This window comes from Thermobia domestica, chromosome 2 (assembly GCF_964235325.1).
Source record: "Thermobia domestica chromosome 2, izTheDome1.hap1.1, whole genome shotgun sequence".
NCBI classification, from domain to species: domain Eukaryota; kingdom Metazoa; phylum Arthropoda; class Insecta; order Zygentoma; family Lepismatidae; genus Thermobia; species Thermobia domestica.
The window spans coordinates 58,393,212-58,465,300 of NC_137455.1; the positions used below are offsets into that span (position 1 = coordinate 58,393,212).

At 34.2% G+C, this 72,089-nt stretch overlaps 1 protein-coding gene across 1 annotated transcript; it reads left to right on the plus strand.

Annotated features, from left to right (window-relative positions):
* The first annotated feature begins 3,250 nt into the window (after positions 1 to 3,250).
* On the plus strand, positions 3,251 to 42,029 carry LOC145672504 (pyrimidodiazepine synthase-like). Its single transcript, XM_081741669.1, has 6 exons — positions 3,251 to 3,398; positions 9,633 to 9,738; positions 21,528 to 21,750; positions 28,345 to 28,477; positions 32,460 to 32,575; positions 41,487 to 42,029. Exons 1-6 carry the CDS (start codon positions 3,374 to 3,376, stop codon positions 41,607 to 41,609), a joined length of 726 nt encoding a protein of 241 aa, XP_081597795.1. The 5' UTR covers positions 3,251 to 3,373; the 3' UTR covers positions 41,610 to 42,029.
* The last annotated feature ends 30,060 nt before the right edge of the window (positions 42,030 to 72,089 follow it).

The window sequence follows — 72,089 nt, forward strand, 5'->3', positions numbered from 1 at the left end:
AAACCAAACAGTTTCGTATCAATATCCTCATGTAGTAAGAACGATTCTTCAGAAGTTTCTGAAAATTTCATTGTTTATGTGCTCGCTTCTAAAACACTCCCACATATCCTTCATGTTCACATTTTCGCACTTGGGTAGTGAATAGTCTCATCGAGTTTTAGCTTCTCATAAACCTTTACCGCAGCAAAATCACCAGCTTTAGAAAACCATCATCTAGTTCGTGATCGTCTGGAATGCTGTCTTTCTCCTCTTCCGACAATACAAGGGTAGGTTGAGTTTCGTTGTGATTTGATGAAAATGCATCATTTTCAGAAAACAAACCAAAACTCTTACCAGAAACATCTATTCGTACTCTCTTGTTCTCTTGTTTAATTTTTTCATCTTCTCTCATGCTCTTGAAAAAACATAAGGGAACGGTTTACAGTCTGAGATGTCTTTTGCTGTTCTGTTTCTTCTCGTTCATTGTCTCTTTTTGGTAGCATCCTCAGCATTTGGCCTCGACAAAGGGGAAAAGCTCCACACTTTTCAAATCCAGCCCTGATATTTTGCTCCTTCAGTTTGTCACACATTTCTTGTTTTTAAGAAGACTTGGAAATTTGTCCTTAGGGGTGGTTGATTCATTTCTACCAGGTCTCTTTTTCCGTCCCTCAAGAATTTTCCACTCCTCAAGAAGTGTTTCTATTCACCCCACTAATTAAAAATCATAACAATAACCCAGTAAAGTTAAATTTTGATTAAAAATAATTTACAAAAGGAAAACTTTAACTATGAACGTCAGTAAATGAAACAACAAACTACAAAATAGGCATATGTTCAAATACAACAAACATGAAAATGTCATACTTACCAAGAAAGTTTGAGGAGCGCTAAAATACCGTGTAAGATTTCAGTAACACATTAATGCTACTGTCTTCTATCTCAGTGTTTCCAACTCAGGAAAACATTTTGTCTCTGCCCTGAACAATTTAGCCGTATAAGACTATATTAAGAAATTTCAGTTTTCTTGATTAATTTATCGTCCAGATAAATCCAAAACTAATCTGGGAGTTTTGTTTCTATTCACCCCCATGTTTCTATTCACCCCATTTGACGGTAATAAAGCTGAGAGAGCTCCTTTCCCAGTAATCTAACCATTCTGACGTCAAGAGTACCTAGTGAGACGAAATTATCACATCTACACGTGCCTGGAGTCAGCAGGTACACCAACAGATTTGGGTCTTTAAATACTCTCTTCAACCCGGAAACGAGGAGTTAGTCACGAGAAGTAAGTTGGAGTTAGTCTTTGGAGTCAGTTTTCGAAGTTAGTCTCCAGAATCTGTCGAGAGCCGGTCTTCGGAGTTATCTTTGGAGTCAGTTGCGATTGTCGAAAGACTGTCAGCGGAGTCGGTCGGGAATAATCTTTGGAGTTGACTAGAGAACATCGAAGAGAGTAATTTAGTAAACGAGCCATACAAGCCGTAATTCGTTTAACGACAGGCGGAACATCGGACGAACTTCAAGAGGATATCAGGAATCCCAGCAGAGAAAATGGAACAGCAGATACTGTGACGTTAGAATTCATCCCTTCTTTCCTTCATCCCTCACCACACACACACACACACACACACTCTCTCTCTTCAAATATCTTGAAATCCTCGCTTTTATTTCTCTTAAAATCAGACGGGTGTCGTCCGGTCCCAGGACCCGTTCTATTTATGAGAAATATCCCAAGAAACTCTCATTGACGACACAGTTTTCTTTGAAAATACTTGTCAAAATAAGCACCCGTAAAACTATTTGCACTTCTGTGCTTGTGACTTTTCCCTGGAGTCTGTCACGGAAGATAAAACAGGAAGAAGAAAAATAAAATAAAGAAAATGGAAAAACATGGAAAAAATAAAGGAAATTGAGTTACCCTGGGTAAACCACATAGTATGTACCACAACTTTGCTTGGATAATCCAAGACCTATATTCAGAACATCTCTAACGCTTGTATTATCATTATAGTAACGAATGTAGAAAATAACTGATTTTTCTGCATTTCTTAATATAATTATAATACAACCGTCAGAGGTGTTCCGAAAATGGATACTGGATCGTCCAAGCAGAACAGGAAATAGCGGTAGAAACCATGTGGTCTGAGTGAAAGAACACTGATTTCAAGAATGAAAGTGTGTATGACTTTCCTGGTAGCGGACTGAGTAGCGTAGTGTTTAACTAATCGGGATGGTATGCCGAAGATCCCGGGTTCGATTTTCTGTCTAGTTATATACTTTTTTCACTCTTTGTACATTATTCAAGTAAAGAGTTTTAAAAGTACTCCACTGGCTGACCTTGATGATCCTTGTGGCCTAGTTACTGAGAAGACATTATAAGACGTAAGTTTTATGCAATATGAAGAAAATAATTTTACAAATTATAATAAAGCCATTTAGTTATTTCTCTTCAACCTAATTTAAGTTGGGTACTTAAATTAGCTGTGGATATATGGTATCTCTTTTATTCACGTAAAAACTAAGCAAAATTACATTCGTGATATTCCTGTTACGACTTCCGACATGCAAGCTAACATAACTGATAACTAACACACAGACTACTAAATTTCAGTCTGCTCTACTTCTCTTTACTCATCAGTCAGCACTGTTTACAACTGTTATGAAACAACTTAAACACATCACAAATGTATGTCCTCAAATACGGTGAGCTTATACTTCAACAATTTCGCTACGTAAGTCAAGGTTATTTAATGCAAGATTTTTCTCCATCTCTGTACTCAAAATTAGTTTTCAAAGTGATTCAGTTGATGGTTAGCAGAGAGAAATGCGACCAACCAGTGGCGTAGCACACTTTTGCGGGTCCCCCTGCAAAGTAAAGAGAAGGGGCCCTAGTTGTAAAGCCGATAGAAGTAAGGTTGAGGTTCTACTCCTTTAAATCTTTATTCATCGCAAGACTTCGGGGCCCCCTATACCTCGGGGCCCCCCCCGCACTGCGGGGGTTGCGGGGGCAGCTGCTACGCCACTGCGACCAACGCTATCTTTATTTTTATACTGTATGGACTCTGAAAAATTATAAAACGTTTATTTCATGAAGTTTCGTAGAGGGACAGATTTATTTATTTATTTATTTTATTTATTCATCCGTCATCTTTCATAATTATCCATCACTTTTATAAATTTTTATATTAAAGTCACTAGTATGTCAAAGCAACTATCTATAACAAAACTCAGTGATACAAGTGACTAGAATCTAACTCTGCACCTAAGGATGAAAAAACCTCAATTGAGGTTAAGAAAGAAGAACTATTGTATACAAGTATAATTATGGTTTATTAATGTGTAGAATATTCGGACCATAGAGTAAATATTATTCTATCAGTGATTCTGACTGAACGAGATGAGTGAAAAGCATTTAGGCAAAGGTTACTAATTTTGTTTCAATATCGTATATTCTTGAATGATTTTGTTAGTTTATAGTCATGTAATTTGATACAATTTAGTTATTACAGTTTTACTTCCTAAAATCATTGCGCACGATTTAAGCTGATGTGCTCCAAGTGCTTACTGCGATATTTATAATTGAAAGCGTGATGTGTTAAAAGATTTTTTTTAATGATCGGGAATTCAATGTAAAACCCATTAATTAGAGTGCAAATTGATAAGATGCACCTGTATCACTACTTATGCCCTGCGTTTTTCATAAAATTAACTGTTAATACCTTCAATAATCGTACTTTATACACGACGTCGCATTCTTTGGTGTAGGTTAACTTTAAGAGGGCATAACTGCTATGTTTGTAATAACCTTGCTTTATGCAAATAATAATAATTTCATGCGACGAATACATACTGGTGCTCATTAAATCAAAATTTCTATCTTGGTTCAGGCAGTATCTTGATAGGACCAAGCTAGTGAGCCAGCACGAGAGTCCATATGAAGCAAGCAGTGACGCTTGGTATGGGTATAAAAGAAGACATGTGCGGAAAACACACTAACACTTTTGTTAGGGGTAATTACAAGCTAGCTTCGGAGCAGAAATGCAATTTTTTACTCTATTTCTATGTTTACAGATGACTTACATGTTTCGCATCTAATAAATTACTTCCTTTAACATTCTTCTTATTTTAGAAACTTGGACATGAATATGACGCACGAAGAGAAAAAAGTTTAAAAAAATAAAAATAAAATAAAAAAACTACAATGCTTTTGTTACGGAGGATTTCATCGTACACGCGGTCAATTTGTTTTTATTATTTCTTCCTTATTATTTACCTTACATGTACGAGTGTGATTGCAATGAAACTTATATATATATATTTAATGGGGCAAATTCAGAAATAGGGGAAAAAATAAACACATCACATTATGTTTCGACGTCCCCATGGTCTGCATTGCACTTATTGCAGCACTTTGGAAGTGAGTACATACCTCGTGAGAAAACTGTATTTGGTAATAACGGTAGTCATTTGAGCACCGTGTTCCAACATTACCTTCCAGAATATGGTTCACAAATACTTAGCTCTCATTGCTCCTTTAAGTGATGCGGAAACATGAAAGTCATTGGAGACAAGTACACTGACTAGTACACATATGGGATAGTACACTAGTAGGATATTTTTTTAAAATTCAATAGAGAGTGATGCGAATAATACAAGAGGCCAAATAAAGAGCATCATGTGGAAAAAAATGTTCAGAGTTTAAAATTCTCTCACTAGCTGCTGCTCATATATTACGAACAGCAATTTTTATTTTACAAAAATTAAAATTAAAAAAAAAAAAAACTTAAACCAATACTTAAATGCAACAGTGATATTCATGCCTACAATACTAGAAAGAAAAGTGATTTTGTAATTCCCATTCATAATATAGCACTTTTATCAAAAGGTCTTAAGTATACTAATTTACAACTATTTACCCAACTATTTATTATCTAAAGGTATATTAATTTACCCAACAATAGATGAAACTCAAGATCCGATAACATTTTTAAAGCAAAGACTAACTACCTACCTATTGCAAGATTGTTTTTATTCTGTTTCTGAAATTTATAGACATGCTTAGCCTACAAACCGTACGAAACCATAGGAGGGCTAGAAGCCGTGAAGTTAACATATTGAAGATAAAATAGAACATGAACATGAGAGTGCATGTACTTAAATTACAGACGTGTTCATATTATTAGACTCAACATTCAATTTCTGAATATTTTACTGTTCTTACAATATTACGTGAGAAAATACGTTCGAAATTAGTTCAAATTACTACTTTGTAACTCTGTCCTAATTTCTAGTGGGTGTGGCATATGCTTTTCAATATCAATAAAACAAATTCGTACGTAACATTCAAATATAATTACTTTAAAGCATGTGTATCCAAGTTGGAAACAAAAAATGAAAGGGAATACTCACAAGAATATTATCTCTCAAACAAAGATTAATATTTCTTATGAAATCCCTTATTGTTTATTAAGTCTTTTATCCTTTGTGGCATCCTATGTACGAGTTTAGCACATTTTGCCTTCAATTCAGCATCGTGATACCACAAATTGTTGATCTTCTTGATCAATTGAAGTTTGGTTCTAATGTGCTTCTTCTCTAGCTCTTCTTTCATGAAACTCCAAAAGTCTTCAAACTGGTTCATATCAGGACTAGTGCCTGGCCACGGAAGAATAATAATTTCGTTGTCTCGAAGAATTTTGTCACAGCTTTGGCCCGGTGGCATGGAGCTCCATCATGCATAAAGATGAATTGTACGTCATCAAACCAGAGTGCAGTCTCGGAAAGCAGTTCTTCTTGAAGAAAGTGTAGGTATTGGTCGTGCTTCATTGTCCTCTCTACTATATACAGTCTTCCAGGCCCGAAGACAGAGATCACACCCCAGACCATGACTGAAGTAGGATGCTTCACGGTTTATTAAAGACATTCCAACTTGAATCTCCCCCAGGTCAACATTGCACATATTGTGAACATTCATCAGACACAAAGATACATGATCCATCACTGAAACACACTATTCTCTAATCGTCAGCAGTCCAATATTTTAGGTCTCGTGCCCATTTGATGTGCGTCTTTGCCATGATTGGAGTAGACTCTAATTATTGTTTTCTTTCTTGACCGTGTGCTTTTATTCCCTCGCACAAAGAATCCTTCGAACATTTTCAGGCCAAATGTCTGCCCCATACCCAGTCTTTTTATGCTTTAGTCTATTAGAAGTTGCACTTCTGTTTCCTAGAGCCACTCATTTTAGTTTGCTGATACCTCTTAGCGATAGCTTTGGTTTTCGCCCACACTTCCCAACCCTATTTTGGCTCTTGTTCATTTCAACAGAGATTCTACTCAGATTTTTGTTCCATCCCAACTCTACTGGCAATGCATTGCCGTGTATATCTTATTTCCACCAGAAGTATTTTGTTAACTTCCATTTTACGCGGGGAAAGGTGTTTTGCTTTTCCCATTATGCTGCAATTACAGGACTACGCAGAATAAAAGATTGATACATGAAACACGTCACGATCACTTTAAACTGGCCCATTCGAACTGTTGAACGCTTTGAAAGTCGTTAACTTCTTACGACAGCAACCACAAAAATTCAGACTGTAACTTGTTGATAGGAACTACAATAGCTATCTACAACTGAAACACCACTTTCAGAATTTTCTCTCCTCACAAATACCATCTGTTGTTCAAGGGTGATATCACCACTTCAACTGAAGGATCCTATATTGGTGGTTTAACCATTAAATTAAATGTTCTAGGACTCTGAAATTAGGACTCCTACATCAATTTTGCATTTTTCGAGCGTGAGTCTAATAATTTGAACACGTCTGTATATAGGTGTTTGAACTATGAATGATATGTGTACCAAGAAATATGTGTTATATACCTTTCTTCGTAAGTGATGTTACAAGCTTGATTTCTCTTGAGACAGCTGTTCGGAACTTGAAGATCTGTCACACGAAGTGTTACAGATGTCTTCGAAGTTTCCATGTTCGCAGCCAAAAACATGATCCCTTCGATACCTTTACAATATATTTACACATTGAGCTTAATCTAATGAAATGAAGTTTATCAAGATTTTGTCCACTGTTTTATTATTTGACCAATTCATAGCTTATAATAGGCTAAAACCGAGATTAATATTACTACTCTCTTTCCACTGTGCTTCGCAATAAACAAATATCAAGTGATACATTAGAAGAGCAAGAACATAGTAATACTCGATTAATGAAATTCTTCCACATAACTTGAATACATATTTTGACATTTCTCATTTCATCTACTTCCGTAAACTTACTTGCATATGTCAACTACTTGTAATTCATCATTGTTATATTCCTTACATGCTAGAAGCTTGTACTTTAAAACACATCTGTTCCTGTTAGATACATTTTTAACAGCTGAAAGTCTGCTTCCATGATATCTATTTGTACTGTATATAAGCACAGTAAAGGAATATTAATGTTTAGCCTATATTAAGGTTTAACGGACACGTTTTACAGGAAAATTACTCAAGTTCAGTGTTTCTGTAAAGTTTTACCTACGACTACGAAAAATTGAACTAAATTTCTTTTTTAATAGTAGTTTTTTTTAGAAGAAAAAAGTTTTAAACAAAATCACCCATGGAGAAATTTAAGAAGTTGTCTTGAAGCGAAATTGTACAGTAAACGCAAATAACAAGGAACACAGGTTATGAAAATTCTTGCAGGAATTGGATAAAATCAACATGTTATAAAACTAATTGTTCACAAAAATAAAATGCATAATTCTAATAATTCTTCTCCCCAAAAAGTAAATGTTTCAACAGCACGAATCTCCGGCCGTTACATATACTTGCCATATATAAAACCACCATATGTTTTATGTAACATCAATGAATCATACCGTAATATTAGTATGATGTGTATAAAAATACTTGTTGTTGTTTATCATATAGAATTATTAATATATAAATAAATAAATACATATATATAAATGAATATATTTAAATATTTATATATAAATTTATTTACATAAATAAATAAATACATACATACACACATAATAAACTACTAAGTATTTTATAGGAAGTACTGTGGAAAAGTTAAGAGAAGAATTTTAAATATTGACACTATTTATTTACTCAATATAAACTTAGCTGTAGAAGTTTCTCAATTTTGGCAGGTTTGTGACTATAATCCGTTATTGAAAAGGAAATATTGTCATTGTACTTAGAGATATGGGAAGCAATTTTGCACAAAGATTCCTCAACCGAGGAAGGTGTCGTAGTTGATTGAAAACGTTTTGGCTCTCAATAAATAATCACATTAACTAAGCATCTTAGTTTAACGAAATGCGATAATTATGTACCTTGACTTATTAATTTATTTTTAATTAATTATTTAGGCTTCGTAGTTTTTCCATGAAATGAGAGAAGACTGCATCTTTTGTTTTTGGATTCAAGAAAGTGACCAAGCTAGGTCTCGACTTGGGGAAAAAATCATTTACAGGCGAGTTTGGGAAAATTTATTTCGGGATGTAGGAACTAGTAGATTATTCTAAAGGTTTTAAACAAAATAGTTTGGATTTACCTAAATCTCGGGTTGTCAAGGAGCAATTTACCTAAATCTCGACTTGGAGAAAGGCAATTTAGGTGTAATTTCAAAGAAGAATGAGAAGGGTGCCAGAACTCAAAATAATTTGAACTTAATCATCGAGATTCTTAAGATGGGATTTTCTACGGTAATCAGGTAAGGTGTTAATAATAGTAGCAACTAGATAGGGCTTATCTTATCAAATACATAATCGAGCTCAATAAATTTACAAAAAGCAAACACATTATACTCCTTTTTATCAGTTTAGTCGATTGGTCTCCAGACTACCAGGTTAACTGCTTCCCATATGTTGAATCAAATACATTAAAGATGTATTCTTTATTTGGAAATTTCTTTGAAATGGCGCCATAACTTTTTTTGTACTCACGAAGTGAGACAGAGTTTCGCTACAATGAATAATAGTCTTGTACACGTTACAATATGCAAACAAACTTGTGCAAAACTTACAAAACAATAAAAGTCACCGTCGCAATGTTAAATCTACGTGCAGTTTTTTGGCAGTTATTTCTCAAAGATATTAGCAATCACCGATTTATTTATATTAAAGCCTTGCTATATATAACTAGCAGTTCTTTAGTTATAAATAGGAAAAGAAACCAAAAGTAGTTCCGTAAGAAAGAGCTTCTATTCCTCAGTTAAATAATAATAATAATAATAGAGGTTAGATTAAATCTAATTCGATAAAAGATAATTCGAATATGGTAATAGTGCTTTCTATTGTTCGTAAAAATCTTGAAAATTCTACAATTCTATCTCAAACTCTGCTTATACTTTTATAATTAAAGTAAATACATAACCTTGAATATTTATATGATCATGTTCTGAAACAACTGAATATCAACTGTCCCTTTACTAACTTTATACTATTAACCTTAGGTAGTATAGCAGTACACAAAGGCTTATATTCTTCGTACCATTAAACACTTCTTTGCAAGCCTATGTATCAAAACATACTATCAACAACAATCATAAGAAATTTGTAAAAGGTGACGATTTAAGATTTTTTGAACATAAGTTAAAATTATTAGAAATATATTTAATACAATATGATAATATTTTTTGTAGGCTCTCGTTGTCCAGCTTTACGTGAAGGAAAATTACGACTTTACAGCATGAAATTTTGCCCATATTGTCAAAGAGTAAGGATGATCCTGTCAGTTAAAAATGTACCGTAAGTTTAATATATTTACGTATATATTTAAAAATACTGCACTTTTCAAAGAGTGGTAGCAAATTAGGCTCCAATGTTGATAACTTTAAATTTGATAAGTTTGACAATATTCAAAGAAATGAAGAAACCAAAGGAGGATATCCAAATTTGGTTTTCTTAGTGATATTGTACTTACAAAGTGCGAAATAAGATGGGCAGTATCTTTGAGATATCTTTATTGCTGTATAATTTGACCAACTGGTGTAAAAGTTAACGAGCCGTCAAATTGCACAGTCATGAATGTTAAAAGCTACTAACCATTTAGTTCCAACAGTATCTTTCAAGTACTCAGTAGTGCTATTCAGCCGGCTCGCTAGAACCGTTGTTAAAATATTCCGAGTTCGCAGAACCCTTTGTTGTACCCAGATATAATAGTAAATTTTACCTAGTTATGCCCTGTAACAGTAAATTTTAGTTTAACTATCTTTGATTTTAGAAATTCTTACAGCTACAGAGTTAAACATATGATCTATCAGGATAAGGTATAAACGTTGATTCTTAATCTCAGATGCTCAGATATCAAGAAAGAGAACTGAGTTTACGTGAGTGTTGTGGTAAGGGTTATTTATTTTTCAAACGCGTACATATCACTATCAAGAATTGCTGGACTCAGGTATTTCCAATCAATCAATCAATCAATATATCTATCTATCTATCTATCTATCTATCTATATATTACAACGGTTTGTCGCTGTATTGTCATTATCATTGTCAATCTGTATTTGTCATTGTCAATCTGTACCTGTTTTTATGTAAAGGATCAGAGGCGTAATAGCGGAGCAGCTATGCGAAAAGGAAGATAAAAAGAAATGTCTTGAGGTTGCTAGGAAAAATAATAATAAATATGTGTAAAAAAGAAAATAAGAAGTAAGTAACGATTATTGAAATGTAATGTGGTGAGACTTCTTTTGGAAATAAAAAAGGTAAAATCTAGTTACCCTCGGAAAGGATTGTGTTAATCTGCTAGTATAATTATTCTTCTGATTACTAGTTATCCATACGTATTGACTTGTCGTATTATGTTTATAAGCATATGTCATTATAATATCTATATATAGATATAGATATATCTATATCTATATCTATATATCTATATCTATATCTATATCTATCTATCTATCTATCTATCTATCTATCTATCTATCTATCTATCTATCTATCTATATATATATATATATATATATATATATATATATATATATATATATATATATATATATATATATATATATATATAATATATTTGACACCATCTATCTTGAATAATTCGTTTCCAAGATATTCACAATGCTATTTAATTTCATGTTGGCGAGACGGATTTAACATCTGCGCCAGTATAAAACACCTCTTTGGAGGTGAACTTCAAGACTTCACACCACTTTGTATTAGGATATTAGGATCCTGCGTAGATCTCTATTTCTCACTTGTGGTATCCAGTAAAAGATTTGCTTTTGTCTACTTTGTATGGTTTGTTTTCTATAAGAGTTATGTATCTATCTATCTATTCTCTCTTTCCGTTTGTTAAAAAATTAGAATATTACCACTACAAGTACTGGATGTTTTTAAGATAAAATATTGATATCGTTCTTTTAGTTCCATTACTTCTACTTGCGATACCGATAGTTTGCTAGAAATTATACGTGTTCTACAGGAAGACTTAAAACTACTAAAAATAGAAAATGAAACTTTACATCAAAGAGTTAAAGCAGTAGAGCTAAACCTTGAGAAGAAAAATCCATCGAAGTTTGAGTGGTCAAAAGTAAGTACTAGACAAAGGGGGTCTATATTTCATACAGGAATGACGCCAGAGTTTCCATTAGTGTGTGAAAATAAATTTAGTGTTCTACAGAATGTTGACTGTGAAACTATGAACAACTCAAAGTGTTTGAAACAGAACGGAACCAACAGTAAAAGGACAATGAATAACGCCAAACTTACAGTGAATCCGGCCTTCAGTGCGGTAGACAAGAAAATAAGTGCAAGGAATAAACCTGGAACAGAGCCTCAAGTTTTTGTATATGCGGATAGCAATGGGAGGGGTCTAGCTGAGCAAATGAACCTCAATCTAAAACACAAGTTAAAGGCACAAGGAACCATTAAGCCTGGAGCAAAAAGTGCAGAGGTATTAAGTGGAATTAACTCTAAAATTGCAAATAAGGAGAAAAACTATGTTGTAATGTTAACCGGTACAAATGATGTGGCTTGTAACCAAGGAAATGAAGTTATTAAGAAAATTAGAGGTAAGCTTACTGAGCTAAATTACTGTAAAGTAGTGGTGGTAAATATTCCAAATAGGTATGACCTTATGGAAGACTCCTGTGTAAATCAAGCTACTAAGGTCACTAACATGAAGCTGCAATCTTTGTGTAAACACTTCAGAAATGTGAAAATGGTAGATGTAAGTAAATTTGGTAGAGAAATGTTCACAAGGCATGGTTTGCACTTAAATAAAAGGGGAAAAGAATTTTTAAGCAATGAAATTTGTGATGTAATTAACAGTGATATGAGTAATAAATCTAGGTCTCAAGCAGCGTTGCCAATACCTTGGGAAGTAACTCAAAGTAAGAAGAATGTGGATGAGGGCACTTCTTTTTTAGTTCAAGGGTAAATTTAACACAGCGAGTAGGCTTACGTATCTTTCACCAAAACGTACAAGGGTTTTCCATTGGGAAACAATTAACTATGGAAATGTTGTTGTCGGAAATTCTGAAAGATGTAGATATTATTTGTATAACCGAACATTGGTGTGCACAAAACAATATAGAAACTATAAATTTACCAAATTTCAAGCTAGCAAGTAGTTTCTGTCGAGAAAAGAAAACAAGGGGTGGTTCAAGCATTTTTGTAAAACATAGTTTAAAATTTAAAGAATGCACTAAGTTTAAACATATAAACGATGAAAAAAATTTTGAATGTTGTATTTTGGAGCTCCCAGTGGAAAAAATTGTAATGATCTGTATATATAGGACACCGGATAGTGAAGTTGAAATTTTTGTGCGTAACCTAGAAGTAATACTTTCACATTATAGTGGTACTAAATACAGCCCAGTAGTAGTAGGAGATCTAAATATGGATTTTTTGAAAGATATTGATGTAAAGATAAAAACATTATTGGGTACGTTTAATTTAAAACATTTAATAAATAAACCTACCAGGATAACTCCAACCAGTATATCAGCCTAGATCAGATTATTCTAAACTGTGACCACTTGAGCTCAAGGGCGCAAGTGATTAGTACCGGATTTTCTGATCATGAAGCTGAGATTGCTGAAATATGTGATAAACGCTTCTCTGTAACTCAAAAGTGTAAGAAATATAGTGTAAGAACTTTCAAAGTTACAAGGGTATTCAGTAATCAAAATATCAATTATTTCAATTATTTACTTAGTCACGAAACATGGGAAGGTGTACTTTCATTAAACAACGCAAATGATATATATAATGAATTCATAAAAATTTTTGCTTACTATTTTGATATAGCTTTTCCTAAAATGAAACTCGTGTTAAAATCCCAGAAGAAGGGACAATGGGTTACTCCTGAAGTACTAAAAGCAAGTGCTACAAACATAAATTTACATAAACTTAGTAAGGTTTTGAAAACAGGTTGTGCAAAGTCCTACTATAAACAATATAAAAAAAGGTACAAGGAACTAATTAGAACGACTAAAAGGAATTACTACCAACTTAAACTTGCTTATGCATCGAATAAAACTAAAACCATGTGGAACATTATAAATAAAGAACTAAATGGTGGCAAAGAGACACCATATGTGGATACAATAATACATGAAGGGAACAGTGTATCAGACCCAACGGAAAAAGCAGAAATATTTAATAATTTTTTAATAAATGTTGTCGCAAAAATTATGGATGATGATAAAGTAAATAAATGTAAACAGAATGGCCACAAAGTAGTTACTGTAAATAATTTTAAACAAAGTTCAAATAAATGTGAAAAAACAATCTTTCTACAGCCAGTATCAGAAGATGAAATAGAAAATATAATAAAATCTCTCAAAAACAAAAATACAGCTGGAATTGATGAAATCTCAGATAATTTATTGAAAAGATGTTTCAATCAGGTGACAAAGCCACTTTGTCATTTAGCAAATATATCACTTACAAATGGCGAGTATCCAGAAAAGTTAAAAATTGCGAAAGTTAAGCCCTTGTTTAAAAAAGGTGAAAAGCAAAACATAAATAACTACAGACCAATATCTCTCTTACCTGTCATTGGAAAAGTTTTGGAAAAAATTATGTATAACAGGGTAATTAATTTTTTATTGAAAGAAAATGTTATTTCAACAAAACAACATGGCTTCCTTAAAGGTCGATCTGCAAATATGGCAATATTTAATTTCATTGAGAAAGTAAGAAATATTGTAGATAAGAAAGAAAACTGTATAGGAATCTTTCTTGATTTGTCTAAAGCTTTCGATACAGTACAACACAGTTTACTTTTGAACAAACTGGAGAACTGTGGAATAAGTGGTAAAGCAAGGGACTGGTTTGGTTCGTACTTAAAAAATCGTAGGCAGGTCGTAGAAATAACGCATAAGAATAATAACATTGTAGAAAGCTATTTATCAGATGAATTATATATAAAACACGGAATTCCACAAGGATCTATTCTAGGGCCATTGCTCTTCCTTTTATATATTAATGATTTTGAGAAAAGCATATCTTCGGCAGATGTTACCCTTTTCGCTGACGATACCACTCTGCTAGTGAGTGGAAAAAATGAAAAATTATTGGAACAGAATGCTAGGCAAACATTAAATGAAGTATCTCTTTGGATGAAGAACAATAATCTTTTTGTTAATGTTGAAAAATCCATTGCTATAAATTTTCATAACAAGTGCAGTAAACCAATATACCCTAACCTATATCTGAACCAAAATAAAATTAACTATGCAACACACTGTTCGTTTTTAGGTCTTACTATAGATCATAACCTGACATGGGAATTTCATATAGAGTCAGTTATTAATAAATTAAATAGAATATGTTATGCACTAAGGATTATTAGAAAGAAGGTAAATTTAAAATTAGCTAAAACCTTGTACCATTCGTGTTTTAACTCTATCTTGCAATATGGTATCATGTTCTGGGGAAATTCAAGTCAGAGATTTAATGTTTTCAAAATTCAGAAGAAAGCCATAAGAATACTTTGTGATAAGAAGCCGAATTTTTCTTGTAGACATTTGTTTAAGGAGGTCAATATACTACCTCTGGATAGTTTATATTTGTATCGTCTCTTTTTGTATTTGAAAGAACACTCATCGGCATTCGTAACAAATAAGGATGTACATAATCATAATACGCGAAATAAGAATGATTTTCATTTGTGTAATCACCGGTCAGCAATGTATCAAAAAAGTGTAAGTTATGGTGGTGTTAAGTTGTACAACATGTTGCCTATTGATATAAAGTATGAAGCAAATATGAAAAGGTTCAGACAAAAGTTAAAATTATTTCTATTAGAAAATTCTTGTTATACGATTGAGGAGTACGTAAATATCATGACAAGGTAATATTACTTTATTTTACTCATGTAAATTTTTTGTACATATGACGCATGTTACACTTACTTGAGGACATTCCTCGTACTTGTAAGTTCATACAAAAGAAATAAATACAATACAATTAGTTAAAAAAATGAAAATCAAGTATAGAACCTTCCAGATGTTTCTTAATGACATATGTTGTTTAATTTCTTTACTTCAGACTTCGCAACAAAACTCAATGAGTTTAGTATCAAACTGTTAGAAATGAAGTTCTTTTATTACACTAATAATCTAGGGAACAATGCCAAAAAAGAACTTTCAAAACACATGTTACTACCACATTTCTACTAGATATAAAAATTATCTTTATGTTTAGGTATACATAAGCATATTTTTACATTAAGTTCACTTAACTTTCAGGCTTCATTTGTGCCACCTAAACCACTTAAAGATAAATATTAGATTTCCAATATTATTTACAAATACTTGAGATTTGGCACTCCAAATAGGACTATGAACAAACCTATTTCAAATATTTTTTGACAGTTGAAATAAATCTGAAAACCAAACAATCTAACAACTTAATTTATGCTAAAATAACTTCAGTTTGCTAAAATAATTTCAATTATGTAGTAGAGAGTAGGAAAAAAGCAAACTAAATTTGTTTCTTATATTAATAAGAATTATTAGAAGAGAATTTTATGAACATGGTTCCAATGATGAAACTCAAGTCCATAAGCAAAAATGTTAAACTCAGTATTAATCTGATGTTTATTTTAGTTTACTTTATTTAATGATCAGTATAATTTGTAACGTGTTATATTAAATATGATTAAAAAATTACACATCTCGGAACATTTCAAATAAAAAATAATATGATCCTAGTGCTTCTAAATATAAAAGGGAATTTATGTATCTAAAGTTAGTATTATCTATTCCGTTGTAATTATAAAACAATAATTCACCTAATGAATAAGTGCTGCATTAAATAATGCCTATTCTACTTTAATTTTGGGAAGATTTAATTCTATTTCAAGTTTTGCTTCTGATAATTTGTTATGTAATTGTATGATATTTGTTTTTCGAGGAGTATCAACATGTTTACTGTTGCATAGAAGTAACCGAACCACGCTGGATTTTTTATTATTTTCTGTATAACCACCACACAGAAATATACACCTTTCGCAAACGAAGAGTGAGCTTATGCTGGCTGTTAGCGAAGAAATACTCTGTCATGACTTGTAAACCACCATTCTACAGCTAAAATCACCTTACTGTCAGTTCAGAAATTCGAATTAATTCGAAAGGATGAGGTCCGGTAAATAAAAGAGGATAAGTTTAAAACCACACAACATGTCAAATACACTTATATAATAGGCTTTGTGAATCAGTGGATTATCCGTCAACAATAATACACCTTTCGCTAATTTTCCGAGCATTTCTCTTTCAGGATATCACACAATCTTCCAGGAATCTTGAACAGTAATTTTCAATGAGTCTGTGGTCCAGAACGAAATAAGTGGTGAGGGTTATACTTTCAGAATTCCGGAACACTAATAATTATAGGGCCTTTTTCTTCATAGGGTTGAACAAGCCTTGCTCTCTGAATCTTAGTCACAATGCTTGCTTTCGCCTATTGTCATTAAACTCACAAGAACTTATTCTCGTTCGAGTGACACAGATATGATACAGAACGAATATTTCTGACGTTATTGCTTCTGAAAAGGCATTAGAAACCAAGGTAACCATGGACAGATGTAGATAGTTGTCCAGTATAATGGAAACTGAACCAAAGTAATGCCCAATTTAGACAAGATTTAGATTTTGATTTTTTGGGTTCACACGACCATTACTTCGTGCATAAAGATACACAAAAGGAATATATCAGATTTGAGTACAGATGCTTATCACTTCCGTTCTGTAAATAAGTGTTGGCTTTAGTTCTTGTCAGATTAATATAGTTGGTTACACTGAAATATCGAATTACCTCTAGGAACACATAATTCTTGAGTTGAGTTCGACAGTTGAAAACTTAATTGATGTAGAAATGTAGGCATGTAGAGAAATGGTACAGTTTGCAATTGGACCCCGAATTGATATTGTGGGATTTTACGTAAAGACAAGCTTTATTAAAGAGAGTTAAGAAATGTTAGATGTGAAATACCCTGGTATCAAGCCTCCCACGACCAGTACAAGTCAGGATCTGTATAAGAAATGGAGGACTACAAGATTCGTTGGAAATATTCCACGTTAGTTCAGAATAAGGTATGAAATAAATTTTTACGCTACATATAATACGGACCATTCTAAGACTAAGCTATGCTTAATTCAAATTAAAAGTAGCTATACAGTATGTTTAGAAATTCGTTGACCAAACACCGGGAGGTGATTTCCTATATCAAATGAAATAATAAAAGTTCTAATAAAAATGAATGAAGAAAATAGCACTTACTTTCAGAATATATAAATCGTCGAGAATCCAAAAACATCAAGTTTTAAAACAACTTGTCTTGAAAACTACAAGGTCTATCGCAGGCAGAACAAGGAATCACATAGGAACTAGTATGTTCTTTCTCTAAATATCCATGTTTCAGAATCAACTAGTACCGGCAAAACCAATGCTTAATTAGTACTTTAAAGTGTATTCGCGTACCTGAATTTTCTTTATACAATTCGTTTCGTCGATATAAGAGGATTGTAAAACATAAATAATTAGATACAGTGTATACTCATTCCTATACAATTCCTTGAATAACTTGCTTTTCTTAACATAATGAATAAAACATAAATTATAGAATTTATTAATTACAGAATTACATTTTACTATCAACAAGAAAATCATGTTATAACTTTAGTAAAAATATGTTACACAAGTCAATTACGTTATTTTCAATTTTACATACTCCCTGAGAAGTAATCATGAATACCACTGCACCACATTTTCTTCACACTTTGTCCATCATCACCACATTTCGAAGCTTTCTAAATATTTCTTCTCTAATTTCCATAATGTCCAAGTTTTTGGACTATACAGTTCAATGCTCTATACATAGACTTGACCAATTTCTTTCTTAGTCCAAGATTAAGTTTGTTAGTGAAGGGTGATCTTTTCTTGTTGAATGTTTCTTTGGCTATGGCAATTCTTGACATAATCTCTTTGGCGAAGTAAGCGTCTCTCGTTAGAATACTTTCCAGATACTTAAAGTTCTCTATCTCTTCAAGTTTTCTTTGTCCTACTCTTACCCATAAGGGCGCTTACCACGAAATATTCTCATGACTTCCGATTTTTGGATGTTGATTTCCGTTCCACACAATTTCCCAGCATCAGAACTATTTTGTCAATCAAATCATCTTCTGTAATCATCTTCTTCGGTTCAGGCTATAATAACCGTATCATATACATACTTGATCTTGTGAACAATCTGCTCTTCCATCTTGAAATTTCCAATTCCCATTAATGCTTCCTTGAATTAAACATTAACTGTAATGTAGAATAATACGGCGACATACTGCATTGTTGTCTGAATCCTTTCTAATATCCACACTATTGGCTTCTCCTTCATTCAAGCGCAACTTCATTCATTGTTCTAGGTACATGTTGCGAATGACTCGTTGGTCTTTACAGTTGACCTCGGTTCTTTTAAGTATTTTTTGAAGTTTGGTCCAATTGACCTGGTCGAAAGCTTCTCGTCAGTCGATGAAGCACAAACACAGCTTTCCGTTTACACCAAGAACTCGTTGTGATATAATTATCATAAACCCGATAGCACTTCTCTGCATTTTTCTTTCCGAAATCTAAATTGATGTTCCTTCAATATGTTTTCCATCTTACTTTTCAGCCAACTGTTCAGTATGCGCGCAATATCTTTCCAGTGTGAGAAATAAGGCTAATGGTTCTGTGATCGCTACACTTCTTTACTTGGTTTTTCTTGGGTAATGCAATCATTGTAGCATCGCGAATATCCTTTGGCCATTCTCCACTCACTGTCAGGTAGATCTTGTTATTAAGTGAAATTAGCACTTTTCATTGCATTGTTTCCTAACCTCTTGAGTAAATCTGCTTAGTATGTCATCGTCTTCAGTGGTCTTTCTCCTTCACATGTCTTCATTGGCTTCACTTTTCAATATATACTAGGTCCTTTATCTTCATCATCCGCCTCTTCCTGTGCTTCGATCACAATAACCTTTGTTGTGGTTCTCATCATACAGATCACATATGTATTCTTCCAAAATTTTAAGGATTCTTTGATGGTCAGTGACTACATGACGTTGTTGGTCTCCGATTCCAAATGTGATTATATTTTAGTTACCTTTCCCTCCTAATTCTTTTGTTTCCTGATACATTAGATCATATCTGCCGCGCAGTTGAAAGTTCCATTATTTTTTCACATATCTGTTTCATGTACTTTTCTTTGGCTTTGTCCGTCTCTCTTCTTAATTCATTATTCAGTCTTCTGTATTCTTTGATGTACGTGGTTTTCGCCATTGTGCGTTGCCCCCTCCTTAAGCATCGCTTCAGTTATCCATGATTTTCTCGGTGCTCTTTCCGTTTTGCCAATGTTATTTATTTATTTATTTATTTATTTATTTATTTATAATAGGTTTCAGATATAGCACTAGGCCATTTTACACTGAAACATCTTAACAATTATGTAACATAACAATAGAATAACAATTTGAAATCAAGATAGTACAGTACAATGGCAACATTACAAAGATACTTTATTTATAGATGATCTGAAGGTATGCTCATTTGAAAAAACGTCTACAGTTTCTGGTAACTTATTATACGTGCTATTAATTCTGTTTAGAAGGGACCTTTGGACAATATTAACTCTCACAGCTCGAGTGTAAAAGAGATCACTAGATCGTGTTGTTCTAGCGGGTACGCGAAAATTGATCTGACTTAATAACTGTTCACATGATATATGGCCATTTACAATTTTATGCAAAAATATTAGGTCAGAAATTTTGTTTCTCACTAGGGGAGGTTTGATATTGAGAAATGTTAAAACATCATTTTTTGGAAGTGTTCGAAGGTGAGGTACTCGGTAGGATACAATGGCTAAAAAGAAATTTATTACAGAATTTAATTTTTTCAGATGAGTAGGGCAGGCCATAGACCAGATAGGAGAACAGTACTCAATAGTGGGAGCAACATATGACTTATAGAACAAGCTTAAGGAACTAGGATTTTTTATGTTAGTGAAGCGATAAAGGAATCCTAGTTTTCTCATAGCAGTACAAGATATTGTGCTTATATGATCCGCAAAAGTAAGCTTACTGTCAACGATAACACCAAGATCTCTGAAAGAGGTGACAGGATTTATGTTCTGATGACCAATTTTGTAGATGTGGTTTATAGGTTTCTTTTGTAAAGAAATCGTAAGAGAAGCACATTTTTTGATGTTTAAACTAAGTTTCCAAGAGTTACATCAGTTGAGAAGAATAGAAGCATCATGCTGAAGAGCAAGAGCATCGTACTCTGATTTAACTTGTCTTTAGAGTTTCCAATCATCAGCAAATAGAAGAATTTTGGTAGAGCTGTTTGTGAACAAAGAAGACAAATCGTCCATGTATAATAAAAATAGAAGGGGACCCAGAACACTGCCTTGAGGAACTCCAGAAGTTACGGGAATAAAGTCAGAAAAGTAACCTGAAACTGTGAAGTATTTCTAGTAGAATTTGTTTAACTTTACTCAACTAATTTCTACATTGTCTACCAAATAGCTATTGCACAAAATTTTTCTTCAATCTCTTCTTTCACATCACTGTCTATATTCTTAGTTGCTCTAAGTTCCATTTTCGATTTCTCCTCTCATTTTTCTTGATTTACTTTAAGCAGATTTATACTTCTACCACTAGAAGATGGTGATCCGAATCAATGTCCTCTCCCAGTGCAATTATCAATTTATATAGCAAACACATTTGAAGATACCTAAACAATTGTTTTTAAGCTTCTGATAAACCCTCGAGCTTAGGGAATACTACACAAACCATATCCCAATAATAAGAAGTTATATATATATCTTTACTGTGTGTAGTTGCATATGTGCAATATATTTATCGTTGGTTTCCACAAACGATATTTGACTCTATTAGTAGCTGTGTAGTTATATAGCCTATAGTTATCTATGTATAATTTACTTCTTAAACTGAACTTCTTAAACTTAAAATATATTTTATGTATTTTGAAACCAATCTATGAAATATGCATTTTCCCAAACTCTTAATCTGTTTCAGACATGATATTGTTAACATCGATGTGACAGATAAACCTGATTGGTTGCTACAAAAAAATCCTGTTGGTCAAGTTCCTGTACTGGAAGAGAAAAGTGGTGTGATAACAGTAGGAAGTTTGGAGATTGTGGATTATTTAAATTCTAAATACCCAGACCCAGTATTGTATTCTTACAATCCTGAGCGAACTAAGAGAGACAAGGAATTAATTAAAAAATTTGACAAGGTATGAATTATAAATTCGTGTAGAATATGTGTAAGAATGTGTATTGAAGCTAGTCTATTTAAACTTTATTTAAAAATAACTACTTTGTGGCTTAAGGAACTTAAAGGTTTATCGGGCCAGAAACAAATCTTTATTGGATTATATATTCTGTCAAAGTCAATACTTTTTGGAATGTTATTCTGCTCGCTAAAATCCTTAAATTTATTTTAAATATTACCAGGTATACGGCGCAAAATTTCCAGTCGCCAGGTCGCTATTGGCGACTAGAAATTAAGAGCTGGCGACCAGTATTTAGTAGGAATGCTTTCTTCGTAAACTCATAGGGCTGCGCAGTTTCTGTTCCGCACGAAGATAATTGTCACTGATATGAATTATCCAATTCAAAATTGATTATCCTGAATGTAATTGTCTGGTTTTGAAATGTTATGCCCTGATGTAATCTCTTACTTTGTTAAACCAAAGACAGGGGGGGAATCTCTCATAATTTGTACGTGAGAGATATTGGCGACCATCATTTTTGGATTGGCGAGTGCGCCTGACTTTGAAACTTTATGCCCTGATAAAGTATCTATAAAGTATTGAGCCTATTGTGCACGTGTCCCAGATCTCAGGGTATATGAGTCGCAGCGGGTCAGATCTAACATCATTTGACAGTTGAAGCTAGTAGATGTGCAAGAAGTGTTGGAATTCTTATAATCTGAAATGAGTGAACTCTTTCCGCAAAACTGGGCTAGCTACACTTTTAAAATCTTATTTCTATAAAGGTGCAAATATTGCGCAGGTCCGTAGAGAAATTTGTGCTGTTTATGAGGAAAGATACACTATCAAATGCAACAGCCCAAAATTTATTCAGTCACTTACGTTCTGAAAATTTCGATGCTCAAGATGTTCCTCGCAGTGGACGGCCAATTATAGCAAAAGCGGATGATATTCTGTCAATATAAGTCGAGCAATATTGACTGTAGGCAGTTGTGGCATCACCAAAGAACTAAACATTTATAATCAGAGTTAAACCAGTTGAAAAAAGCTGGCTTAAAAAAAAAGAACCCAACGTTTGAGTTCTACATGATCTGAATTAACCAGTTGAAAAAAGCTGGCTTAAAGAAAAAAAGAACCTCAACGTTTGAGTTCTACATGATCTGAATTAACCAGTTGAAAAAAGCTAACTTTAAAAAAAGAACCTCAACGTTTGAGTTCTACATGATCTGAATTAACCAGTTGAAAAAAGCTGGCTTAAAGAAAAAAAGAACCTCAACGTTTGAGTTCTACATGATCTGAATTAACTAGTTGAAAAAAGCTGGCTTAAAAAAAAAACCTCAACGTTTGAGTTCTACATGATCTGAATGAAATCTTATCATGTCTGAAAGAGAATTACATGATCACGAGTTATGTAAACTATGACAACAATGTATGAAGCGAAGAGAAGCTCCACAGTATGTGGCAAAGCCTACACTGATACCCAAGAAAATTATGCTGTGCGTTTGATTGGATTGAATGGACATCGTGCATCACGAGTTGCTGTCATCAGGCAAAACGATGATAGATTTTGGTCTGTATTGTCGACAATTAGCGCAAGCGCATCTAGCAATTCAAAAGAAAGTTGTGGAAAACAGAAATAATGTCGTATACTACACTTACAACGCCAGATTTCATACATCTTTAACGACCAAGTCAGGAATTTATTTTATTTATTTACCATTCTCATATCCAGAGCAATAATTATTACAATAGGCATTATAATTATTAAGTTTGAAACATATCAAAATCAGCACGTTATACAAAAATGAAAATGGAAAATAGTATAAGACATAAAGAGAATCAGAGCAATATATATTATGTGTGTTCATATATATACACATGCATACAAATACACATAATACATACAATATATATATATATATATATATATATATATATATATATATATATATATATATATATATATATATATCCAAATCCATATATAAAAATAGACAAGAAATAAGATATAATATGCAAAGTTCAACTCTGCATTAATTACACTGTTCGACATCCCCCCCCCCTGGTACTTGGAAATGTATGTGTTGTGTAATTTGATGTGCTTAATCCGGGTATGACATCAGAAATTGGGTATCAGGGATAGTTGTCGGATTATGGTAATAAATGTCAAACGTCAATAAAAAGCCTGAGGTGATCGATTTACATTTATTCGTTTCTTTGTCTCCCACGCTACAGGACGCATTTTTCAGACTTTTAACTTAAAATTTTGAGGGTAGTCTCGCGAGACATATGAAATTTGCTGAGTAGATTTTTGCGGCGATCCGATGGAAACTTGCGAAATGGCGTCCAGATGTCCTCTAGGTCTCGTTCTCCAATCATTTACAATCAAGATCATCTTAATGACTCAGTGCGTGACCTGGGTTTATCTAAATAGAAAGCAGAACTTCAGGATCAGGAATAGCATCAGGGCTGCAGGAACGCAATCTACTGCAACCAGGTACAAATATAACCAGGTTCAGACACACAGAACGAGCATTTCTTCAGTTGTTCACCTCCGGTGAACAATTGTCCTTCTGCAACGACATAAACGACTTAATGGCAGTTCTAACCATACACTACAACCCAAAGGACTCGTGACTCTTCATCGATGCATGCAAGACTGAAAGGGGTGCTTCTCCATAATGGCAATACTCTTCTTTCAATTCTAGTTGCGTATGCTTTGATGGGGAAAGAATCATATGGTCTTTTACAGTATGTTACTTTCCATCCGATATAATACTCATAAATGGAAGATTTGCTATGACTTAAAGGTTGTTGCAATTATTTCGGGAATGCAACAAGCAGTGGTGCTATTCTAATTTTTTAACAATAGGTTCTATAATATATATATATATATATATATATATATATATATATATATATATATATATATATATATATATATATATATATATATATATATATATGTGTGTGTGTGTGTGTGTCTGTGTCTGTGTATCTGAGAGAGACAGATATAATTCTCTTAGGAAACCTACCATACAAGATAGATACAAGAGTCCTTACGTTGTATAGGGCAACGTCAAATTACAACCGTGGGTTCGAACTAAAATTTGTTTCTATTATATTTTGTAGCGCCACGTTCAAACAAAACCGACTGTAAGGAGGGGAAAAACGGATGACAGAATATGTAATAGTGTATTTTTGTTAGTGAGATTTAGTGCATGTAGCTTCAAAGCTTTATCAAAACCAGTCTTTCGTTGTCTGAAAATTTCAAATGTTTATTCTCATCAAGACAAATATAGAGCACTCAAGAAAAAAAAGAAAGAAAAAAAAAACTTGGAAACCCTTTATTACCATGACTGAGGAACTCTATCTGTCACCTCAGACAAATTTCTTGGCGCCCACCCATGCAAATTTCTGTATACTATTGAATTGAAACAATTCAAACTTGTTTGTTTCCACAAGAATGCAAGGGACCGGGAAAAACACAGTTATGTTTTCACAAATTTGTTTGTCTTCTTTCTTTCACTCTTGGTTAGATCATGCGTATGTATGCATGATTGTGATTTTGTCAGAGTAAAACAAACGGTTCTGCGAACTCGAAATATTTTAAGAACCGGTTCTAACGAACCGGTGTGAACCGGCTGAATAGCACCACTGGCAGCAAGGAACATCAAATATGTTTGTTTTCTTTCTGTATGGGATAGTTGTCAACGAGATGCCCATTACATAAGAAAGGAATGGCCTGAAAGGAAGTGGAAAGGAAATCCTCATTCGTCCACTTCATATTAAATTAGGACTATTTAAGGAGTTGGTGAAGGCGATGGATAAAAGTGGCAAGGGTCTTAAATATCTGTTCTCCCAAGTTATCGTCTAGCGAAGAGAAAGAAAGGTGTGTTTGTGGGTCCACAAATCCGTGAACTAATACATGAACCTCTGTTCGAAGCCAGAATTAACGGACGAAGAAAATCGTGCTTGGATTAGTCTCAAGAACGTTAAATGCAAATTCCTGGGCAAGAAATGGGCACACAATTACAGACACTTAGCAACAGAAATGATCAAGGCGTATAAATCCTTTAGGTGCAACATATCCGTGAAAGTACACTTTATTCACTCCCATCTGAATTACTTCCCAGCTTTACAGTGACATTTCGGATAAACATGATGAGAGATTCCATAAGGACATACAAACAGTAGATAGACGTTATGCAGGGAAGTGGTGCCTTCACTTCTGGCTGACTATTGCTGGAGAATTGCCAGGAACTGTACTGTAAACATACCACACACAAACAGTTATCGTAAGTAACTTCCCGAATTACAGTTATAGTTATTTTCACTCTCAAACCAGTAAACAACATGTCTGCATTGTTTTCATGGTGATTATATGTGTGTTTACAGTGCTTTGCGTATTAATTTCACATGCAATAAGTCAATTGTATTTCCTACTACCAGATGTAATGTAACTTCTACTACAGCATAGATAGTAAAACATATATCACAAAATATTTTCAAAACTATCCCTGAAAGAGCAAAACAAATTGCAGATTCGCATTTAGGAGGTCCGTTGACATAAAAATCAGCTATTGGAACACAAGAAAAAGGAAGGAAGTTGGTCGAACAGTGTTATTTATCTTTAAATATACTTTTTAATTGAGATAAAAACATACTATATGACATTTGATATATACTCACTTCCATAGAACAAAATATGAAATGTGTCCCTCGGGTGACCAACTTTCCCTATGCTTTTTAGCAATATAATAATAATAATAATAATAATAATAATAATAATAATAATAATAATAATAATAATAATAATAATAATAATAATAATAATAATAATAATAATAATAAATCAGTTCATACGAAAAATTATTTCTGTTTTGTTTAATGAATTTTGGTTTCTGTAATCAGGATACATGTAGGGTATAAAAAGTTGGATTTCTCCACAACTAGATTTCTTTCTATGTTAATTAGACTATAGTCTAGAGTGCGTTCTGGATTATAACGTACTTAACATATGGAGAAATCAGGCCTGCTCGTGGTTAGTACAAGATATAAACAAAACTTTAATGAAAAGTCTTTCACATGGACTAGTAATCGTTATTGTCGCATTAGTTATTTTATCATTATTTTTTTTTAAATGAAGTATTCACTATTAACAAAATGTGTTAAGAATATAATATAAATCTTGACAAAAATAAACAAAAAATATCTGCTAGTAGTTGAGCTTGATTCGAACAAAATGTGTGATATATTTTTATTCCAGTATTTTTTCTTAAATGTTTTAGGTTGAGAATGTAAAACGTCTAGTGAATGAAACAATGTTTTTATTTTTTATTTTTTATTTTTAAAGATGCATGGTTGGATTTTCTCCCTCTTGGGTTTCCAACATCCCACGTAACATATGATGTTACATCTTTACGTTATTATTCTAACCTAGATCTGATACAAATTCAATTTATTACGTTGTGATTTTTCTTTAATATTTTTGGTAATATGTCGAGATGGATTTGTGAACTTTTGCTACTTGGTGCACTTGAAGTATACATGTATCTACGTAAGCTTCTATTGTATTATCTTCTGGTGGGAATTTTCATGGTTTCTGGCCCTTGTTATCGATGACCAGGTCAGAAGCCATGAAATCCACTTGACCTACGGGAGCAATTTTTTCGTTGTAAGCACACTACGTAAAATGAGCGGTTAATTTGTGTTATATTTTGTGTGAATATATTACAATTCATTTATTTTATATGGTACTCGACTGAAAATATTTAAGAGACGACATTATTAAGAGTATTGGTTTGATATTTGTAACTTTGTGCCGGCTTAGACGGATTAGTCAACCACATGCCCTACCTGATCCACCAGGAAACGTAAGAATAGAACCTTTCCCTTTTTATCAATTCATTAATTGCTTTAACTAGTCTCTTTGGTTGCTCAACTGATATATTTTTTTTAAAATTAAACTTGCTATACCTTACTTTAACTTTTGTCTGTTGTATCACGAGGCATTTCTGGTTTGTAACCCGTTCTAGTGGCCCATCGAAGTACAACGGAATTAAATTAGTATAGTCTGTTAAGTAATATTCTGACATGGTATCTTCTATTGAGAAAACTTTGCTGTAATTAGGGCTATAGTTGCATTGTTATTTTTTGTACCGTTAATTTTGTCGGAATGCTTATTTTAAAATTTACATATATTCTCACAGTATATATATATATATATATATATATATATATATATATATTAAATTTCGTTAATATATATATATATATATATATATATTATAATCGTTTAGACAAAAATGGTATTAAAAAGATCAGATTAGTTAATTTTGAGTAATAATCAGTTAATAAATTCATTTTTTTTATTATTATTAGATAGATTTGGATCATTAAAATTGGTGTAGGGGAAACCTTTATAATATTAATATTGCGTATCCCTCTCCCGGTTGTATCTGTGTTGTTAGTTTAATAACACACAACACACAGAATTACATTACACCCTCCAGCTCGATGCTTTCTGTTGAAAGTACGCTGTGTAAAACATTCTTTATATACGGTATCTAAATATGGATTTCTTTTGCATATTAATCAAAGATTGCTTCATAGGTGATTGCTGCTATGAATGAAGCCATATTGCGATCGGACAATCATCCACCTGAGCGTTACTTGAAGAAGATTATTTCTGAATTGAATGTTTATGAGACAGAACTGGCCTCAAGAGGAACTACATTATTTGGAGGTATATTTCCATGAGTAGGTTTTAACTTTAGTTTTTAACTTTGGCTTAACACGTAAGTACAGAGACTGCATTTGGTTCCTTTGAATGAATTGAGAATTAGGTAATCACAGAACCAAGTGCGATTCAAGTGCGATTCGAATCACTACTCAAGTTTGAATTCGAGACCTTGTACTTCCTAAAGCATTGAATAATTGATTCTATCCTAAAGAGACGTCTTTAGGTATAAGACTACGAGGAAATCTACTCTTTCCTCAGAAACTTCGGGAGATATCCAGGATAAATGTATTGGAGTAATACAACAATATATTCAAATTCAGACGCTTTCATTAAAACGGGAGAGATTCAGCCAAAAGGCTGTTTTTACTTCTAATCTTTGCCCTAACATCTAATACCTAGCCATCTAATTTAAAGAAGAAAAACATTGTAATAAAATTTAAAAATTTTGAATGATAATAGGAATAAATAAGCTCAAAGTAAATATACAATGCAAAGTAAGCGTCTAAAGAAAAATTGAAAGTAACTTACAACTACGACATATTTGAAGCAAATGTAATAGAAAATTATTACTGTACATTCGGAAAGAAGAAAAGACGTATGATGTGTTGTATCATATAAAATCGTACATATTATGAGTGCTAGAGGAGTGTCACTAGTCTCTAACAAGAACACTTTTTTTTTTTTTTTTTTTTTTTTTTTTTTTTAAGTACATGAAAATTGCTGCTTTTTAATGATGATGGAGAATGTGTTCCATGTCCTTCTCCTTGAAATAGAGAAACGATTCTCTATTTGTTTTATGTATAAGAAACCACTTAGCTTTAGATAAAAGGTGAAGGTCGATAGGTTCCAAATTCAGTAGTTTTACTGTACAAGAACATCATCAATGTAACCTATTCAATATTTATGTTTTACTTTCAAATCTTGTTATGTTATTTACATATTTATTGATATAGGAAGAAGTTAAGCATTTTTCTGATATAAGTAATGTCCTAAGAACCTGATTTAATATAAAGTTCTTTCGTGAGGAAGTAATATATATTACTTTCATCTGTAATTATTCAATTTTGATTATATTCGTATTATTTTGTACAAGAGAATGTCTAATGTACAAAATATATAAACCCAATGTGAAGTAAAATCAAAATAATAGGTACTAAAGTGATTCCAAGATATCTGTTCCAATGAGGAAGAGAAAAGAGATAAAAAGAAAAGAAGAAAAAATAAAAGAAAAAAGAAGAAAAGAAGAGGAAAGAGAAGAAAGAATAAAGAAAAAAGGAAAGAAGGAAGTCCTCTCTCTCTCTCTCTCGGTTCCTTTTTCTTTCTTTTTGTTCTTCTTTTTGTTTCTCTCTTTTTCTTTTATTTCCTCTCTCTCTTTTGGTAAATAACTCATTTCTTCTTGTTTACTTTTTCTTTTATGAAAAGAAAGAAAAAGAAAATGTCTTCTATCTCTCTCTTCCTTTCGTTCTTTCTTAGAGAGATAAAGATAAAGTAGAAAAGAAAAGAAAGAAATAAAGAAAAGAGAGAGTAAGAATGATAGGGAAAGCTCTATTCTATAGTATATAAAGTATATCCATATGGGACACTCAAAATTAGTTTTGGGCTTTTCATGGTAAAGTGATCGCTGATATCAGAGAAGGAAACTTAGAAAAATATAGAAAGACGATGTGAACCTGAGAGAGAGTTTAGTTTTTCATCTTTGTTCAAGGTCTTAAAGTTAACTATCTTTTTTGTTTATTTTTAAATATTTTCTCAACTTTTTACTTTCTTGGAACTAGAGATTACATATGAACAATCGAAAGTCTTTAAAGTTAACTTTCTGTATGTCTTTCGTATGAACTATTAAGAAAGTATCTAAGTGTACTTTGCATTTATAATTTTGTTCTTCCAAAAGTACAAAGTAACCAATTAGCAAGGCCTTTTCTTTTGCCTCGTATAGGATTTTAAGGTACTCTTTAATGACTTAAAACCAAAGTAAACTAAAATTTCTAATTTTGTAATCTTCTTGTTCACCTCAACCATAGGTGTTTTTAAAACTTTTCTCTAACTTGGGAGACCTGTTTTATACTTTGACAAGGTCTCTTCTTCGTAACTGCATCTAGATATTCTAACCTTGATCTTCCTCTTCCTGATTTTCCTTCTGCCTTTCCCTCTATCAGCACGGTGATCCAATCGGTGTGTCGAATATGATGGCCAAACATGCTGTTTTGTCTTTTTCCTATTACCTTCATGATCTGTCGTCCTTCATTAGCTTCCTTTAGTACGTCTTCATTCCTTTTCCTTTCGGTCCATGATATGCGCAACATTCTGCACCAACACCATTTCAAATGCTTCCAGCTTGGATATTTCAGCTTTTGTCAATACCCATGTCTCTGATCCGTAAAGCGCCACGCTCCATACCAGGGTATTAATAAATCGTTTACGAACGTCCAACGACACATTTCTTGATGTTAGCAACCCTCTTTTACTATTGAATGTTTGTTTAGCCTGCGCTATTCTGGCACTTACGTTTTTTTCACTTCTTCCGTCCGAGGATATTGTTATGTCTAATACTTGTCAGGACTTAACAATAATATAAAGTTTTATAATTTTGATCCCCCCCCCCCCCCCAAAAAAATTCTTTCTTTGTTTTTGGTGTGGAAAATCAGTGTGAAATTGTAGATATCTCTCTTGTTTCATTTTGAAACGGAACCAACTCAAATATTTAAATATTTATTAATATTAGCTTCAAATAAGTTATAGAAGTTGGTGTCTTAAGGTAATGAAATTCGTTAAATTGAAACAAAGGTATTTTTAACATCATATTGAGAGATGCTACATATATAGGTAAGTTTCTATTAGAAAAATTCTTGAAAAATATAAATCAGGTTGGAAATCGCAGAAGCTTCCGATAAAAATAAGAAGATGAAATATGAGATGAATATTGTGTATTCTATGAGCTTTGTCTTTCTTCAGATTAAGAACAACATTATTATATGTAAATAAACTTTATTTTATGTCTAACGAGTTAAGAAGTTATCTGGGAAAATTATGTTTTAAAACATTGTTTTGATGACGAAAAATGTACAATATTATAAATATATTAGATCCAGGAACATGTATACATATTCATACAATTTCTCAGATCAGTGTATGCATATGTATACAAGTAATGAATATGTATACAATTTCTCAGATCAGTGTATGAATATTTATACTGACTTATCTAATTTTGAAGCTTAATGACAATAACACACCGTTCCTCACAATACATGAAAGGCCCTGTCCGATAAGATTCATATACTTGGAAACATCTCAAGTATATGAATATCTATACAATTTCTCAGATCAGTATATGAATATGTATACAAGTAATGAATATGTATACAATTTCTCAGATCAGCGTATGAAATATGTATACAAGTAATGAATATGTATACAATTTCTCAGATCAATGTATGAATATGTGAATATGTATACAAGTAATGAATATGTATACAATTTCTCAGATCAGTGTATGAATATGTATACAAGTAATGACTATGTATACAATTTCTCAGATCAGAGTTCATTCCTCTATCAAATACCTCTCCAATGGCCTTGCTATGCTGGGTAACATCTAAAACCCGGGAATCGAACCAGAAATTCTTTTCATATATTGGTTAAATGAAGAAAACTATATTCTATATATATGAAGAAAACGATGTTCTATAGTGTCTGAGGAAGGATATGTTAGATATCCGAAACCGTTACATATTATAGTTTAAAATATAGTGGGTTTGAAGCTTTGGTCAGTGTTTCTTTGTTAGAAGAAAACTTGTTAGAAATACGGAAAATATTATGTAATTTGAGTTCACTCGTTTTCTCAGACGAAATCTCTTTGCATATTAATTAGTTTGTGTGCATATTAATTAGTTTCTATTTTTTCGAAGTTATACAGCATTATAATTACTAAAATATGTAAGATATATCATGATTGATAATAGATGTCATATTTTCATTTTTATAGGAGACAAACCTTGTATGCTTGACTACATGATATGGCCATGGTGCGAAAGATCCAAGCTGCCAGTGATGTTTAATGGAGAAGCGTTTAGAGTTGCCAAGGAAAGATTTCCTAAATTGGTAAGGGTAAATATTAATTAAGAAAAGGTTAACAGAAAGAGAAAAAAATGAAATGAAATTTTTGAGTTTTACGTCCCACGGTTATGCCGGTTAGGCTAAAGGAGACGGTGATGATGAGAGATGAGTAAAATGGTGGAATGAAGAAAGTGGGAGGAAATGGGAGAACCCCGAGAAAATCCACGCACACGGTGTTTGTCCACCACAAAGTTCACTTGGCGGGAGCAGGGTTTGAACCCGAGACCCCTAACACCAGAGGTGAACGCTCTACCACTGAACCACCGCGGCCCATTAACAGAAAGAGACTAAAGATATGGATGAGATAGAAATAATTGAAATAAATTGTTTAGTTTAGTTAAACAGTTCTGGTTAACTACATATTCAACATCAGAATTTGTTGTATTTCTGAGAATAAATTTGAAAACAGATGTAAAGCTTTAACTCGGTACTATTTTCCTCTTTTTTCTTTCTATTTCTTCTTTTTTCGTAAATTTTTGAAACAGATTAAAAGAATTATGTAATAATACGAATGAAAGATGAACTTCTTCGTGGCTAAGCGGTTAGCGTACACGCCTTTGGCGCGGGAGACCCGGGTTTGATTCCCGGTGGGAGCTCGTGGGGTTCGGATTCCACATTAGGTCCACGTCTCATATAGCATCGCTGCTAAACGGGACGTTACACTCAAAATCAACTCAACGAAAGAAATATATTTTTTTAAAAAAATTAAATTTTTACTGAAAAGTCGAGTGTTATTTACAGGAACAGAAAATTCTAATCTTCCTAAGTATTTGCTTTCAGTAGTAGTTTAATAGTAAACTATTTAAAAAAATATTCATTTTAAAACTTGTAAACACTATCACACTCAACGAAATATCCACTATATTTTTGTCAATGTTTCAAAATCCTATATCTGTCTAGATGCTATATGATGCATGGAGAATTTCCTATTTTGAGTCTTTCACCAATTCTATACAATTTTTACTTTGTGTCCAATAATTTTTAATATACAGAGTGTCCACAAAAGTACTATCATACTTTAATGTGGTATTACGTTGCTTTGGGTAATTGTATTTAAATGAAATTGGTCACATTTGAAAGTAAAGCTCAAATATTTTCGTGCATGTTAACAATGGACAACAACGAACAAAAATGTAAATAACTGATTTGATCAAACAGAGAAAAAATAAATTCACTCATTTTTACTTAGTGATTAGTCGATATGGGTTCATTGTTGGATATTTAGCAGGCAGTTGTTGTTTCTTGCTCGAGGTCACTTGGGAAGCTTTTATATGTTTTTGTACTGTTATGCCGTAATGTACTAACGTAAATTTATTTCCTTTCGTTGTGTGGTGTTATTAAAAGAATAAGTTTTAAGGAATTATGACGACCTCACAAGAACGAAGTTGGTCTGTTTTGGAATATCACAGCTTGCAGAGTCTGGTGTAGGTTCAGCGTGCTTTTAGGCGAAGGTTTCAACATCAGACTCCTACACACACACACGTCAATTTTGAAGTGGTACCATGATTTTGTGGATTGTGGCTGCATATGTCATCAAAGGAAAGGCCATTTAGGGAGATCATCTGTCAATGCGGGAATTGTGGAACAAGTTCGGGAGGTATTTGTACGTAACGTTAAGAATTAGGCCCACATTCAATGTCTAAGAGATATAATAAAAAATAGTTGGATTTTTATTTCAAATGTGACCAATTTCATTTAGATACGATTATCCAAAGTGACGTAATACCACTTAAAAAATATGATAGTACTTTTATGGACACGCTGTATGATATCATTATTTACCTAAAGTACCTTTATCTAAGTTCAATTTAGGTTCCTTAGTTCTAATTCTACAATATAGCGGTAAGAAAAAGAAAAGAAAAAGGGGTAAGAAAGGTCCAAATATTAGACAAATACCAATTGGTAAATCTCATTAAGCGGATAAAATGATCAACGTAAAAGCTCATACGTAGTTTTCGCGAAAATTTAGAAAAACTATTTTCTTTTAAAATTTAAAAAAAGTTGATGCTGTAGAATAGGTTTCTCAACTTGGAGATCGCGAAGATAAGCGGAAGAGACAAATAGAATTAGAATCTAATACCGGAAAATATTTTTAAATAATATTGAGAATTTTGTTATGGTAGGCATATTTTTATGTTTATTCATACTGTTAAGAACAACATAAAATGGGTCTACTAAACATTTTCAACAAGTGCAGAGTTATTTAAAAATGAAGTTAAATGAAAGAGGTACGATATGAAACAAACGAAAACTGCCTATTGAAATACAGAAAAATAGAAATGCAACAAAACATGCATATTGAACTACAATTAAAATTGAAAGCTAATCAGATAGATATTTGAGCATGATATAATTTCACTAGTGGATGAGCAATGTCCGGTTCAATCTTCGTGACACACATTATCAAGGAATTTAAAATATTCAATAACTTTTTTAACAACTGACTAAGTTAAGTTTTTTTTTTAACTAAAATTAGAAACCACTTTATTTTTTTTATCATATGACCCAAAATTAAGGGAGTTATGAAGTTTTAAAATTTCAAACGGCCTCCATTTTGAAACAGTATGACGGATTGGATTCGATATTTGTAATATGAATGAACTGACCAAATTTGGTTTTAATCCATTCACTTTTATGGAAGTTACTGTATCCACTCGTGAGATCTCTGCAATAGGTATATTGAAAATCCCGCACAAGCTTATTACAAAACAGAAATTATAAGGGGGGGTTGCTGGTAAAAGGATGTGTTAAAGTGAGGGTCGTGATAGGAATTAGGTTGAGAACCACTGCTGTATAGCATGCTCCGGAAGTGGGCGTACCCAGTGGTGCTATTCAGCCGGTTCGCACCAGTTCGCTAGAACCGATTGTTAAAATATTTCCAGTTCGCAAAACCGTTTGTTATACCCATACATGAGAGTAAATTTTACCGTTATACTCAAGGTCAGTAAATTTTTAGTTAAGTATCTTTATTTTTAGAAATCCTCACAGCTACAAGGTTAAACATTGATCTCTCAGAACAAGGTATAAGCGTTTATGTCTTAATCTCAAACGCTCACATATCAAGAATGAGAACTAGAATCGCATGAGTGTAGTAGTGAGGGTTATTTATATTTGAAACGCATATATATCATTATCAACAATTGTTGATTCATTCCTGAATATCTATCATGGATAAGTTCTTTTGAAGATATTCGCAATGCTATCTAATTTCGGCACACCACCTTGTATTCGGATGCTATGTAGGTCTCTACTTGTCAGTTCTGGTATTCAGTAAAAAATTCGTTTTTCTCTACCTTCTATGTTTTTTTTTCCTAAGAGAGTTATATCTACCTACGTATCAATCTATTCTCTTTCTTTCTTTCTCTCTCAATATATATCAACCTAAATATATATATCGAGAGAGAGAGAGAGAACCGGTTGTTAAAAAATTAGAATAGCACCACTGGGGGTACCCCTAATTGGTGTTTTCTGACGGTTTTAGGTTTTACCCAAATTTGTTTGGTAACATTGCTTGGCGTTGTCTGCCATCATTGCTTATTTGTTTTCTGCTATTTTCTGCTTGGTAACAGTTATTTACAATGAAGTTAAACTAATCAACAGTGTGTGATCAAAGTCCATATAGCATTGAACAAAGATTAGGTGTTGCGTTTTTTTTTATGACTCTTAAGACTTCAAGGTAACTGTGTACAGACATTCTACCATAACTAACACTATACTGTTGAAACTAAAGGGGGGGGGGGAAGGAAGTACACCCACTTCCGGACCACCCTATTGAAGAACCACGCCATCTATTACGGTGAAACTAATACTAAAATATAAGCCCATTAAGCTCTTCATTATGACAGTAGTAGAACTACAGAACGTTGTATGGTTAAATAAATATAGCTCTAAATTATAATCAATTTTTAAATTTTAATTTCTAATTAACTAAAATATTGGACAAAGATAAAGTCAGTTAATGGATCATATCGAGCTTAACAAAATGACACACTTATGGGTAAATTCTAATGCATAGTTTCCAAGAAAATCGACAAAAACGAATTTCTGTGCCACTTAAATCGTTGTAATTCATTTTTCAATAATAATTGATAGTTATGCTGAAACTGATTGTTTATAGCTACATTTATGTAGGGTACATGTTAAAAAAATAAAATCTCTGTTAAATATCAGATCGCATCTCTTTTCCTAACAATGATACAGACACAGATGCTCTTCTTAATAGTTATGGCCACACCATTTCAATATCTTACAACATTTGATCATATTAATCTAATATTCACCAAAGTTCGTCTATCTTTAGCAAGACTAGAAACCATGGATAAAAATTTACACAGTAATAAGAACTTCGTAATGCAAATATAATTCCATAATATCCACCATTTTGATAAGTTAAAAAAATACATAGTTTAAAATGCAATATACCTGTATTAAAAACATGATAACATAAATAAACAGTGTACTCAAAGCAATAAATTATTAGAATATCTGGAGAATAGATGTATATCACATAAGAATATTGCATCAAAAGGACCTGGACGAAATGACGAGGACAAAAAGGCCCGAGTCTAAACGGTTCAGAGTCAAAAGGACCCCGAATATAAGGACCCGAGTCAAAACGGCTCCGCACCAGAAAGGTTCTATGTAAAGAAAATCCTGAGATCAAAGTATAAAAATGCTTACTAGACGAAAAATATTCTGTGGATGGGGTCTGTTTTTTTGTGTGTTGAAAGAACACACAGTAGACCTGTATACAGGATTAGTCAAAGGTATTGCGACTGTCTAGTAATAACAATACGCGTGGAAGGAGCAAAAGCAAATGTTGCAACTGAGTGTTGATGCGAAAACTGCATTGAATGAAGGTGTAGGACCTCTTGGGAGATATCTTGGATTCTGCCATATTGGATATCACGCAGTACTTTTTAAATAGGAACATCAATTTAAGGTAGAATCTTCCCACAAACGAGAATGTGAACTCATTTTTGATCTATAGTCATTCGTTTAGGAGATAGGGTGTGCTACGATTGACATTTGTATCTACAACGTTGTAGTAGACAAAAGTATCTGGACAATCCATTAATAACGAGACACGTGTGCAGAGGAAAAGACAAAATTGTAACTTTGTATTGGTGTAAAAGCTGCGTTCAATGAGGGTGTGGACATTATGACAACAATTTTGGATTCCGTCATATTGGATATCACACAATATTTTTAAATGGAAAGGAAATATTTGACACATCAATTTAGGCTTAAATCTTCCCACAAACGAGAATCTGAATCCATTGTTAATGTATGGCTTATTCCTTACAAGAGTGTGCTAAGATTGACATTAGAAAATTGAGAATTATCTTAAAAAAAAAAAAAAAGTTTACTATATTCCTGTCGGTAACTGTACACTGCAAATTCTATTCTATTCACGAAGCACTGTCAAATACGGTGTAAACTTTCTGTCAGTGAAAAATAGGCTAATAACGACATTTCTTATCATTCTACCCAAACATTCAGTTTCTATGAAAACTGAGTAGATGTTCCATTATCCAATGCGAGCTTTCATCGCTCCCATAGTGACAGTTATGTTGATTCACCAGAACGTTTAACGTAAATATTACTTTATTAGGGAATACTGCTGTCATTGATATTTCGCATCATTACTTCGCAAAATTCAATGCGGTGATCAAAGTCATCTTCCGTCAGTTCGTGTACTAGGGTTTAAGCTTGCACTTTGTAGGGTTTAAACTTACTGCTGACTAGAATTCTTGCATTGAACTTTGGATAATGTCCATCGCATTGGCAACGCTGGTTGTCGATGTTTGTAGAGTTTCCACAAAATATTATAACAAACACATCCAAAGGAATTGCCACATTGTCACACGACTTGAGCCTTCCTGATCACACGCCGTCTTTATCATTTTCACTTTCTGCAAAATGTCGAACGATTCTTTTGACGGTCTACTTTGAAACTAAGTTACGTTCGTAGAAAGTATCGTTAAATTACTATCGGACCTTGATATAATCTCCATAGCCATGTATAATTAGAAACGTAATACTTTTTTGTTCACTTTGCTCCATTTCGACCTCTGACATGGACACAATTCTCCTTCCTTCGACACAAGACTCACCAACAAGGAAGATAACAAGTACAACTGACTGTTATATACTAACAAGGGACAACACCCAAGTGTCCGGCTCCAATTTCAACGAATTTTTTTCTGGTAGAGGGCATGTATGCATTATTTGTGATGACAGAAATTTTTGGCATGGTGCATGTTCTCTATTTTTTTAATTTGTAAGAGTTTATTGTGATTATTAGAGATTACTGCAGAAGTCCCTTTGTAAACGGAGTGTTAATGTAAAAAAGTGAACAACCATGTGGATACATATAAGGCCTAGGAGGAAGTCGTATAGTAGGCATGACATTGTCTGTAGCCGTCATTTTGAATTGAGGTCAAGTTTTTAAAATGGGAATAGGTTAATATGATACATAATTTCGAACTAGAATTTAATCAGCAAACCAATGGTGAAGTTAGTTTTAAGATACGCACACTCGGGGAAAAGTTGCAGGCATATTGTTTATACTTACTATATGCGTAAGTGACTTACCTTCGCTTCTAACCCGCGGATTAATGATAATAAGTGGATAACAGCTTCAGTAATACATATTAGGCCTAGAGGGAAGTGGTATGGTATAGGTAACCTTGAGGCAGCCATCTTGAAATCCGCCATTTTGAATTAAAGTGAAGTTTTGAAAAATTAATACCATAGCATGTGGCACCTCATTTTAATTGCAAATTTTCCCGAAAAGAGAATGATATGGTAAGTATGAACAATTAATATGCCTGTAACTTTTCCCCGAGTGTGCGTATCTTAAAAGTAACTTCACCATTGTTTTTCTTATTAAATTCTAGCCCGAAGTTTTGTATCATATTTCCCTATTCCCATTTTAAAAATTTGACCTTAATTCAAAATGACGGATTTCAAGATGGCTGCCGTCAAGGTCATACCTACCATACGAATTCTCCCTAGGTCTTATATGTATCCAAATGGTTGTTCTTTATTTTTTCATTAACACTCCGTTTACAAAGGGTAGTACGAGACTTCTGCAGTAATCTCTAATAACCACATCACAACTCTTAAAAATTATATATATATATATATATATATATATATATATATATATATATATATATATATATATATATATATATATATATAAAATAGAAAATATGCATCATGGCAAAAATTTCTGTCATCACAAATAATGCATACATACGATTGGACAGAACAAAAAGAAAAAATGTCATTGAAATCGAGCTGGACAATAGGGTAAGGTTACGTAAAGTTGCAGTCGTTATGAGCCAGTTGATCTAGTAAATAACCGTGTTTGTAGTCTACTACTTAAAACTTCTGACTTGTGAATAGAAACTGGTTCTAATTGCAGTTTTCTTTATTTGGCTTTTCCCTTAAACCTACACATAGTTACAGATTCACTAAGGTTCTGTTTCAGTAATACTTCAATAACTAACTGAATTACTCACTAAGAGTACCAATCATCATATTTGTTCACAATGTTGTACAACTAAAATCGCCTCGATTCTCTGACCTAGTTCGCACAGTATAAACCATAGGAACTTCTAATCTCTGGGAATGTGCCAACATTCTCAACCTAATTGTAGCTATCACTTCCAACACTAACCTTCAGCCTTTATCAGCCGGCACTCGTGTTTTAAGATACAGTGTCTCACATTAATATTCGGAGCCTTCGAATTGTTTTCAAAACTGACATACTTATTTGCGACATTTATAAAAATAATATTTCAATGAATATAAACTCTAAACTAAAAAAAAAAAAAACTCTAAACTAAAAAAAAAAAAAAAACATATACTGAATTAAATTTGAATGTGTTTACCTCATCACATTAATATTCGTACATCATGAAACAAACTACTATAATGATCTTAAAAGTTATTTTCTCCCTACAGTTAGTATTTACAGTTAATACAGTTAGTATAATACAGTTAATATTTAATAGCAAGCCCACGACGATTTATAACTCCCTTTAGGCCTTCCATCATAGTTGTTACAATTTTCTTGGTATAATGGGGAAATATCATTCCATGCTGTACATAATGCTTTTTTTTTTCAAATCTTCTTTCGTCGCAATTCATACATGTTGACATTACTTTAGAAAAGTCAATATAGTAATTTTCTGCTTCGTTAAATGATTTTCTCAATTCGTAGGTAATCTTAAAACCACCCTGAAGCTATACCTTTGTGCCACATTCCATAGTTTGGAGGATAGTTTTGATACGATATCATATCTCTGTACTATAGTTAAACCGTAATGATATTGCTATTCAGTTATCCGATGTTTTATTATATTCATTTTCCAAATAATTCCTTTGATCTTCCTTGTAAATGTTATTACCTATATTTTAGATTTATTATTTTACATTTATATTTTACATATATTAAAAAAAATATATGAAACATAGCTTTCCAGTTTTTGGTTGTAATGACCGAGTTTCAAATTAGTCAAGAAAACGAGGTCAACTTAGTCCAAACTTGGAAAGTTTGAACAAATTAAAATGTCGAACAAGTTGATTGATTATTGTCCGTTTTACCGTAACTTTCGTAAAATATTTCCCATTTTAATGAAGTTCGGCATGTATTTTAATTGAGATTCGCTAATCATGGATTGTAATTAGTCAAGAATAACAGGATGAATTCATCCCTACTTGCAAGTTTGAGCATAAAATTGTAAAACAATGTTTGGAGGACCTTTTTTTATATTTAGTACAAAGAGAAATCACTCTTTGTGATTTTGAATCAGAACAATACGTCAGTGTACAATGATTGGAAAACCTGAATATTTAGTTAACAAAATATTTATTTTGGCAGGTGAAGTGGAGGGATGCTATGAAAAATGACAAAGCAGTGAAAGAAACTTGTCTTCCTCCGGAAATACATTACAAATTCTTGAAATCATCATTAGATGGAGAACCAAATTTCGAGTTGCCATAAAAAAAAAGTGACCCAACTGGAAAGAAGACCAGATAGACTTTCTTAAATGTTGCGTGTGTATCAGATGAGAAAAATAAACAACATGAAGAAGATGAATACGTAATAGAATTTTGAAATTGGTAGAAAGAAAAGGATAGAAATAAAATATCATAACTTATTGAATTGTTACTTATAATTTATCCTATTTTCATAACATAATATTCCAAATTTTCAGCTGTTTCAAATGTGTTGTATTGATACTACATAGAAGTACATTACTTGAACTTGGTAATGTTTAGTTAACATAAAATCGGTTTTGTGGTTTCTCTTCTTCATATCCTAGTTTAAGGATCTCTTTCATGCTCCACACTACTTTTTATCATGTTACTGAATTTCCCAAAGATAACGAAAAATAAACTGTTGTGTAATTAGGTATGTTTCTATTAGTAGTATTATTATTTAAAAGCACTACCGAATAAACAGATAGATAAATTTTATCCTTTCATTATTTGACATTTCTAAGTTAATATACTGCCTTTTATTTATTTATAGATTTCGAAATTTCTCCACCATGTGAGATGTCTTGAAATATGATAATTTATTGATTTAAAGCTTTTTCTAAAAAAATATTGGAGAGTATTTTTATCACGTCATTCATTGTTATTTTATTAATAAAAATTTAGACAAAAGTATAGGGAGTCTCGAAAATAGGCCACAGTACCTTTTGCTTTGATATACTAGGTACTGTAACATTTAGAATTTATTTTATTTGTTACTAACAGGTAATCCCAATTACATGTGACATTAGTTACACCATATGAAATATACAATACAATACAATGTATGGACAACTCCAAAAGTGCATTACCACCTGCAAATTCTCTTTTTCCTGCAATAGTAGGCAACCCTAAAAAGATTTTGTTGGGGTGGTTGAGAATTAGAAAGGCGTTGGACCAAACCTAAATTTCGTTACGAATATATCAGTGTGGCAAACTGCACATAAGAGGATAAAATAAATTGTTAAGAATGATGCTTTTCTTATTGAGAGGGCAATTGATGACATAGAAAGTTGCAAAGTAATGATCGTACTTAATCTGTTCAATCAAGATAAATGGTAAGAAATTTCAGAGGAATGTAGTTTCTCACATTCTTCAAAGAAAATCTCGTAAAAAAAGAAAAAGGTACGTAATATTAAGGTTTAATATAAAAGCCTAACAGCACATAAACAAATATCCAAACGTAACTGAAAGAGAGACAAACAGAATAAGGGACAACAGTGGCGTAGCAGACTTGACGGGCTTCCATGCAAGATAATGAGATGGGAACCTAGTTGTAAACTCAATTGTTATAATAATAATAATAATAATAATTATTATTATTATTATTAAGAACTCGTTTCCCTTTCAAAATCTCTGACTCTGACTAAGAGCATGCGTGCATATAGCAGTCATGTATGCACTTTTTGCCAATGAGTGGTAACAAAGGCCAAATGGGATGGAAATTTCAGAAACTTTGTTATGGTAAATTCTACGTCAAAGTTCGAAGCACTTGCTTTTGATAGGTGCATTTTTGTTTCTTTTTTCGGGAAAAAGTATTTATGGCCAAGAAATTACAGTATATTACAGTGTGTATTTGCAAGTGGATTTATTTACATTGAAACTTGTGGTAATAAAGAAATTGTCATTAGAAGACATTATTGTAAAGTCAAGTCTTATTTCTTCATCCATCACAAGTCTTTCACCCCCCCGAATATACATATCGAAATTTTAGGATGTTGATATATCAATGTCGATATGTTTGCATTTTGGATGTTGATATATGTCAATATCGATATCGAGGATATCAGTATATCGATATATCGCATAGACCTAAATGCGAGAAATAATGCTTCGAATCAACAATCAAAATCTAAATATGTTTTTCCATTTCGAAACCGAACAAAAATTTTGATAAAATAAAAGTAGATGTACTTTCCTCTTAATAGAAAACTATTACTGTAATTTACTTTTTATTTCTGTTTCTGTCATCAACGACAATACACATATTTTACATAGCAGATCAATATACTCTATAATTTTTCACAACTAAACAAACCTGAAAATGAATTTCTGTGATATTAAAGTGGAATGTTCTACAAAATAATCATAATTCATTATCCTTATTTCCATCTGTACTTTCGCCATAGCCTGATTTACAAGACTAATAAACTAGAAATGAGAGACTCAGACTAAAAGACTTCTGCATTTTCCTGTGATTCTCACTTTTTAAAAGTAACACCTCTATTTTGGGCAAATTCTGACTGGCGGGGTTTCGAGGTAATCGGTACCAGAAAGTGTAAATTTGTCGATTCTCAAATTTCGACAGTTTGTAAAAAGATTTTTCATATTTCCTGTTGTTATCTCTTCGTTACGAAAACACTTCTAGTTGCTTCTATTCATATTGAGTTACTGAACTTACACACTCCGCATTTAAAAATTGCGACAGCCTCTCAATATACACCTTCTTATACCATAATCGTGTCTCTATCCTCCTTTAATCTCTCCCATACTAAAATCAGCAACAACATGAGCACAAATTCTAATTTCAAAATATACATGTATTAGTAAAGCGAATGAATAAAAAAATGAGATGAAACAAGATTCATCAGTTGATGTACGGAGAAACTTAAACACATCTCAATGAAAAATTAAAACCAATAGGTATCTACAAAGGTGACCAATAGGTTAGATTACAAAGGTGAGACAGAAAGAGAGGAAAGGCGACAGAAGAAGAAGAAAAAGAAAAGGGAGCACAGAAAAAATATTGGATTTAAACGTAGTAAGAAAAGAACCTAACATTATAAAGTTTCGTTTCCAGAAGTCTTAAAGTAATATAGAAATAAAGTTTGTTTATTGTATATTTTTCAGAACTATTCGAATATATCGAGTATGCTTGAAACATTCTTTAAGTTACGTTCAAAATTAATATCAAACTTGGTGGTCAAATTAAATATTCAATTTTCAGTGAAACTCTAGAGTTACGAAAAAAAGTCTAGCATCATGCCTAAAGTTTAACACATACTCTGTTTCTGTGTGGTTTGGTTGCAAATACGGTAGACTTCATTAAACATTCTGATTTGAAATGCATTATAATAAACCTAGTAGGTAGCGTAGGTCATACCTTCCATTCCAAACTACTAATACAAACTGAACACAAAAAGGAAGAAAAAGGATAGAAAGAAAAATAAATGTGCTAATTTACTGCCACAAAAAAAGAGATTTTACTTATTTCCATGACAAAGTGTGTATTTGTGTTTGTGTGTATGTACTTGTGTGTGTGTGTGTGAGAGAGAGAGAGAGAAAGAAAGAGAGATGAATATAAATACGAAAACTAATTATCATTACAAGGTATGATGAAGAACGCACATACTGTTTAATCGAATTAGCCTTGTAACTTCTCCAACCATGGATGAATCTCTGTAGGAAATATTTATGGAAAAATGATACTACCTGATGGGGATTCGAATCGATATTTTCCGTTTAGAAGTCTGGCACGATACCAAAACACTAACGCTTTCTTTACCCGAAACATCTTTAACAAATGGTAGACCTATAGTGGTTCTTTCTAAGAACAATAACATGAAAAGTGGATACTACAGATGAATTGAATTGTCCTAGTAGCTCCTATAGTTATGATTTGCCCTCTCCCAACCAGCATTCGTAAATCGTCTCTATCCGGCTACAGCTGTTTTCTTCCAAATTCTTAAGGATTGCTTGTTTGGTATGAGAAGTCAGGCTTGAATTCTTCACGAACACTGTGAAAAATATGTTTTGGCTTGAACAGGATTTGAACGTGTTTTGAACATATACTATTAATAAGTCCAGTGCGTTACTCCTACACTATCCTGCCAGCTAGAACTAAAACCCAAATATTACTAAGTGCAGTTATGCTCTTTGGAACGAACCGTCTTCTTCCTGCAAGGTTATTTACACCAAAGTGGAAGCCAAAATTCATTCATTCGACGACCTATAGACAAATTAGTGCCCACTAATAAACGAAATAGCATGCAGTCCAGGGAAAATTACAGAAATAATAACATACTATGCAGTAATTTCGCCATGCAAGTTCAAAAGTTCGCTTATAATTATAATAATAATAGTAATAATAATAATAATAATAATAATAATAATAATAATAATAATAATAATAATAATAATAAATGTTCGTCACTGAGGTCTTTTCAATGAATAATATCAATATGCTTCTGTACTTGCGATAGCACATACAAATAAATTATACGGAGTCAATGTTGTGAACATTCTTTCGAGATTAGGCAGGTGTTCCGTTTTCTCTTCCGTTTCCAGAAAATGCATGCAGTGGTGTTTATCCGCCAAAAGTGCATGTGAGAATCGATCTTATGTATATATAAAAGTCGGGAGCAATACTGTACATGTTATTGAAGAATAACCTTTTGTGTAGCGTTATAAAGATATTTAGTGGATTTGACCTATTATCGGTCCTTTTTCTTATTTTTACATGTCTCTGTATCACCCTCGTGATTCCCGGCCTCCAGCCGAATGGGTTAAATGTGGAAGTTAATGCGATCGGAGGTTCACGATTGATCTCAGCGATCGCATAAACTATGAATTTGACACTAATATCTGTTTTTTTACTACTTTTACATGTCCCGGTAAACGCACCCTGAGACTCCCTGTTTCGAATCTTGTAAAAGGGCTTCGTCTTGGTCTGGGGCCTAAACCAAGGTACATGTGACCAAAATTTGGTAACTCCCGGTCCAGTCGTCTTGTCTCCAGGCCGCACACAAACCGAGACAGACATACACATACAATGAAACTTTTCATTTTATTTATATTAGAATAGAATTAGAATTAGAATACATCCAAATAAATATCATAATAACTCTTATTTAGAATGTAAACGCCATTTACAATTAATAAAGAGCAAAAATTTAACATTCCGATGTAGCTGCAAAAAGTAAAAAACAAAAGTAGAAGTATTTGGGTTCGAACCCATACTCATGGATATCAGACGTATCGGAACTACTTTCCTGAAACCGCTCGTCCATGGTGATTACACTTAATAACACAACTTATTCAAGTTCTGTAGTACCCGAATTAAAGCAAGTTTATGCGAATTTTTCTTATTCCAGAGAAGTTGAACATGTGTGCCGGATGTTTGTCAATGTGACCCGTTTTCAGTTCTGGAATATGAACAGGCGCAAATAGGGAGTGTGTGTGTAAGAGAGAGAAGGAATCAATAAGAGATAAAGATGAATAGAGAGAGAGATGAAGAAACTGAAACAAATACATGATGAAGAAACGTTATCAATGACAGAAAGAGGCAAAGGCAAATGAAGATAATGCACACCATATTCACATTATGGTAAAGAACGTACACAGTGTTTACTCGCATTCTTGCCAGTAATCGTCTAGCATCAAAACTATCTGCACATTTTCAAGTTCTCTAACATAAGGAAAGAAAAAATCCTCATAAAATCGGTAAGTAGTACAAAACTGAATAAATTGAACGCTACCTAGCGTAATTATCATAGCTGAGGGGCCTCCCGATGAGAGAGCCTTTGGAATTTTAACTGTCCTCGATGTTTGTGTGTTGTGCTCCTGTCGTTATAGCTTACAGGAAAAACGAGAAAACTGAAGTAAAACATAATAATAAGTAGTTAATCAAATTACTGAGAAACATTTGGTAGAAAAAAACTTCAGATATGGGGTTACAATACTTTTTTCCATAACTATGAGTTCTAACTCCCAAACTTCCAATTTTTTGTTTTATTTTTTTGCAGCTACATCGGAACGTTAAGTTTATATTCTTTACTAATTTTAAATTACGTTTGAATTCAAAATAAGAATAATTATGGTGGCATTTATTTGGGTGTATTCTATTCTAATTGCAATTCTAATTCTATTCTAATATAAAGAAAATAAAGGGTTTGTTTGTGTGTCTGTATCTGCCTGTCAGTTTGTGTGCGACCTGAGAACCAAATCAGTGGGCCGAGAGTTACCAAACCTTGGTCACGGGTACTCTGGTAGAAGCTGCAGACTAAAACGAACAGCTGGGTTTATAACGACATTACTTAAAATTTTGGCTAAAGTATCTTAAGAACCACTGTGTTCTATAGTTTTCAAAGGACTTGAACCGATGTTCACGCGCACGAACCCGTCAGTACATATTTTTGTAATGCTACACGTAAGGTTATTCGTCAATAACATGTGTAGTACTGATCCCGACTTTTATGTATACATGAGATCGATCCTCATGCCACATGGACTTTTGGCGGATAAATACCACTGCGTGGATTTTTTTGGAAACGAAAGAGAAAACGGAACAACTGCCTAATCTCGAAAGAATGTTTGCTACATTGATACCGTATAATGTATTTGTATGTGTCATTGATATTATTGGTCATTGAATTGTCAACCAAATGAAGATGAACATTTACAATTATTATTATTATTATTATTATTATTATTATTATTATTATTATTATTATAAGCGTACTTTTGAACTTGCATGGCGAAATTACTGCATAGTATGTTATTATTTCTGTAATTTTCCCTGAATTGCATGTTATTTCGTTTATTAGTGGGCACTAATTTGTCTATAGGTCGTCAAATAAATGAATTTTTGGCTTTCCCTTTGGTGTAAATTACCTTACAGGAAGAAGACGGTTCATTCCAAAGAGCAGAACAGCACTTAGTAATATTTGGGTTTTAGTTCTAGCTGGCAGGATAGTGTAGGAGTAACGTTCTGAACTTATTAATAGTATATTTTCAAAATACGTTCAAATCCTGTTCAAACCAAAGCGTATAATTTTCACAAAGTGTTCGTGAAGAATTGAAGACTGACTTCCCATACTAAACAAGCAATTCTTAAGAATTTGGAAGAAAACAGCTGTAGCAGGATAGAGACGATTTACGAATGCTGGCTGGGAGAGGGCAAATCATAACTATGGGGGTTACTAGGGCAATTCGATTCATCTGTAATATCCACTTTTCATGTTATTGTTCTTAGAAAGAACCACTACCATTTGTTAAAGATGTTTCGGGTAAAGAAAGCGTTAGTGTATTGGTATCGTGCTACTTCTAAACGGAAAATCTCGGTTCGAATCCTCATCAGGTAGTATCATTTTTCCCATAAAATATTCGCTTCAAATAGAGATTCATCCACGGTTGGAGAAGTTACAAGGCTAATTCGATTAAACAGTATGTGCGTTCTTCATCATACATTGTAATGATAATTAGTTTTCGTATTTATATTCATCTCTCTTTCTTTCTCTCTCTCTCTCTCTCTCTCACACACACACACAAGTACATACACACAAACACAAATACACACTTTGTCATGGAAATAAGTAAAATCTCTTTTTTGTGGCAGTAAATTAGCACATTTATTTTTCTTTCTATCCTTTTTCTTCCTTTTTGTGTTCAGTTTGTATTAGTAGTTTGGAATGGAAGGTATGACCTATGCTACCTACTAGGTTTATTATAATGCATTTCAAATCAGAATGTTTAATGAAGTCTACCGTATTTGCAACCAAACCACACAGAAACAGAGTATGTGTTAAACTTTAGGCATGATGCTAGACTTTTTTTCGTAACTCTAGAGTTTCACTGAAAATTGAATATTTAATTTGACCACCAAGTTTGATATTAATTTTGAACGTGACTTAAAGAATGTTTCAAGCATACTCGGTATATTCGAATAGTTCTGAAAAATATACAATAAACAAACTTTATTTCTATATTACTTTAAGACCTCTGGAAACGAAACTTTATATTGTTAGGTTCTTTTCTTACTACGTTTAAATCCAATATTTTTTCTGTGCTCCCTTTTCTTTTTCTTCTTCTTCTGTCGCCTTTCCTCTCTTTCTGTCTCACCTTTGTAATCTAACCTATTGGTCAGCTTTGTAGATACCTATTGGTTTTAATTTTTCATTGAGATGTGTTTAAGTTTCTCCGTACATCAACTGATGAATCTTGTTTCATCTCATTTTTTTATTCTTTCGCTTTACTAATATATGCATATTTTGAAATTAGAATTTGTGCTCATGTTGTTGCTGATTTTAGTATGGGAGAGATTAAAGGAGGATAGAGACACGATTATGGGATAAGAAAATATAGATATAGTGGATTAGCTGCACAAATTAGCTGTCGCATTTTTTTAATGCGGAGTAAGTTCCGTATTTCAATATGAATAGAACCAACCAGAAGTGTTTTCGTAACAAGGAAATAACAACACGAAATGTAAAAAATCTTTTAACAAACTGTCGAAATTTGAGAATCGACAAATTTACACTTTCTGGTACCCATTACTTCGAAACCCCGCTAACCGAATTTGTCCAAAATAAGTGTATTATGTTTAGAAAGTGAGAATCACAGGAAAATGCAGAAATCTTTTAGTCTGAGTCTCTCATTTCTAGTTTTATTAGTCTTATAGCTCTCAGTCTCTGACAAAAATACAGATAGAAATAAGGACAATGAATTATGATTATTTTGTAGAACATTGCACTTTAATATCACAGGAATTTCATCTTCCAGTTTCCTTAGTTTGGAAAAATTATAGAGTATATTAATATACTATGTAAATTATGTGTATTGTCGTTCATTTGTGATGATAATTAGAAACAGAAGTTAAAGGTAAATTACAGTAATCGTTTTCTGTTAAGGAGAAAGTATAACTACCTTAATTTGTCTAATTTTTGACTTAAGTTTTTTGTTCGGTTTCACCTCCTTACCCCTCAGCCTTGGGTACAGAAATGGAAGAACATATTTAGATTTTGATTGTTGATTCTAGTATATTCGAATCTAGACCTTTGCGACATGTCGATATATCGATATCGACATATATCAACATTCGGTATCGCAAATACATGACCGTCGATATATCAACACTCTAAATTTTCGATATCGATATTTGGGGTTGCGATGTATAGGGGCCCGTAAAACTTGCGATGGATGAAGAAATAAAACTTAATTGTTACAATGTCTTCTAATAACAATTTCTTTACTGCCACAAGTTGCAAATTTGCATATTATATATTGTAATTTCTTAGCCGCAAAAGTTTTCCGTGTCCGAAAATGAAAAAAAAATCACCTGTCAGAAGCAAGTGCTTAGAACCTCGACCTAGAATTCATCATAAGGAAGTTTGTTAATATCTCTCGGAGATTTCTATTCCTTTTGACCTTTGGAACCACTTATTGACAAAAAGTATCCACAGGACCACTATATGCAGACATGCTCTTAGGCTGAGTCAGAGATTTTGAAAGGGAAACGAGTTCAAAATAATAATAATAATAATAATAATAATAATAATAATAATAATAATAATAATAATAATAATAATAATAATAATAATAATAATAATAATAATAATAATAGAGTTACAACTAGGGTCCCATCCCTTTATCTTACATTCGAGGCCCGCAAATCTGCTACACCACTGGTGTCCCTTATTCTGTATTTGTCTTCTGTTTCGTTTGGATGTTTGTTTTTGTGCTGTTAAGCTTTTATAGCCTACTAAACTTTTACACTATGTAACGCTTTTCATTTTTGCGTTTTTTTGGGGGGAAGAAGGGAAACTGCTTTCCTCTGATATCTATTTCTTTCCATTCTTGTTGTTTGAACTGGCTTAAGTAAGATCATTTTGTAACTTTTATGTCATCCATTGCCCTTACGATAATAAAATCGTTATTCTTAACAATTTATTTTATTCTCTTATATGCAGTTTGGCATACTGATATATTTGTAATTAAATTGAGATTAGGCCCAACGTCTTTCTAATTCTCAACCACCCCAACGGCACTGTTTTGGGGTTGCCTGCTTTTGCAAGAAAAGGAGAACTGCGGATGATAATGCACTTTTGGAGTCGTGAATACAATAGTAACATAACGGGTTAGGAATGCTCAGAAAAGGAACTAGCCTGAGAGAAAGAAAAATATATGTAAAACAGAAATCGTATAGATGTAAAGATTAGGATGCATAAAAAAAGAACTTTACAACATTGTAAATTCATATAAATTTATTTAAACTACTTACAGAGATGAATTTGCTGTCACTTTGTAGCAAAATTGAGCAAAGTTTGGCTCACGCAGCGCATAGTGCCGAATAGCATCACTACAAATGTTAGTGACAGTTGTGACAAACGTGCTCCCTATGCATTTTGGTTTGAAGAATCGAAGTCCACGATAAATGTACAACAAAATGTTTGTTGAACTGTTTGAGGGCGAAAGGTGGGGCATACACAGCAAAAAATGAGGTGTTGAAGTAACACAAAACAACTACCACTTTAGCGTGTTACTTCTGTGTCAATTCAGCACAATTTTTTTTTTTTTAAGGGTACGGGAATAGGGTTAACTTTATAAATCTTTATTCATCATTTTATTTTATAGGAGCAAAAGAGTCCTCTACTCCCAGCCATTAGAGGGTTACGCCCTCTCTTTGGCAAGGATTTTTAAAGAATTGCTATTGATGATAAGATAATTTGAAGATGGGCTAAGTGCAGAAAATATGAACATAAGGATTAGTAATCACGTAATAAGTCATATTTTTTTTTTTTTTGGAAGTAATAATTTAAAGTTGAGTGCAGATATGAGATTCAGGTGCTAAGGTACTAATAGGCATTAGAATACATGATAATAAATATGATAAAGAATAATGATGATTATGATGAATGAGGTGAAGTGCTAACACGCCACAAACATAGTTTGATTAGTGAGACGGATGCAGAGTTAGATCTTCTGTCCCGGGGCGACTCGGGACTAATGAACACATGGGGAAGCCCTTGTTAATGGTGAGGATCTAGTGCTGAGATGGAAAAAGATGCGGTATATGATGATCAATGAAGTATATATCATATATTTCCCTTTCAGCCGCAGGAAGGTGCTCGTGTTTCACATATAGAGATATCAAAATATTTAAAGGTGAATGTTTGTATCGATAGGCTGCGTCGGTAAGAGCGTCTGTGTGAAGGATGTCCAAGAAAAGTGGATGGCCTGTTTGGATGCGAGAGCTGATGTATCTCAGTCGAAGTTGTGCGAGATGCTCGGTGATCTTTGGAAAGTCTATATATTCATATGTGAGCCACGTTGGGTATGGAAGTTTAATTCGATACGCCAGTCGAATAGCATGCCGTTCCAATATGCTGAGTTTTTCACAGAAAGAAACAGAAGCATTGCACCAAGCGGGATGCCCAAAAGTAAGGATCGGACGGAGGAAAGCTTTATATGTATGAAGCAAAACATCGGCTTTTAGTCCCCAAGATGTTCCTGTGAGACGTCGCAGAAGATTTAATCTAAGATTAGCCTTCTCCGTTAGTTTTTTCAAGTGAGCATTCCAGCTAAGCTTCGAATCGAAAACCACGCCTAGATAGGTAGCAGTGGTGGATGGGCGTACATGATACCCATCAACAGTTAGTTGTAAGAGAGTTGGGTTTCTATGGACTTTGGAACGACGCTTAGGCGGTAGAAAAACCAGAGCTTGGGTTTTCTCGGAGTTGATCTTTAACTGCCATTTCTTGCACCACTTGACGAAATTATCGAGAGTTGTTTGTAGAGCAATGTTAAGCTGATGCACCGTTTTGCCGAGAGCTAGAAAAGCTGTGTCGTCAGCATATTGAAAAGTAAAGACATTGCGTGGTACAGAAGGGATGTCGGAAGCATACAGGACATATAGTAAAGGACTGAGAGCTGATCCTTGGGGTACTCCAGTAAGAGGAAAAATCGGCCAGGAAAGTGCCGTACCAACTGTAACATAAGCAATGCGATTTGAAATGAAAGAATATATTAGTCTGAGATAGCATATAGGAAGATTAAACGTTTGCAATTTTTTAATGAGACCATAATGCCAAACCTTGTCGAATGCCTTCTCTAAATCCATGAGAATGAGACATGATGGAAATGCTTTGTTATACTGATTAGTAATTATTGAGCTGAGGCGAAGTAGCTGGTCATTTATGGAAAAACCAGGGCGAAACCCCGCTTGATGAACAGGTAGCAGAGAAGTGGTATCAAGGTACTTATGGAGGCGGCACACGAGAATTTTTTCTAGTATCTTACTGAAAACTGAGGTGAGTTGGATGGGTCTGTAAGAAGTTACTGAATGTACAGGTTTATTCGGTTTATGGAACATACAGATTTTGGAGACTTTCCAATCTGAGGGGTAAAACCCGGTTCTGAGGATGAAATTGTATATTGTGACGAGGAGTAGTAAGAGAGATGGCGGGGCTTCTTTGATATGTCGGTAAGATATCGTGTCGATTCCAGGTGCTGTATTCCTTTTCCGTTTTAGTGCAGAGTGTAGTTCATCGACAATGATGGATGAAGTAAGAGGATGATCTAGGTTAATAATATGCTCCGTGGATGGTTGTAAGGTAGGAATACAAGAGATATCGGTCCGTTCACAACGATTAGAAACAGCTGTAGGCGTAAAAACGGCCTGTAACTGAGCAGCAAATGCATTTGCTTTGTCTGCGTCAGAGAAGAGAGGAGTACCGTCGGCTATTAGAGGATATGTGATTTTAGTGCTTTTGCCAACAAGCTGGTGAAACCTCTTCCAATATCGAGAAGGATGTGCTTCCTCGGATAAGTTGTTACAAGATTTTATCCAGTTGCGACGTTTATATATTCAGCACAATTTTTTTTTATTGCTAGCTTGAAAGCTAGCTACCTTTAAGAGGGGTACGCCCTCTTTCAGGGATGGGAAGTTAAAGGAAAAGTTTGTTGCATGGGTTAATTGTGGATGGTCTAAGGGAGGCTAGAATACTGGGTTATAGTGTTCGTTATATACAGTTATTTATTTATTTATTAAAACAAAATAACATGGACATTATGATCTTTGCGATCATAATCATTATGACATCGGTAGTGGAAGGAATTTGGGAACAGACATATTACAAATACAATACAAATATTATAGTTCGGTACAAAAAAAAAAAATTAACACATAATGTAAGCAGGGTATAAGAAGGTTTTGACGGACAATGTTGAAAAGAGTCATATTGATGGAAAGAGCAAAACAATGAGTGAAGCAAAGTGAAGAAAAAAGCGTTAAGATTCTATTTATTCGGCGAGGAAAATATGTTATGAGCATGATAGATGACATGAGGTGCAGACACGTCACAACACTAGGAAGGTGTTAAGTAAACGAATGCAGTTAACTTCTGCCTAGGGGCGACTCTAGGCTGATGGAGACATGGGGAAGCCCTGTTAGTAACAGAGGAAATCACTGTGCGATATAAGATGGAAATATATGAGGTAGATGAGCATGAATGCAAAAGTCCTCTATGAGCGCATGAGCAGGATGATTAGGTGGTAATGTGTAATAGTATAGGGTGAATAGTAAATGTAGAGGTGTATAAGTGTAGCGTGCTCGGTAGGGATGGAGTGTAAGATAATGAATGGTATCAAAAAGAAGTGGCTGGTGATGAGTGAAGCGGTCAGTAATGAACTTGCAACGTAAGGCTTCTAGGTGATACTTGAGAATGGGAAAAGAAATACGAGAATAGAGGTCTTGGGTAGGACTAGGCAATGAGATGCGAAAGGCAGTTCTAAATGCATGACGTTCGAGAATGGCAAGTTTTTCGTAATAGGAGGTTGGGGCAGAGATCCAGGCGGGAAAACCATATGTCAGTACTGGTCTAAGAAAGACTTTGTAAGTGTTAAGAACAAGATTCGAAGAGAGACCCCATGTGGTACCTGCTAAACGTTTCAGAAGATTAAGTCTGTTATATGCTTTTGCCTTCACTGAATTGAGATGTGGTGTCCAGGTGAGGTGGTGGTCGAATGTGATGCCTAGATAGGTAACTGTTTTAGTAGGATGTAACGGTACGTCATTGACTTGTAAGGATAGCTTGTTAGGATTTCGATGGACCTTCGTACGTTTTCGGGGTGGAATGAAAACGATGGCTTGTGTCTTGGCGGCATTGATGGTCAGTTGCCAAGTGTGGCACCAGTGCGTGAAACGATTAATTGCTTCCTGAAGAGTGAGATTGATTTGTGCTATTGTGCGACAGAGGGCAAGAAATGCAGTATCATCGGCGTATTGGAATAAAGAGACGTTCGGAGGTAGTTCAGGAAAGTCGGCGACAAAAAGCAGATAGAGGAGTGGTGATAATGCCGAACCCTGTGGAACGCCTGATAACAAGAAGATCGGGTGTGACAGCTGATCGTTGATGGCAACGTAGGCAAGACGGCAGGTAAGGAAATGAAAGATAAGCCGGATATATGCAACAGGAAGTCGTAATTTGATAAGTTTATAGATGAGTCCTAGGTGCCAAACTTTATCAAACGCCTTTTCAAGGTCGAAGAGAACAAGACAAGATGGTTCAGCACAAAAACATCGCCTTCCGAACATATAAAAAATGACTAGGCACTACCTGAGAGAATTTGCATTGGTGTTTATCGTTTAATATGAGCAAAGCTTTGCAAAATATCTTTGGCACTGCTGCCAAGTAACGAATAATGTTCTATGTTTCCAGTAATCGGTTACAATAATATTGTTGTAAACATGTGAATCATCTGACAACAGTTACTCAGATAGCTGTGCTTCCATCTGTTTTCTTTATCTGTTATTCTTGTGTCTTAGCATATATGAACATAAGATGGCAGAACTGTTGCCTGTGTTATTATTGTCAGACGATTCACAGGTTTACAACAATATTATTGTGACCGATTACAGAAGACATAGATCATTATTCGTTACTTGGCAGAAGTGCCAAAGATATTTCGCAAAGCTTTGTTCATATTAAACGATAAACATTTTGTGTTGTTTCAACACCTCATTTTTTTTTTACAGTGTAGCCACATTAATCTGGTAATTTGTAACTTTTCAATTCTTTTCATTTAACTGATAAGTATCTAGTTTCATTGAGATGTGAGCCAAATTAAACAGTGGCTAAGTACAGAGATGACAATCTAAATAGATTGTACTTTGTAAGATAGGAGGGAAGGTGGTCTTTGTGATTTTTGTTTGGAAATGAGACCAGTAATTACTCCAGCTGGCATTGTCGATGCGTAATAATGCATCAGACTGCTGATTAGTTCAGGTAATCAATACATGGATTTTATGTTTTATTCTTCCCCTATTAATTTTCCATCGCCTTTACCCTACAAGATACAACTATATGGCGTAAAACTGGAAAATAAATTAATTCAAGTAGAAAATACGTGAGTTTTCATTTTTCTACTCTTCATATATATCGGGTGTTCTAAAAATGGCGCACACGGACCACACAGCACTAGTCTACAAGTCAAAATAAAGCAATATATATGTGGCAACGTCACCTAGAACCAGAGAGTAGATCTACCAATCCATCAAAAAGTTGCATAGATTATTTCCAGATGACAGCTAATGTCGATAGATGTCGATATTAGCATCGCACTTATTAGTGTAGCAATCGACGGAACTGTTTGATGGATCTATAGAGCAATGCTAATAGTTCGAAGTTAATTTGCGACGTTGCCACATAGTGAAATTTTGATTTCCCATAGCGGCTGAAGGAGGCCTCGAAGGGTATAACATTTTCACTTTATTTTTACCTTTAGAATAGTGATCCGTGGTCCGTGGGCACCATTTTTACAACACCCGATATACTGTATATCCAGGATGACTAAAATTGACTGTTACAAGCCAATATTCCGCGAACTATGCATCAAATAAGAAAAACTGTTAAGAGTCAATGTACAATACAGAGGGGTCTAAAAATGGGTCAAACACAAGGTTCCTCCCGTCTCGCATTTTTGGGGAAGAGGGGCGTACATAGAATTTTCAAATGGCAACATAGATCGAGTGATATTTTGTTTGATAGATTTTGGAAAACCAATCACCTTAGTACAACATTTGTTTTGATTTCGCCTGCTTCAAAATGACCGCCGAAGATGGTTCCACATTCAGATACAAAGTGCAGTGTCCAAATTGAGTGTTACAAACCAATAGGCCCCTTTGTATTGTACATTGAGTCTTAACATTTTTCGTACTTGATGCATAGTTCGTGGGATATGCGCTTGTAACTCACTTTGACTCACCCTGTGTATCTAGTTAATTTTTGGCTATATTATTAGGTGCGGAAGTGCCGAGTTCAATTCCCTGAAAGCTTATGTTCAGATCCCACGCAAGTTCCTATCTCATATAGTCTCGGTGCTGAAAGGGCTGCTAAACTCCAATCTAACCAATATTTAATAACAATAAAATAATATTTGTGTGTGTGTGGGTGTGTGTCATCACATTTTCGCATAAAAAGGAATCACCTATACAGACACCAAACTTTGTAGATAAAGAAATCTTAGACATCTTAGATGTGTATAGAGATAGAAGATAATCTTCACCAAACCCAATCGGATAAGAAGCCGTTCCTTGGATTTTCGGCTTGGGAGGTGGGAGATTGACGAAGAGATCAAAATGTGTGCATAAAATGAGAGGATAAATACCCGGCATAATAGGTATTAGTGGGGGTGGTGTTTTGGAGTTTAGCGTCTCTTTTAGCTGCAAGGTTACATGAGACGTGGGCCTGAAGCTTAACGGGAGATCTGAACTTCAAGATTTCCCAGAGGGAATCCGGGTCTCCTTCGCCAAAGGTGCGTACACCAATCATATAGCTAGGAGTGAGCTCCCGACGGTTATTACAATTAATTCAATAGTTTTCAAGGTTGCTGAGATGAATAATGATCCTCCTGACGCCATTCATAACAAAGATTAGCCATCATCATCATGGGTTGTGTGCGAATAATAAAGTTTCCAAACAACCGAGATTAGTTTCAAATCCGTAGTTTTCGGGGTTTCTAAGCTGATTGGTTACAGTGTCTATGACATTTAACCCAAGCTCATGCAAGAAGTGATATATTAGCTGTTCCAGGAATTAACTGGGGCAACGCCAAAGACGTTCTTCGTTGTTAGGTTACTTTACTCATATTGACAGATGCAACGCTAAAGGCGTTGCTAATCCGTTTTTCTTTCATTCATTCATTTCTTTACCCGTTTTTTCGGTTTTTAGACTTGGGGCGATTGGAGGGAAGTATGTATCGAATGAGAGAATAAATATTCGGGACTACGGATATTAGTGTCAAAACTATAATTTTCGAGGTCGCTGAGATAAATAACGAACGACACTCTCGATGCCACCCAACTCCAAGTATAGCCCCCATCGTCATAAGAGGAAGTGAAAAATAATATATTCCAAAATGGCCGATATTTGTGTCCAATCAACAGTTTTCGTGATCGATAAGCTGTTTGGTGAAAGTCCCTATCACAGTTGAGTCAAAGTTTAGGCGTGAAGCATATGCCAGTTGGCCCTGGAATCGATCGGAGCAACGCCAAAGGCGTTGTTCTTCCGTATTTATTTATTTATTTATTTATTTATTTATTTCACTAATTTCTTTACTCTCAAATATTTTCATAAAGGTTATCCTTTCAGTGCGAAGAACGGGTATTTAAGCTGAAATACAAGTTGTGTATAAATAACTGTCATTGAATAAATAAGCGGAAATATGTTTTTACCAAATATTTCAGAAAATAACTTAATTACCGTTTTTCAACATGATTTCTCTCCTAGTTCAGTGTATGTATTCTAACCCTTGCTAAGAGCATTGATTCCACAGAAAAATAATCTTTTGGATACGTGAGTAACTACTCATGTACCGCTGACTGGACTTCCTCGTAATTTTGGAACCTCGATCCACTTAGTGCATCTTTAAGTGGGACAAAGGTGTGGAGATATTTAGATTCGAGATCGGGTAAATATAAAGATAGGGCAACCATTCTAACCGTAAGCTGACAATGTAGCACAAGTAGTGTGTGTGTGGTCTCACGTTGTCACGGAGCAAAAGCATATCGCTGGACACCAGACCAGTCGTCTGATTCAGAATCAGAATGGTTGGTTTCAGTTTCTTACGCAGAAGGTTGGAGTATGTCGTACAGCATGCATGTGTGCAAGTTGGAACAGGGGGTGGACCAAACACAGGGAATTTACTGGCATCGAGGGGCGTACGTATTCAATAGAGAAACTCGCTTATCGTACACTAACACCACAAGAACACAAAAAGTTTTATAACAGTATAAAGAAACATCGAATACCTAAGTGTACGAATAATGTTAATAAGATTGAGTTCTGCATACATTTTCATATTTCACATTTTTACTTACTCAAAAAAGTAGAAAAATGTATTCATTTACAATTTTAATGGGAAACCTGACTTTTTACGTTGTGGACTAGCTCTCAATATTTGTGTGGTACACTGGATGTCTCAACGTGGAGAATATTTTCAAGATGGGCAGAAATGTTATCTAAGAAATGTTTAGTTGAGTTCCAGAGATTACGTTAAAAAAAATTACATGTTCAATAACGGGTCATACTGGGCGGATGAAAGGGTTCCATGAGCCAGAACTAGCTCGGGGGCCGATTATTGCACATGGCTGTCGTACAGTTTACATTTTTGTGGTGCAAAGGCAACACGGATAATGTTCAACACTTGCTATTCTCTGTTTGAACTTTTCAGCCAACTCATATATTTATGTTCGACTCATACAGTTGTCACCGTATTGAATTGTCATGCGACAATGAGTTTCTACCGGATTCACGTTTTCAATCAAGAGAAATCTAACGACAATGCTCCAGGTTGGAGCAATCCTATAAGGTGCAACTATCTTATGTAATTGATCTCAAGCGTGCAGTACGCGACGAATATATGCCAACCCTAGCTACGTATAGCTTTAGTATGCTTTATTTTAGGATGCTTCCCACGATTTGTTCCGGCTAGGCTAAAGGAGACAATGATGATGAAAAATAAAGGAAATGGTGGAAAGAAGAAAGTGGAAGGAAACGGGAGAACCACGAAAAAGTCTACGCACACGGTGTTTGTCCACAACACAGTTCACTTGGCGCCAGCTGGGATCGCACCAAGGACTCCATATACAGAGGTGAACGCTCTACCACTAAGTCACCGAAGCTCTATTGGTCTTTTTTAGAATTTAAAAAAGGATTATTTATTGAACGATCTTATATAATAACTACGTATCTCAAAAGTATTTCTCTCATTTTTTGTTACACCAATATAAAATTTTCGAATGAAACAAATTTCTTTAAACCATGTCTTTGTTATGGTAGAGATTATTTACTTTTTAATAGCTAATAAACAAACTGTTATTTAATTATTACTAAACTTTTAAACAAAAATGAGATTTAAGCAGTGGTTAAAATTATCATAAAATATTTTTGAAATCTTCATAGAAGGAATGAATAATAAAAATTTTAAATGATTTTTTCAAATAAATACATCTCTTTTTCTTCAATTTCTCATTCATCTTCATTTTATTATTTTTTAACATCGTCTGGAATTTTTTATTCCGAAAGGAAGAAATACTAATAATTATTCTTTTCATTAAAAAAAAAGAAGAAAAAAGCGACAGTAACTCTTTTAAATTCAAGAGTCTCAAGGACATTTTACTCACAATGAAATTAATACGTCAGAAAATTGAAAAAAAAAAAAAAGAGTGAACGTATTATACCTGTATTATTTTTAGTTTTCTAATTGAGTTTGGTTCATATTATTAGGCTTTTCAAAGAGCTCAATATTGAGATCAAATCCTATGTATATGGGAGTGTGCTCGTTAAATTTGTTAAAGAGAAAAGTTTCTTTAGAAATAGCATTTTATAACCGTCGTTACTTGTGTGTAATGTCCTGGAAATAATAGTAAGAAATATTGAAATTCAAATCAATTGATCATTGAGAATGTAATTCATAATGCTGCAAATTATGTCTGCGATTGCTGACCTTGAGGAAACGTTATATATTCATGAAAATGTCAAAAATCACTTTTTGGTACTTTTTTTGTATTTTTTTTTCAAAAAGTAGAATACTTAAATCAGAAACAATATAACTTTTTCCCTCAAATCTTTCTCAAGCTCTGGTTGCCTTTGTCAGACACGGTGTGCTATATCGAGGAAACAGGAAAATATTCTTTCAACTCTTGAGTTATCTCTGATATCTGAGTCAATATAATGTCTTCAGTTAGTGAGATTATTATATGTGACTTGCCACTATTGAAATTTGATAATCCTATATCAATTTAGTTCCTTTCTGTCTCGTTTTAATGAGGAAACACAAGACTGACTATCTTGCTTGTATCAGGTCAATTCTATTGTAGACAAAGATAGTTTGTATGAGTTCTGATACTCTAGTCTCCTTCCACTTTATCATTCTTCCAATTATTTAATGATCATTAATTTGGTTTATCGTCTTCATCAGCTTCCCCATGACTTAATGGTTATCGATCTTCCCTTTCATATGCGGTCGCTCACATGAAGCTTGATGTCCACACAGGCCCGTGCTGGCTCACCGGGACATGTCCCGGTGCGCTCTCCGAAACATCACATTATATATACAGGTATGATACATATTGTTAATTATAAATTCTTACAGTTATTATTGATAAAGAACCTGTGCGCCCTTTACGTATGTGTTATTATTGATCATGATAAGTACAGTGTGATTTTTACATAAGACGCCCTTGCGAAAACACATCAAAGATAAACGATTTCATTTATTATTCTGTATGGCACAGTTCTGTACCATGAATAGGCCTACATACTGTTACTTTTGGTAAAGAACTCATGAAGGGTACAGTGCATCCTTTACAAAGGCGCCCTTGCGAAACCACATCAAAGATAAACGGTTTTATTCTTCTGTATGGCACAGTTCTGTACAATGAATACATACTGTTGGTAAAGAACCCGTGAAGGGTACAGTACGCCTTTTACGTAAGGTACCATTGTCATGTGATTATTCCTGTGTGTTTTAGAGCAGTATTGGAATAATCAGAGCCTATTGTGTTTCTAAAATATAGTTATATTGATTTATTAGTATATATTTAGCTTCATTTTGTTTGACAAAAAAAATCTTACAAGAACTAAAAAACGTTTCTCTAATAAAGAAGTTTTCACAGTTTAGCTATTTACGTTATTAAATAAACTTTGGGTTTTAATACAGAAAATGGCGCCCGTATATATACAGGGTGTAACTTAACAAACTTCAGGAGTTGATTCTTGACACGGATATGAAACGAAAAGTATACACCAACCTGGGTGTAAAAATGCCTGCTTTTGGCGCCTTGATCACACGAAAATTTGTCGGAAAAGTATAAGAACAGCCATAACTCAAAATAAAACATGGGATCGAAATCGGGTAAAAGAGAATGTCCATTATTTTTAGTCGTAGATCCCATTAGTGTACATTCGGATATAGTGCAGTGGCAACGCAAGGGTACCTCCCAAAGAAACAGGAGTATTCCTTCGACTATTTTATCAAACGTTGAATAAAACGGAATGAGGGCAATGAACAACAATCAAGTACAAGATTTCAGCAATTAAAAGTAATAGTACATCGTTCAAATGAGAACACTTAGAATTTGAAAGAAAGAGAGATACACATGTGTGATTTCGTCTCAGCACAGAATAAACTTCGGGAGAATAATATAAACGAAAAGGAGTCTTTAACGTATCACAGTTATATCTTCTAGGCTATTGATAACGGATGATAAATGAACGGCTTTCTGTCCAAGTTACTAGATTATGAAAATGTAAAAAATAACTTTGACCTAGATTAGGTTTAAAATGACTGTGCATAGGACAGTCAGGCGGCATATAAAGAAACATAACATGCAAAGATCATATGTGATCAACGAGTGTACAAGGGCCTCGTAATATGTAATTCCGTGAAATATGATACTTCTGTGCACAGAAGCAACAAAAAGTGGACGAAACATGAGATGTTGTACACGTTGCATAATGATACAAAGAAATGCGCTAGAACAGTGTACTTAATTTATCCTTAGGTAAATCTTCTTCCAGGGATATTTTCGAGGGGCTTTTCCCCTCTCTTGGAGTTGGAAAAATGCCCCTTAATCCTGTGCTACGATAAACTACATTCCTATTGTGAATATACCAAAATAGTATCGTAATGTAGCCCATTTACATTTTGATTTTGTCACTTGTGGTACAAATTTTTTAGAAGAAAATTGCTACTAAACACATACAACAAATGGTGGAAAATATTTTTTCGACGTAATCTATGTGCTTTGGAGGTGGATGAAATACCTACACGGAGGAAAGAGAATGTGGCACTTTTCCTTAGACGTAGCAGCACGTACGGAATTATCGTACCACTTGCGAGTGTTTCGCGGAAGGCTGCATTGCAGTTTTGATGTGGAATGGCATAAATTAGCGTCGCTGTGTTATAATAGGCGTCTAACGCAACTTGTGAGTGATATACAGTGTCCGATGCTCTAATATTACGTGTGGAATTGCTGTGTAACAGGATAGGAAGTGTTGCGTACAACGGTAGAGTGTTGTGTCCAGGTATTCACGGTCGTGTAAAACTGTAGACGTTGATGTTTAAGTAAAATTAATTTTGTTAATCTATATTTGCCTGCAAATGGTAGATTACCCTGTCCACCAGCTGGCAGATAAGCACCTCATTTATGGAAAGGCAAGGGGAAATATTCCAGAGGCAAAGCGTTTATATCGTAACCGTCACCCTCATAGGAGAGTAACTTTCCCTGTATTTTTTCACGCCTCCATATTCGCCTTCGGGAGACAGGGTCTCTTCAATTTCCCATACGTGAAGTCGGAGAAAATCGCACCATGTGGACAGTTGAATTTGAAGCCAACGTACTGGGAATGATCTGAGACCGTCCTGAAACTAGCAGTAGCCATATGTAGGGCGTAAAAATCCACATGCAACTCTAGTGAACTATCAGCAGAGAGATTTAGTGTGAGCGCGAGTTGCAGTATGATGGAATTTTGTGGTAGGACCTTATTTATTACCTGCCTGTAATATTCTCCCAAAATTGTTAGAACATGTGCCCTTGAACATAAGACAACATGTGTGATTCCAGTATGACAGTGCACCTGCATATTTTGACAGGTATATGCAGACCTACTTAAATGAAACATTCTCAGATAGTTGGATTGGGAGAGATTGACTTGTGTTATGACCACCCCTTTCACCCTACCTCACGACCCTTGATTTCTTATTTGGGGCGTTATGAAACGCCTTTTGTATGCAACACTAGCCACGATAGCCGAAGAATTTGTTGCTAGTTACCGTAGTTGCGACAGTCACTTTCGAAATTTCAGGTGTATTTGACCGCACACGGAAAAATTGGCTTCGCCAATGTCATCTTTGCAATGCGATCAACGGTTGACAACATCAGACTGTGGACTGTTATTCTTCACAGCTATTTCGAGCACACATACTGCATTGCACAAATACTACACAAGGTACTTCTGAGTGTTTCACAGTTATCCTTCTTTGTACGAAACAGAATAAACCGGTAGCTCTGTATTTCTTTGTATAATTGTGCAACACGGGCAACAGCTTGTGTTTCGTCGAGTTTCATTGCTTTTGTGCTCGGAATTATATATAATCTTCCACGGAATTACGTATTACAAGGAGGAAACCTTTTAATGCAGCTTACTTTTGCCCAAATTGTATTCACATAATTTGTGAAAATCACTGTTATTATGTCAAGAATCACCTGTACTCTCGTTCATCATACATGCTCTTTGCTTCCTGACTGTCGTTATAAAACTAATCTGGTTCAAAGTTATTTTTTCCATTTTCACACACTCGAAACTTGGACAGAAAGCCGTTCATTTATCATCCGTTACCATTAGTCCATAAAATATAATAGTGATACGTTAAAGGCTTATTTTCATTTAAATCCTTTTTCCGAGAATTTATTCTGTGCTGAGACAAAACAGATCAATCACACATGTGTATCTTCTTTCTTTCGAATTCTGTGTTCTAATTTGAACGATGTACTATTACTTTAGATTGTTGAAATCTTGTAGGTATACTTGATTGTTGTTCGTTTTCCTCATTCAACGTTTGATAAAATAATCGAAGGAATGCTCCAGTTTCTTTGAGAGTCACCCGTGCACCCCACTGCACTACATCCGATTGTACATTAATAGAATCTACTACTAAAGATAATGGACACTCCCTTTTGCACGATTTCGATCCGACATTTTGTTCTCGAGTATGGCTGCTGCTATACATAGCTCAGAGGCATTTCTACACCCAGGTTGGTCTATGTTTTCTATACTTTCGTTTTATCTCCGGTGTCAGGAATCACCTCCCAACGTTTAGTATATTAATTAAGTTACACTATATATATTCACGTTTGTATAGGCGCCCACTTGGTAGACTTGTCCACCTCCCTCGTTAGTGATCCAGCACGGGCCCGTGTCCACATGATTGTGTTCTATTCTTCTGCTTCTCTCTTTCTGCCTGCAGTGTATGTATTATACGTGTAAAATGTGGCAATATCATCCTTATATTATAGATTTTTTAAAAAGTGTTAAAATGGAAATCAAAGTGGTGCTAATCGAACTGATGAGTATTGAAATGCGTTTAAATGAAATTTTTGGTTTAACATCCCACGAATATGCCCTTTAGGCTAAAACAGACGGATAACTAACGAACGTGAATGACTATGAAATAATGGTGGAATCAACGGCGCTAACTTTCCAAAATTTATGTGGGTGCATACCAACGGCGGGACGTATTAGTCTATATGTTTTCAGGGAAGTCTTGATGTTTGATTTATTTATTTTTTTTAGTTAAAATCTTTTATGAACACTGTCATAAAGGATAAGTTGGGGTTGGGTAACACGGGTAACTTAAACGCAAGAGAAACGGGTTCAAACCACCCGGGTCCAAACTAAAAATCTTGTGGGCGCGGCGCACCCTCGAGATTATTTGCGTGGGTGCCGGAGCCCCGGAGCACCTACGTAGTCGGCGCACATGTGTGGAATGAAAATGTGGGAGAAAATGAGAGAAACCACGGACAATGTTACACTGAGAAAAATGATTGGGTTGAAATGTGACCATGCGGTGTGGTTAAAAAGATTTAAACCAAATTGGGTTTTTTAGGAACGATGGGTGGTTACTTGCAACCCAACTGCATTAACCGTTGGGTCAACAAAATGACTATATGTCACTGTAGAGTATTTTAAACCAACACTTGAGTCATACCTGGTTAACGGAAAGTGTCATGATACGTGAAACATATAGTCTAATCGAAGCTAATTTAAGTGGACTATTAAGTACTACAAAAAATTACAACACATGTTTGTTATTTACTGTCTATTCACTCGAAATTATACAGAGTTATATCTTGACAGAGCACGATTACAATAGCAACGTTAGCTCCGGTCCAAGCGGAAGGCTGCGGAGGAAGAAAGTAGCGCCAAAAAGAAAAAAAATCATTGCATCGAAACCACAATGCATGAATAGCAGTGCTGTAATCTTTTTTCCTAATGTTATTCTTATGTCCTAGCATATAAGAATACGAGATGGCACCACCGTTACTATGTAAATATTGTCAGACTGTTCACAAGTTTAAAAAACGATTATTTTGGCCAATTACAGGAAACTTAGAATGTTATTTGTAGCTTTGCACAAATGTCAAATATACTGCGAAAAGCTTTGAAATAACTACTTACTGGCTATGAGAAATGAAAATATTCACAGCCAGTACATAATTATTCCTGATATACTCGGAAGGCGCTATCGTTGGTGTTGAATAAAATTCCAAGTAACACGTTAAAGTGGTAATCATCTTATATTGTGTAGTGTTGGGTCACCTATGTAACCAAGGCATGGTTTGTTAAATACCGTAACGGTTAATGGGATATTTACTCTTTTAATCCATTATTTCGTCATGTTTTAACTCAACCATGGTCAATTTTATCTCATTGGTGGGTTATTTACACTCCCCTTCTCCAAGCGACCCCACACTGTGGTCATTTCTTACCCCATGTTTATTTACTTTTAACTACACGTTTGGTCAAACGTATTATCGGGTTAATGGAATTTACACTTTGTTGGCTCATATTGTACACCAAGTTGGGTTAAATGTATTAACCGGTTAAGCGATTTTAAACCAATTGGGTCGTTGGGTTGGACTCCTATATTTAACTACACGTTGGGTTGAATTTATTTCAACCCAATTTAACAAAACGCTTTGACCCTATTTGGGTCGGAACAGTTTTAGCCACGTGGTTGGGTTAAAATATGCACCAATAGGGTCAATTTCAACCCAATCATTTTTCTCAGTGTACCCGCCATAAACTTACATGGCCTGGAATAAAATAAAATAAAAACATTCGGTGCAACGGCCCGATTTGTGGACCTGAGCCGCTCCACGCCATCTGTTAGCGAATGGTGGAACTACGTCCAGGCTTGCGACGAACACGTGATTCACTCTATCACTAACCGGCGTAACGGGAGCTTTCTACACCTAGTGGCCATCACGTGTTTTATTCATGTGACTCCCCAGTTTGACTCACGACGCTGGGTAGACGCCGAAAATAGGAAAGCACGGGCCGGGAATCGAACCCAGGGCCACGCGGACAACACTCTAACCAGGAGCGTCATTTCAGATTTTGCTTGGGGGGTGGCAAGATCCCTTGATATAAGTAAAATTTTGCGTTTTTCACTTATTTACTACTATTCTATTGATAAAATCTATATACATCTCAAACTCAGGGGGGGAATGCCCCTCCCAGCCCCTAAATGACGCCCCTGAACCTAACCACTGGACTACATGTCCCCCGAACACACTACTATTTTTTAAGCAAAGACAAGCAAAGACGAACTTAAAATTTTTATTAAAAAATATTCTAGTAAGTAATAATCAAAACGTTGTATTCTAAACACTTAACTATAAAAAGGAGAAAAAAACAAATTTATCATACAGGCACTAAGGAGGGGAGGTGTCCAGTAATTAAAGGAAACACGTAAAGAAAAGTCATTTGCGCTCCTCCACTCGTTATAAATAATAGTTGTAATAAGATGGCCATATTTCTGAATCCTTTAAGATTTGAGACATGAAAATTGGTTTAGGCTTATTTAATCTCTCTATATAAAACAAGACGACCTGACTGACTGACTGGTTGATCAACGCACAGACTAATCTGCCTCAGGTAGAAACTTGTAATTTGGACAGGGCATTGGGTTAGAATTACAATTATTATCATAACATTTCCATACCTCAGAATCTCTTCGAATGCACACAAATTGGATAATTGACTGCGAATGAAAATAGAGTTATCATTAATGAGGAATAGTTGAAATTGTACCTCATTGTAGAGATGGAATTGAAACAATATACAGGGTGTATCAAAATAACACCAATAAGATTTGGAAGGTGATTCCTGACACCAAGATATGACGAAAAGTACAGAAAAATTTGGGTGCAGAATTTGGAGTTATAGTCATTTCGGAGTTATAGGCTGCCGAAAATATGAAAAAAAAAAAACTTTAAAGGTTCATAGCTCTAATACTATGGGACCTACCGTAATCAGGTCAATACTTCACTTAGGAACTAACATAAGCGCCATCCAAAAATAGATATTTCAGAATTCTGCGGTACTCACGCAACAACTGTCACAGAGCGAGTTTTTCTACGGACATATAATTCGAAGTTCCTAACTGAAGTCTTGACCCGACTACGGTAGGTTCCATATTTTCCATGTTTTCGGCAGCCTATAACTCCGAAATGACGGATTTTTGCACCTAGGTCGGTGTATGCTTCTTGTGAGGAGCGTACGCAGGGGATGGGTCCTGGGGGTTCGGACCCCCCCCCCCGAAATCGCGACTTTTTTGTAAATGTAGTTTACTTTTAGGTGCAATTTTAGAAATTTTCATATAATTTAGCCTCAAATAGTATTTTGATCTCCCCCGAAACGCTTTAGACCCCTCCCGAAATAAAATCCTGCGTACGTCCCTGCTTCTTGTCTTATCTTGGTGTCAGGAATCACCTCCCAAACATTGTCGGTGTTGCTTTGAAATACCCTGAATAATTGACGTAAGTGTGCGATTTGAAGAAGGGTATAGTTTGTAAATGGCGAGCAAAGCAAATATAGAGAAATAATTACAGTAAATTGAAAGATGATTTTGATCGGTCGAAAGAATTCAGAGTTCAGCCTCGAATAGTAGAGGAGCAATCCCAAAGATAACAAAGAGAAGGGTCGAAGAATTAACCATTATTGGTAAACAGATCTTAACGATGATATTGATGAGTGAATTGAGATCTATCGAAATCACGAATGCACATCTCGATTATTAGTTATTTCTGTGGTGTAGGCATTTCAATCTGTGGGCAGAGCCGTAGCTAGAGATTTCGGCGCCTGGGGCGAAGCAGAATTCGGCGCCCCCTACATTCAACTTACCAATCATTATATATATATATATATATAAGCAAAACAGCTTTTGTTGTTATGCTATGTTGAATTTTTATTAATCTTCAAAGAAAGACCATTGCAAGAACCAAACGCGATCATTATGTACCTTTTTCAAATAAGAGCTGTTTTCAAGAGTGTTATTTTGGACTTTTTTGTTAAACTTGTTAAAACTACCTTTGGTTGTATACAAATTCACTAGGAGAACAGTTATCGAAAGTTACTACTATTTACAACGCTTCGTACTAACGATAAGAAATGAAATTTCAATACATTTAGACTATGTTCTTTTAACTGTAAAATTCTATGCTTTTGATGAAATAATGTCCAAATAACATTATTGTAGCCACTGCACACACCAAATATTTTATTTTCTTTCAATTTTCTGCTTCATATTGCGAATTCTTATTTTTGCCAAGAATTCAGTGCTTTGGCCCCACTGTGCGTCGTGATTAATCCGATTGGGTAGATAAAAAAAACGTTTTGAACTAAGCAAACTCATCACTGTTAAAACGCCGACTTTGATCGTTTCTGATTTTAAAAATTCTCCTGCATCAGTGGCGTATTTAAGGGGGCTTCTGGGCTTAACCCCCCCCCCGAAATCTTACTTACTATAGTAAAGTATATGAAATATCTTGCAGAAATTTCACATTTTCAGGCAAAGTCCCCCCCCGAAAGTTAGCAAAGGCCCTCCCGAAACAAAATCGTAAATACGCCACTATCCTGCATACACTATAAGTCATTACTCGGGACCTTGTATACCACATGTCATTAAGAAATAATCTATAATAAACTCTTTAAGTAATAAGTAAAAACTTGTTGTGACTTATTTAAACTCTTGGATTGCGAGCGAAGCGAGCAAGAAAATTTTTAAGAAATCTGCGTATTTCATTGATAACCGACAGCAATATTGATCTAATAGGGCGCCAATACTTTCTGGGGGCGACTCGTATTTTACTCATGTCCAACACCACTTTTTCTTTCTCCTTGCTCGTTCGGCGCCCCTTGCTATCAGCGCCCGGGGCGGGCGCCCCGCTGGCCCCCCCTTAGCTACGGCTCTGTCTGTGGGTGAATAGTATTTTAACTTGGTAGGGACATATTTGAATCAAATTTGGACAGATGCAAACCTGGACATTTAGAGACACACAATTGGAGACAATCCTACACAATTAGAAACAGGAAATTTGGTATTTACACCTATTTCACTATTTTTTGATATTTGCCTTAGAAGGGGAAGAAAAGGGGTAGGATTTGAATTGTTATAATTGGATGGTCATATTTCGTAATTAGTTGTTAGAGATATGAAATTTTGCATTTAGATTTTTTTTATTTAAAGTGATTAGGAACATGTTTCACAGTTTTTTCCCCTACAAGGGTAGAAAAATGGCGGGAAGAAAAGTCAGGATTGCAATTGTTAAAATACCATCGTCATACCTCGAAATCTTTAAGGTTAGAGACATTATTTTAATTCAAAGTAATCAAAGACATGTTTCAGCATTTTTTTGATGCTTCTCTTAATCCTTTAGGGATTTATGGTGTATATATATATATATATATATATATATATATATGCATATACATTGCGTACAATACACACGTATATATGATACAAGTCTATTGTTTTAAAACGTTCATTTATGATTTATTACTGCTGGACTTTTCTTATTTTTCTGTCGTAAGTGCATTGCGAAACAGGTCACATGTGTTTTGAGAAGGAACTTGTCAAGTTGGTGGGGGTCATGACATCATTCGGCCTTCAAGAGTACAACGCAGAAAGCTTATTTTGTTCTCTTGCCAACGCTGTCTAAAAGATTTTATCCACCCGGAAGACAAAAAGTATACGTATGTCCATCTTTCCGGGAGACAAAAAAATCTCAACAACTACTTTTGATAAATTAATGCCAATTTTCGACAGAAGTTATGAATCAAATTCGTTGGTGGGATGATATTCAAACCAAAATTGGTAGAATTTAACGTTGATCCTTACAGAGCAAAAAACGGTAATAGATAGCGAGAAAGTGTTTCCTACAATTAATTAAACGTCTCAAAAATACATTTAAGTAAGAAGTCCACTTTGTCTTCCAGTTTGAATATTGATCTCTCGTAGATCAAACTAGGTAAGAGATATTCAGAAGCATGTTTTTGGAATTGATTTAGCGTGTTAAGAATAGGTGCAATCTTATCTCATGACACACTATTCAATCCGGTAGTAGCAGAAAGGGACTACTTCCGGTTTTAACGTTGGTTGT

Coding starts and splice junctions, on each gene's coding strand:
- LOC145672504 (XM_081741669.1), top strand. CDS start 3,374: ATGAGTGAAAAGCATTTAGGCAAAG. Junction 28,478..32,459: donor AGGAACTACATTATTTGGAG/GTATATTTCCAT, acceptor TCATTTTTATAG/GAGACAAACCTTGTATGCTT. Junction 32,576..41,486: donor AGGAAAGATTTCCTAAATTG/GTAAGGGTAAAT, acceptor TTATTTTGGCAG/GTGAAGTGGAGGGATGCTAT.